The sequence below is a fragment of the Balaenoptera ricei genome, chromosome 15 (assembly GCF_028023285.1).
Source record: "Balaenoptera ricei isolate mBalRic1 chromosome 15, mBalRic1.hap2, whole genome shotgun sequence".
Lineage (NCBI taxonomy): Eukaryota > Metazoa > Chordata > Mammalia > Artiodactyla > Balaenopteridae > Balaenoptera > Balaenoptera ricei.
The window spans coordinates 82130094-82191041 of NC_082653.1; the positions used below are offsets into that span (position 1 = coordinate 82130094).

At 54.0% G+C, this 60948-nt stretch overlaps 2 protein-coding genes and 1 pseudogene across 2 annotated transcripts in view; all 3 read right to left on the reverse strand.

Moving 5' to 3' along the window:
- MUC12 (mucin 12, cell surface associated) overlaps positions 1 to 3232 on the reverse strand; it is a 9299-nt gene extending 6067 nt beyond the window's left edge. The window contains exons 1-4 of the mRNA XM_059895865.1: positions 2759 to 3232; positions 2248 to 2349; positions 1662 to 1789; positions 1298 to 1362 (exon numbers count right to left, since the gene is read on the reverse strand). Coding sequence (XP_059751848.1) covers positions 1298 to 1362; positions 1662 to 1789; positions 2248 to 2349; positions 2759 to 3095 — 632 coding nt within the window. The 5' untranslated portion in view covers positions 3096 to 3232. The remainder of the gene's footprint in view (positions 1 to 1297; positions 1363 to 1661; positions 1790 to 2247; positions 2350 to 2758) is intronic.
- Positions 3233 to 16047: 12815 nt separating this feature from the next.
- MUC3A (mucin 3A, cell surface associated) lies at positions 16048 to 31555 on the reverse strand (the record flags this gene model as incomplete). The annotated part of the gene is made up of 13 exons (XM_059898721.1): positions 16048 to 17244; positions 17414 to 17465; positions 17750 to 17839; positions 17929 to 18105; positions 18275 to 18437; positions 18787 to 18852; positions 19254 to 19402; positions 20006 to 20064; positions 20178 to 20293; positions 21252 to 21353; positions 21457 to 21978; positions 28379 to 28566; positions 31500 to 31555. Coding segments are annotated over 13 exons (1782 nt in total), but the record flags the coding sequence as incomplete, so codon positions are not given.
- A 19678-nt stretch (positions 31556 to 51233) lies between these two features.
- Positions 51234 to 53630, reverse strand: LOC132349908 (mucin-3A-like; annotated as a pseudogene).
- Positions 53631 to 60948: the final 7318 nt, after the last annotated feature.

The following is a 60948-nucleotide window of genomic DNA, read 5'->3' on the forward strand; positions in this document are numbered from 1 at the left end:
GGCTCTGAAGCTGGGTGGGGGTGGAGGACACTAGGCTATGGAACCCAAAGGGCCCTTGACATGTTGGGACCTGACACCCCCAGGCTCCCTTCCCACCCCTCTGTCTGCTTCTTTGCACTCTCCTCTCAGAGTTCTGCTTCTCCTGCCTATCCTTTAAATGTTGGGGCTTCCCATGCTCCTTCCCTGGTACATCTTCACTTCCGTGCTGTGACGACGGCCCCGGCCATCTGGTCTACTCCCAGAGCTTCCAGAGATGTCTATCTAGGGATTCCAACACCAGTGCCTCCACTGTAGACCCTTCCTATCACATGTTTGACCATCAGCTGCTCCATCACTCAGCCACTCCACGTGGCTGGGCCCCCATGCCAAACTCATCACCTTCGTCTCCCATTCTGCTCCTCCTTACGTTCCTCAATTCAGCAAAGGGCACCCCGCACTCCCAGAAGCCCAGAAATCTGGTGTCATTCCTCCTTTTCTCCAAACACCCATCAAACTCCCATGATCTGCTGGTCCTGCCCCCTAAAGACCTTTCACACTGGATACTTTTCTTCTTCATTATCACCTCTCAGGTCCAGGCTACTATCACCTCCCTCCTCTGTCCACCCATTCTCAGCCCTGCAGCCAAATTGAGTTGTCTGCAGTGCAAATCGGATACTATCCCAATGGGCTACAATTGCTGATGCTTCACATCTAAATAGCTTGGCACAGTTTACCTTTCTAACCTCCTCTCCCACCATGACCCCTTTGTCCTCAAGCGGCCAAGTGTGCTTTATGTTCCTGAAATCTACCCTCCTTTCTCTCACCTCCAGGTTCATCGTCATTGATTTCCTCTTGTAACACTCTCCTCCTCCCTTCCTTCTACTTGGCTCATTTCTCCTCATCCTTCAAGCCTCAGCTTAGCTGTCACTTCCTCCAGGAAGATTTCCCTCCATCTCACTGAGCTTGCATTCAGGACCTCTCCCACTGCACCTTGTGTGTTCCTTACCATAACTCTAGACAGACTGCACAGCCACTCTGCTACCTGTGTTCTGCCACTCTAAGCTCCATGAAGACCAGAACCACTGTGCTCCCAGCACCTAGCACAGGGTAGGCTTTCAATACTTGTTTGTTACATGGATGAGCGCTGAATGAATGAACACATGGTCTCAGAGCCCTCAGGTGTTGCCTTTGAGCTGGGGGCCTTTTTGACCCAGCCAGGTACTGATATTCTAATCATTCATGATCGGAGGAGACAGGAGAGCAGGCAAGAGAGAAGGAGCTTCCCACAGTCTATAAATCTCTCCACCTCCATACTCACAGTAGTTTCCTAATGATCACGCCTCTGTATTGTGGAAAGTCTTTGCTCCTGTAAGATTTATCCATCTGAAAGAAACAAGACAGCTGAGCTCATAGAAGCCTGGAGTGTGCAGCAGCCCCTGTTCTCTTTCCCCAAGGAGCCCCTGTATTAGCCCATAGGAAAGAAGGAAGGGAAGGCAGAGGAACGTTCCCTCTTCCAGGATGTGTTGGAGGGGTATGGCTCAAGGAAGGAGGCTCTCAGAGGACCCCCGCCCCCAGGACTTAGGCTGAAGGGACCCAAGAGCTGAGAAGCCCTGAACAGTAAGTCAAGATGAGCCCCGGCATCCCCTCTCACACTGGTGAATCTAGGCTTCCTCTGCTCTTACCTGACTCTTGAATAGTTGAACAAAATTCTGGTATGTATGGGAGGATATGTTATTTAAGTCTTCTGTGAAATTTCTGTTAGTTACTTTCACTCTCAGTTCTACAGTGGCATTGATTTTTTTCGGGGTTTCTGTGGGAAGAGGACAGATTATGCATGAGACATCAACCTCCCAGTAATGCCTTCCAGGATTAGTTAATTCTTCATCTGTTGGCTTTGTGGAAGTAGAGGAAGTGTGTAGGAGGGAGGATGGAAACTCAAAAGGCAGGTAGGAGTAGCTGAAACTTCTGCCCCTTGCCTCTGAATACCAGGAGGAGCTAGTGGCCAGGATCACAACCCAGTGAGACTTAAGTGGAGGCCTCCAGATGATCATCCTGATGAGAGAGGCAGGTTAGCTAGTGAAAAGGGCCCAGAAGGGGGAGACAGAAGGTCCATGTTCTACCTGCATTTTGGCCTGGGTGAAAGTCACATTTTCTCCTCTACCTGCACAATTAAGCAGTGGTAGCAAATGACCCTTCCAGTGCTGCCCTCCTATTTTAAGTGGTTAAGGGATGTGGGGATGATCTACAAGTCTCAAAAAAGGTCTTTACCTATGAAGAAGTAGTCCAAGAGGGATTGACACTGGTAACCAAAGTAGCCTTGGGTACAGGCACATTTTTCTCCGTTCCAAGTGGCCCCATTGTAGCACTGCCCTGCGAAGGGGTAGAACATTCACAGAGGTTACCATGGAAGCCCAAAACACAAAAACATTGACTCCTGTTCCAAGTCCCATCATTCAGACACTGCATTGAAAGATGGGGATGGGACCAGATGATCATGCAGCAACCGAGATCCATTTGTCACCACCTCAGCCCCCAGGAGAGAGTGGGGAAATGAGGAGGGACAACAGAGAGGAAGGAAGCAAGAGATAAAAGAGGACACACAAAGAAAACAAGGGCCCTACAAATCAAAAGGGAGCAACATCATCTGCATGGGTGACGTACATTGGTAACAAAAAGGCACTGGAAGTGTGGAACAAGACCACAAGGAGTACAAAACTGATGAGCTGATAAGGGAAGATGAGCAGGAGGAACCCAGAGAGTGACAAACAAGGAGACTTACTTGGTGTCAGAGCTGGAGAGGGGGTTGTCATCACAGCTGTGTGTGTACCAGTGAGTGGGGGACGCAGAGTTGAAGTGGTACTGAAACCAGGGACTGGAGCACCAGTGGAGCCAGGTGAAGTGGAGGACAGAGGAGGAGAAAAGCCAGAAGTTGACTCCTCTTTGGCAGTCATGGTGATATGTTCTGAGACCACAATGTGGGTGGAGGTCTCACTGGGGCTTGATGGGGAAGGACTTGCATTGTATGTACTATGCAAAGAAGGGGTAGAGAATGATGGTGTAGACGCCTCTGTGGAGGTTGTGTAGAAAGTGGATCCTGGAGGAGAAGATGTGGTCATGTGTCCGTCACCACCAGAAGTGATTAAGGATTCTCTAGGCCTTGATGTGGAAGCAGAAATTTCATTCCCTTCAGTAACAGTGCTGTTCAAGGTACCTGTAGGTTTTGATGAATCAGGAGTAGAGGTAGAAAATGTGGTTTCCTCCGTGAGGCCTGTGGTTGTCTGTGCAGAGACAGAGGGGGTGGTAAACAGCTGGCTGGAGCTTGAAGAGGAAGCAACGCTGCCATAATTCCCAGGATAGGAAGTTCCAGACGAAATAGTTGATTTAGATGATTCAGAAATGGTTGTGAGGACCGAGGCCATTTCAGTAATTGCTGTTGTGCTGTGTCCAGTGCTGGAGGTGGTGGTAGAAAGTTGCTCAGAACTTAAAGGTATAGAAGAAGATGAAGAGTAACAAGGGAGTGTGTGTGTTGATGGCGCTGAGAGATTCGTGGACACAGTGGCTTCCACAATATAAAATGTCGTTGTTTGTTCATCACCACTGGATGTGGTAATGGATTCAACTGGACGTGAGGTGGACCCAAGACTTCCATCTCCTTTAGAAACTGTTGTTGTACGTGAGTCCATGAGCTGAGGAGAATCAGATATGGTGTTGTGATCTGTGGTTTTCTGAGTGACAACAGTGGCAGTCTGTCTTGATCCAGCTGGGCCAGTAAATGTCTCTCCATTGCTTGATGGGGCTGTAGAAATCTCAGCAACTGCGGTGTGGAAACCCTCAGAAGAGACTGTGGATTCAGACCATTTAGAAGTGGTGGTGGAACTCCCAGTGACTGTGGTGTGGGAACCCTCAGAAGACACTGAGAATGCAGTCCCATCAAAAGTGGTGGTGGAACTCCCAGGGCCTGTGGTGTGGGAACCCTCAGAAGAGACTGTGGATACAGACCAACCAGAAGTGGTGGCGGAACTCTGAAGGCCTGTGGTTGGGGAAGTCTCAGAAGAGACAGTGGATTCAGACCAACCAGAAGTGGCGGTGGAACTACGAGGGCCTGTGGTGTGGGAACCCTCAGAAGACACTGTGGATTCAGGCCAACCAAAATTTGTGGGGGAACTCCCAGAGGCTGTGGTGAGGAAACCCTCAGAAGAGACTGTGGATTCAGACCAACCAGAAGTAGTGGTGGAACTCCAAGGGCCTGTGGTGGGGGAATCCTCAGAAGAGACTTTGGATTCAGACCCACCAAAAGTGGTAGTGGACTTCCCAGGCCCTGTGGTTGGGGAACCCTCATAAGAGAGTGTGGATTCAGACCAACCAGACGTGGTGGTGGAACTCCCAGAGCCTGTGGTGAGGGAACCCTCAGAGGAGACTGTGGATTCAGACCAACTGGAAGTGGTGGTTAAATTTGCAGCGCCTGTGGTGTGGGAACCCTCAGAAGAGACTGTGGATTCAGACCATTTAGAAGTGGTGGTGGAACTCCCAGTGGCTGTGGTGTGGGAACCCTCAGAAGACACTGAGAATTCAGTCCCATCGAAAGTGGTGGTGGAATTCCCAGGGCCTGTGGTGTGGGAACCCTCAGAAGAGACAGTGGATTCAGACCAACCAGAAGTGGCGGTGGAACTCTGAGGGCGTGTGGTGTGGGAACCCTCAGCAGACACTGTGGATTCAGACCAACCAAAATTTGTGGGGGAACTCCCAGAGGCTGTGGTGAGGAAACCCTCAGAAGAGACTGTGGATTCAGGCCAACCAGGAGTGGTGGTGGAATTCCCATCACCTGTGGTGGGGAAACCCTCAGAAGAGACTGTGGATTCAGACCAACTAGAAGTGGTGGCAGAACTCTGAAGGCCTGTGGTTGGGGAAGTCTCAGAAGAGACAGTGGATTCAGACCAACCAGAAGTGGCGGTGGAACTACGAGGGCCTGTGGTGTGGGAACCCTCAGAAGACACTGTGGATTCAGGCCAACCAAAATTTGTGGGGGAACTCCCAGAGGCTGTGGTGAGGAAACCCTCAGAAGAGACTGTGGATTCAGACCAACCAGAAGTAGTGGTGGAACTCCAAGGGCCTGTGGTGGGGGAATCCTCAGAAGAGACTTTGGATTCAGACCCACCAGAAGTGGTAGTGGAATTCCCAGGTCCTGTGGTTGGGGAACCCTCATAAGAGAGTGTGGATTCAGACCAACCAGACGTGGTGGTGGAACTCCCAGAGCCTGTGGTGAGGGAACCCTCAGAGGAGACTGTGGATTCAGACCAACTGGAAGTGGTGGTTAAACTTGCAGCGCCTGTGGTGTGGGAACCCTCAGAAGAGACTGTGGATTCAGACCATTTAGAAGTGGTGGTGGAACTCCCAGTGGCTGTGGTGTGGGAACCCTCAGAAGACACTGAGAATTCAGTCCCATCGAAAGTGGTGGTGGAATTCCCAGGGCCTGTGGTGTGGGAACCCTCAGAAGAGACAGTGGATTCAGACCAACCAGAAGTGGCGGTGGAACTCTGAGGGCGTGTGGTGTGGGAACCCTCAGAAGACATTGTGGATTCAGACCAACCAAAATTTGTGGGGGAACTCCCAGAGGCTGTGGTGAGGAAACCCTCAGAAGAGACTGTGGATTCAGACCAACTAGAAGTGGTGGCAGAACTCTGAAGGCCTGTGGTTGGGGAAGTCTCAGAAGAGACAGTGGATTCAGACCAACCAGAAGTGGCGGTGGAACTACGAGGGCCTGTGGTGTGGGAACCCTCAGAAGACACTGTGGATTCAGACCAACCAGAAGTGATGGTGGTATTCCCATCACCTGTGGTGAGGGAACCCTCAGAAGACACTGTGGATTCAGACCAACCTGAAGTGGTAGCAGAACTCCAAGGGCCAGTGGTGGGGGACTCCTCAGAAGAGACTTGGGATTCAGACCCACCAGAAGTGCTTGTGGAACTCTGAAAACCTGTGGTGTGGGAACCCTCAGAAGAGACTGTGGATACAGACCAACCAGAAGTGGTGGCAGAACTCTGAAGGCCTGTAGTTGGGGAAGTCTCAGAAGAGACAGTGGATTCAGACCAACCAGAAGTGGGGGAGGAACTCCAAGGGCCTGTGGTGGGGGAATCCTCAGAAGAGACTTTGGATTCAGACCCACCAGAAGTGGTAGTGGAATTCCCAGGGCCTGTGGTTGGGGAACCCTCATAAGAGAGTGTGGATTCAGACCAACCAGACGTGGTGGTGGAACTCCCAGAGCCTCTGGTGTGGGAACCCTCAGAAGAGATGGCAGATTCAGACCAACCAGAAGTAGTGGTGGAGCTCCCAGAGCCTGTGGTGAGGGAACCCTCAGAGGAGACTGTGGATTCCGACCAACCGGAAGTGGTGGTTAAACTTGCAGCGCCTGTGGTGTGGGAACCCTCAGAAAAGACTGTGGATTCAGACCATTTAGAAGTGGTGGTGGAACTCCCAGTGGCTGTGGTGTGGGAACCCTCAGAAGAGACGGTGGATTCTGACCAAGTGGAAGTCGTGGTGGAACTCACAGTGCTTTCGCTGGAAGCAGAACTTGGATTGCAAGTTGTGGTTGTATCTCCTGGAATAAAATATGTGGTAGACAGTTGATGAGGACTTGAAGGGGACGCAGTTCTTCCATCATCTGTGGTATAGGTGGTCAGAGGACTGTTGTTAACAAATCTGAAACATGTCTAGAGAATTGTTTCTTTAGTGAATGTCATGGCTGTTTGTCCAAAGACTTGAGTGGTGGTTGACTCACCAGAACCAGAAGGTGATGAAGCTCTTATATTATCAGTAGTATGGAAGGTGGCAGATGGAGTTGATAATTCTTCGAGTATTGTAGGAAAAGTGGATTGCCCGGTAGTAATTATGGCTGATGGTCCATCACCACTAGAAGTGTATTGGAGTCACCGGGACTTGTTTTGTGGGCATTCTTGGTTAAGGTGTTTGCAGATGACACAGTGTGTTGGGAAAACTCAGAGATGATACTTTGGTCTGTGATTTTGTTACTGAGTTTAGTGGCAGTCTGTCCCAGGCTGCCTGGGACATAGCTAGTCAGCCTATGACACTGAAGCATGGCTTTCCTTTTCAGGGGTATAGGAAGTGTCAGGGGCATCTGTAGATTTGGATAATTTACCAGTGGTGATCTAGACCTTTGTCTCTTCTGTTGAGTATAGTCGTTTATTTATAGGGCAAAGTATCACTAGCTAATATTCTGGGGGTTGATGTGATTTATGACTTGAATTGTTAGTTGTATGACTGTGGATTTTGACAAATCTGTATGTTCATATATATGTATATATATACATATATATACATACACACACATATATATACATATATACATATATATACATATATATGATTTTTCTCAACCCACAGTGTCATCTTCAAACACCTTAAATAAGAATGCCTCCACATCAAATATATATGTATACTGTTGCCCAATATTGCTTGTACATTCCTCCCAGGCACCCTGAGACATGTTCATTTCCTTTGGCGCTCCTGCATAAATTCAAGCTGATATTTGTACTCACATACCCCCTGCATGTCCCCTGGCGGACAAATGAGCCCTTACCCCTCACGGGGGTTCCCGGCCCCCCAGTGCAATTCGGGGGCAGTCAAGGCCCATTTGAAGGGACAGTGGGAGTCAACAGGGTGGGAGAGGGAGGGAACCACCCCTCTGCCTTTCTCAGAAGGCTTTGAAAAGAAAGTAATATCGAAGCTGTCTTTTTCCCTTCTTCTTTAAAAAGAAGGGGTTTTGTGGACTTAGGCATGACAAATTTTACTGGACTTTTTAAGTTATAAAAGTAGACTATTTTTGTTGTGACACATCAAACAATGAGAAAGCATATAAAGGCAATTTATGATCGTGTCCCTAACTGAATCACAAAGAATGAATAGGGGTGGGGAGAGGTGACATTTATTGGCTGCCTATCAAATTCCTGTGTAGTTGTATCACAACTGTAACTCAATGACTGTGTATGTAATTCCCTTTGCCCCTCTCTGAGAACACAGAGAACATTTCTGCCCCGTTCAGCCTGAACCAGAGCGGGTGCTCCATGAGCACGTCTTGAGTAAAGGAGTGAATGAATACTGGAAAGTCTACCTGACACTTCTTCTTTATTATTTAATGTAATCCTGGGAGGTAGACATGAATATTCCTGTTTCATACCTGAATTGAGGTTCTAAGGGTTAAATATTTTCCAAGTTCACCCAGCTGGAAGGTAGAATTCAAGCACAATCTGAGGGTAGCTTTTACTTTTAGCACAAGGAAAGGGTTAAATACTTTCCAAGTTCATCCAGCTGGTAAGGTAGAATTCAAACACAATCTGAAGGTAGGTTTTACTTTTAGCACAAGAAAAGGGTTTCTCGAGTGGCGAAGAGCAAGGAAAACGTTTCAAATGGGGGGAACAGCATGTGTGGAGGCTCAGAGTACATGTTTGGGGTGGAGCTAAATACTGAGAGACCAGAGGGGGCAGAAGGAAGGCTGGCAAGGTGGGTGTGAAGCCAGCTCTGGACTTGATTCAGCAACAGTGGAGAACATCCAGCAAAAGGCCATGGTCACAACTGTGCCTTAGGAGCAGAGCCCTGGAGTGAAGGGCAGTGAGGGCAGAGGCATGGAGATTGATTGATTAGCCCACGGCAGTTACATGGTGGGACGCCAGGGGCCCCAGTGAAGGCCAGGACACTCGTTGGCATGGCCTCTGGACAGGCTCTCTTTGGTCTTTATTCCTGAATTCACACCATTTACTCCCTTTTACTGCCACCCACGTCTTTGCTATAGTTGCCGACCAGCTTGAGTGCCCAAATCCCTGTCCTTTTCACCAGGCTGCCCTTCCTCCTGGAATTTTTCATCTCCTTCAGGTCCTAAGATACCACTGCCTCCTAATCACCCTTCTTCTCCTCCCTGGTGCTGTTCTTTCCTGCTCACTATCTAACTGAGACCCTCAAGATAAAGGCTCTGCCATATCCCCCACCTTCCTGGCAGCAACCCCCTCTGTGCCCAAGGCTTTCACTCATTTCTGGGAGGGACAAGAAGAAGGCACCCTAGACAGTGAGTGTCCTGTGAAGAGCTTCAGAACCTTCCCAGCCTGAGATTCTGGTGGTCACGTCATCCCCAAATGATGCGGCGGAGAAGTTGAGCAAACTCCTTCCCCAAAGTCAACCTCCAGGGTTAGAAGATGTTCCACCAGGAAGCTGAGCAAAGGAAAAACACAGACATTCTCCACAGAAACAATTTACATGGCCAATAAGCCTATGAGAAGAAAATGGTCAACTTCACTGGTAAGCTTATCACATTGCACCCCCCTCTGTGATGTTAAGTAACGTAGCTGGTATTGGCTGGGGAATAAGATGCTGATGGACGTTAGCTTAGTATCATATTTCTAAAGGATAATTTGAAAATGTGCATCAGGGATCGTGGCAGAGTCATACCATTTTAATGATTCCACTTCTAGTTACTGACCCTAAAGTAATCTGATGCAAATTTTTTAAAAAAATTTTTTACGAGAAGGTTTATTGCATCATTATCTATGAAAAATTGGGGAAAACCTGTCCAAGAATAAAAGAATAGGAGACCGGTTAGATGACTAGGGTATTCCATAAAATAGAATATTAATCAGCCATTGAAACAGAAACTGCCCATAGAATAAATCTAAATACCTATTCAGAAAAAGCCCAAAATGTTAGCCATGTTTATCTGAGTGGTAAGATTAAGAGAGATTTTCCTCCTTTTGTTTGTCTATATTTTCTAAATGTTCTACCATAAATAGGCATTCATGATATAATGTCTAGACATAATAAATGCATATGCTGTAAAAATTAAAACTTAGGTGTGCCCAGTACCTTGGAGAACCCATGCAAAATCACTAATAATTCCCAAGCTGGGATTCCCCACACCTTTGTGATCAAAATGCTTTAACAAAAATGATCTAATGTCTGTGTTGCACTAGCCATCCAAGACACCAGCTCTCCTACCAAAGAAGTAAAATTTTACTTTCTTGTCCTGTGTACAGTTCTTATTGCTTCTTTCTTTAAAAGATAATCATTTGAGTTAGGCAGCTGGTTTGCCAGGCAAGTTTTTCACTTGGTGGCATTCTTGGGAAAAAGCCCTTGAAAACACCTTGGGACAAGTCTGAAGATCACCACCTCGATATAAGACGGTCCCCTCCTACCACCTCCAAAACACATTTCTGCTTGTGGTGATTCAGCGGGGTCCATGGGAGCAGCCCTGAAGGGTGGGGTGTGGAGCAGGGGGCACACCTGTGAGGGCAGGTGCTACCCAGCTACGGCATCTTGTGCAGTTAACCTCTCTGAACTTCCATTTCCCCTGGAAAATGGGGATGAATGATGCCTGCCTTCACCACCCTTCTCATTCTAGAAGAGGGGTGTCCCCAACCCCCAGGCCGTGGACTGCTACCAGTCCGCAGCCTGTTAGGAATTGGGCCACACAGCAGAAGGTGAGCCGCGGGCAGGCGAGCGAAGCTTCATCTGCCACTGCCCATCGCTTCCCATTGCTCGCATTACCGCCTGAACCATCCCCCTGCTCCCCACCCCCTGTCCATGGAAAAACTGTCTTCCACAAAACCGGTCCCTGGCGCCAGAAAGGATGGGGACCACTGTTCTAGAATATCCTACAAGAGAAGCCATGTGGGGGCCACTAGGCTGTGTCACTCCATCCTGGGTGTACTTTCAGCCCTGCCACACACGACCTCAGTGACTTGGGCCTGTCTCCTTTTCTGTAAGGTCATTCCCACCTGGCAGAGTCGCCTTAGGGGTGAGACAAGGCCGGGGCCACCTCGCCTCCGCCCCCCACCCCCTGCCCGTGCACACACCTGTGGTGAATGAATGAGCTTCCTGGCTTTCTAGCACCAGCAGCCAGTGCCACCTGCCCCTGCCCCTGCCCCTGCCCACTGCCTCCCTGAAGGGCTGTTGCTCTGATTGCTGTAGAAGCATGGTAGAGTGGGTTGAATTATGTCCCCCCAAAAGATATGTCCAAGTCCTAACCCCCATACCCTTGAGTGTGACCTTATTTGGAAATAAGGTCTTTGCAGATGTAATTAAGGTAAGGATCTCACGATCAGATCAGCCTGGATTCAGGGCGGGCCCTAAATCCAATGACTGGTGTCCTTATAAGAGAAAGGCGAGGGGGATTTGACACAAACGGGGAAGCAGGCCATGAGAAGACAGAGGCGGAGGTTGGAGTGATGCCACACAGCCAAGGAACGCCAAGAACCACCAGAAGCTGGAAGGGGCAGGGAGAGCCTTTGGAGGGACCAGGCCCTGATGATACCTTATTTCGGATTTCTGGCTTCCATAGCTATGAGAGAATAAATTTCTGTTGTTTGAAGCACCAAGTTTATGATAATTTGTTGTAGCAGCCTCAGGAAACTAACACACATGGACACCCCCAGTTAGAGCGAGTGGTAAGGAATGTGGGCTCTGGAGCCTGCCAGCGTGGGTTCCCATCCTGGCTCCTCCACCTGATAGGTGGGAAGCCTTGAAATAGTTAGTTAGCATCTCCATGCCTCAGTTTCCCCATGTATAAAACAGAAATCAGTAACAGTACTTCTTCCCAGGATTGCTGGGAAATTTAACTGAGATATCATTTAGAACACTGTCTGGCATATAGTAGGCCCTCAATGAACACGAGCAGTTTTGATCATTAGTGTCATACCCAGACAACGGGAGGCATGGTTTCCTGATGTGTTGTACCCAGGGAATCTGTTTGTCACTATTCCAGTTCTGTCCATAGCTACGTATGGCTTTGTCAGTTCTGAAATTGTCTAAAGCCTTTGAGCATCTATTACTACTTCCTCCCTGTACTCCCCGTCAGCCAGCAAACTCCAGTGTCACCTCTCCCTACAGGCTCCCGGATCAGCCCAGGCGGACAGCCTCTGAGTGGCACCCCCTTCACCTTCCTCCACTGGGGCCCCTCTCGGAGCCTCAGCACCAGCCCTGGGTTGTGGTTCTTTCTGCCCCGTTCCCATGTTTCCGTCTAATAAACAAGACTATAAACTGGCTTATTCATCCTGCCTGGTTCAGAGTACCTACCTGGGCAGAGCCAGGTCTCCTGTGTTTGCTGAATGAGTAAGTTTATTACTCTGTGTAAAACACTGCTTCCTTTTAATTGCTCTAAATTTACATCACCTACGTTTCAAAGGTTGCCCCTTTGTCTACTGTGAACAAATCTGTTGTGGCCTTCACCACACTTTTATACATTGAACATTTCCACTTCCACTTTCACCTTTCTGGACTCCAGAACTCTGACCCCTTGGGGCCCTTGCACTTGGACCCTGTTCCCTGCTGCCATCCTGAGCAGCTCCACTCCCCCACCCTTCCTAGGAACACTTTGGAACTTCATGTACACAAAACAGGACACAGACTCCAACCCTCATGTTGATCCCCGGTGTTGTGTGGTCTTTGCGGCCCTTGCAGCACATGGAGAATGGAGAATTCTAGACCATGTCCCTATCTTTGTCCTCCTTCCTGAGTCCCAGGCCTCTAGGAAAGCTCCATCCAGAAATTCCATGCTCACTCCAAGCTCAACAGGCCTGCCTGGAGCCCTTTGCCAACCACCAAAAAGAATCTCCTGCTCCCCAGTCACGCAGGTTCTAGAACCATCTACCTTGGTGCCCATCATCAAGAGGAACCTTCCTCTCCATTTCCAAGGAAGTTGGGTTCCCAGCTGGACCCCCATGGCCTCATGCCAAGATGGCTCCCAACGTCCCTCTTTGCATCTGTCCTGGCAGGGGTGACCCACCCCTGCTCTGTCCTTGGAGGTCCTCTGGTGTCTAAAAGCCTCCACCTGGTTTTGATGCTCCTGTTACCCAAAGGTACTCCCTCACCAACCTGCTTTCCCCACCGGGCACATGGCCCTCACCTTTGGGACATTCCTACACCTCGACTCCCCTGCACAGCCCTGCAGTGTTTTTCTACTTTCTCAGGCTGCCATTCCTTCTCCCCACTGTTCACTTGTCCAAGACTTCATCAGTCCTCTTGGTGAACTGGGGTACCAAGAGGAGGCAGCAGATGAGAAACAAAGAAAACCACATATGCCACCAGCGGTCCCTGATCTGACTTCTGAGCCCCTCCCCGAGGACCCAGAATGCACGCAGTGGGGTGGAGGTATTGCAGAGGGCTGAGGGCCTCCAGTGCGGGGTCAGGGCAGCACAAATCTAGTATCATATGGGTGAGGTCACGCTAATTATCATATAATCATGCGTCATGCTGGTCCCAGGTAAGTCACTCACCCTCTCTGAGTCTCTCTTTCCTGTCTGCCTTCCTTTCCTTTCATAATTTTCCTGATGAGAGTCATACGGGCTACATGCTCTGAAATGGCTTTGTAAATAGCAGAGCCTTCTGCGAGTGGGGGGCTGGGGGCCTTGGGGTATCATCAGACCTGGAGTCCCCCGGAATGGCCCTACTTGCCTGACCTCCCCACTCCTGATGGCTTTTGACTCCTTGGCGTGCTAATGGATTCAGCACGATCTTTTCCATGCAATTATGAGCACCTTGCCAACAGGGGTCTTTGCTTGTGTGGGTGGCTCTCTCTAAGGCATGGCGGGAGAAGCAGAGGCAACGCCCTTGCTGATGTCTGGGTCCTTCATCACCATCCCCACCATCCCTCTCCTCAGCATCTGCCTGGGGAGCAGGGGTGGGCAGACCCCTCCTAAGGTTGACCCCTTTCCATAGCTTCCTTTTCTCTGTGTATTAGCTTAAGGCTAAAATGTCTGTAATTAACATATTTTCATAACGTCCCTAAAGCCACGAAGTTCACACCCCCAGTCCTGGTTCCTCTCCCCTTGGCTTCTCCCAGCCAGCGCCGCTGCCCCCAACATGTCTTGGTAGGGGAGGAAGAAGTACATGAAGGCATGGCCGGCTGAGGTGGCCTCTAAGGGCCTAAGTTCCTGCGTGGCTTCTCTCACAGCCGCCCTGAAGACCTCCAAGACCCCTGGCCGCGGCTCCCACCCTCCCACCCACCCACACACTCACCACCGCCCATCACACACCCTGCAGGTCCTTCAACACAAGAGATGCCTCTTTCACCTGGCACCTTGGGCTCACTCCCCCAATGCCCCTCACCCCAGCATCTGCCCTGCCCACCCCTTCCCAGGGGCACTTCCCTGTCTCCGGGGAATCAGGAAGTCTGTTCCGCATGAGGGAACCCATGGGAATCAGCTTGTAACCAGTCTCTTCCCAGACAAATGGTCGTGAAAATGTTTAACACGGACCGCAGAGTCTGTCTCCCCCTCAGCCCTTCAGCCATTTCTAACTAGAGGGGCTGTCCCTGGCACCCCTGAGGCTCTCCCCAGGCAAGGAGGGAAGCTGCTGGACACCCCGTGGACTCCTGCCCTCCCTGGCCAGGGTTGGCAGCCTGTGCAGTGTCTCTGTGAGGTTTGCAAAGAGCCGACCCTTGGGCTGGTGCAGACCCCAGGATGAGGGCAGGCAGAGCCCCCTGTTTTCCCAGGGGGAAGCCTGGAGAACAGAAGGGGTGGGTTCCAGCTCCCACTCAGCCCCGGCGTGGGGCTTGGTGCAAACTCTCAACAGCACCGCACAGTCCGGGCCCCTTCCTCCTCACCCGCGGGTCTCCAGGGTGACTGACCCCTTTAGCTCCCAAAGGCAGGATGAGGTCATGGCCTGGGTGTCCAGCCCTTGGGCAGCCCCCTCCCCTGAAAAGCGAGGGAGGGAAGGAAGAAGGGAGGGTTAAGCCACCTGCAGCCCTGCCTGAGGCCGGCACACACCGGGACCACCGGGGAGCTTGGCCTGTATCTCACTCACCTGATGTCATGGATGTGGCAGTGTTGGGCACCCAGAGCCACAGAGCCATTGGCAGGATCCAGGTCACCAGCATCTCCCTGAGAGTGAGGCCCTGGGTGCAGGAGCTTCCCACGTCAGGAGAAACTAAGAAACGAGTGCCTCCCAGGGAGGGATCAGCTATATAAAGGACCCCGGAGACCTTTGCCTCGGGAAGGACACTGCCTGGCCCTGGGTGGAGGTGAGACGATGGGGTTGGTGGGTGACACGGGGAGTTGGCCAAAGGGCAGCCGGTCAACCCTCCTCCTCTCTAAGAGACCTGAACCTCCCTCAGCGGGGTCTCTATAGTGCGGAAGCCAGAGTCATGGGAGGGGCAGGGCAGGAGGAAGGGACAGGCAAACAGAGGTGTGACAGCGTGTGATGGTTGCCAAGATGCGAGGGCCAAGAAACCGCAGGGAGACGGTGACTATGGAGGGAGGGTCGACGGAACCCTAGAAGGAGCTGCCGGACAGACCAGGCCAAGTGAAGGACCCTCCGCCCTTACTCCCAAGAGGCCCCCCTTCGGGCCTTCCTTCCTCACCACCCACTTGGAGCTGGCCCCTTCCGAAGAAGGGCAGCGCCTTCCCCCGGGCCACCTCTGACCACCAGTGCTTCTCCTGGGTGGGACTCCCACTCACACCTGAGGCTTTATGGTCCTGGTCTCTACCCGCACACTAGCCACTGCCAGCCTCTCTCCTGTCCTGGACAAAGGTCCCGGGGGCCGTTCCGACACCCCCACCCAAAGAACCTCGTTCTGCCAGCCCTGACCACCCTCAGCTCAGTCCGACAGCCTGCTGCTGCCCACAAAAGTGGGAACAAGAGGGCCCCAGCCCCAGGCATGGCAGGCCCTGGCGTGAGTGTGTCCGTCACCCAGGTTTGTAGTCTCAAGGTCTTTCGGGATGCCCGGCTTACGCATCAGCGCCAATGACAGCTGACTCAGCTGGAGTCACCCACCTCCCTGACTCAGCCAGAAGCTCTTAACGTCAAGGGGCACAGATGACAAACCCAACAGGCTCCCACCACCTGCTCCCACCCACCCCCTGAGAAAATGGGTCCTCCAATCTCAACGTTCCCTTTGAGGACGGTCATGGTCCCTGAGAGCTGCCCACGGAACCCTTCATTCCTCGCTGGGAGAAACCTGCGCTCCCAGGCCCTCCTACATCTCCTGACATCCTTGTTCCTCAACTGAGTGGAAGCACCAGAGCATGAGAAAGAGAAAGACACAGAGCAGTTTCTTTTACAATAAATGCTATATTATGTTCAGCTGGGAGAACTGGAGACTTGCAGACTTCCTGTCCCCAGGTGAGTGAGGTCTTCCTGCAAAGGAGGCTGGGGGCTTCTGTCTTCAGAGGTTATTGTGGGGATGGGGGTGAGACCAGGGAGAGGAAGGGAGGAAGGGGCGGGGAAGGGGGTAGGAACGGGGGGGAAGCACTGAGGGAGGGGAGGGAGAGTCAGGGGAATGAGGAGGAGGCGCTGGAGGAGCTTTCCCGCCTCAGGACCCCACTTCCTCTCATCCTCAGGGACCTGGGGAAACCTACCTCCCACTCCCACCCACCGGGATCCAGGGCCTTGGGGGGTGACAGGAATAATGGAGCCTCAGAATGGGGGACCTGGCCGAGGGAGCACGACCTGGGGGTCCTAAGATGCAGAGGGCATCTGTACCTAGCTAGGGATGGGGGATGAGTAGGAGGGAGGATTTAGGACTGGGGCATTGAGATGCGGGGGGCAGGGGGGTATTTAGGGCTGAGGGTACAAGGATGGGGAAGGGGAAAGCACGGAAACTGGGGGAGATGCAGGGCTGGGCGCTGGGGTGTGGGGGAGGAGTGACTTAAGAAGTGGGTTCAGAGGGGAGAAAGTTTAAGGGATGGGGGCAAGGGGTGCAGCGGGGAGTTATATAAGGAGAAGGTAGGAGGATGGGGCAGGCTGCAGGCTGGTTACGTGCACACGGTGAGGACCCGGCAGTAGGGATGAACACAGGAAAAGGAGAAATGGAGGCCTGAGCCCTGGGGAAGGATATGGGGATTGGGGATCTCAGAGAAGCCATATAAGCATGAGGGCCAACACAGGAAGGTGCATTGGGACAGAGGTCTGACCAAGCACATCTGGTTTTCACAATAATCCCACAAGGTTTCAGGACGAGTGGGCCACACTCATTTTACAGGTGACAAAACCGAGGTTCAGAGAAGTGACTGACTTGCCCAAGGTCCCACAGTGGAAGAGCCTGGATTTGAACTGGGTCTCCAGGTGGGTTTCACACAAGTCGGGAGAAGGATAGGGGTCAGGGTGAAGTCTGATGCTGCCCAAGGAAACCAGGAGACTGAGCCTCAGGAGTCCACGGCCATCTCTTCAAAGGCAGTGCAGATGGTTCCCTCCACTGTCCGGGGCAGCGTGGAGAAGGCAGTGTGGGGCTCACAGTGAGGTCAAGGTCACCTCAGGTTTGTGGAAGTGCAACTGCCACAGAATTTGTGAGACAGGCAATGAGAAGAGGAAGCCACCCCGCAGGGGCCGGCGAAGAGGTCACCGCCTCCTTGTCCCTGCCCGGCCCCTGGTCTGAGAAGGGGGGCATCGGGAGCTGGACCTGGGAGCGCTGCTTACCATCACCCCCCCCTTGCCCCCTCACCATCATATTAGTGTCCACGTTCTCCAAGGCCACAGAGAAGTTTTCATCTTTAAATAGAGAGAGAGAAAAGAGAACAGGGGGAGGGAGAGGGAAGAGGTGGGGAGGGAAGGAAACGTCAGGAAGGCAGGGCCAAGGGGGCTCCTGTGCCCCTGCGCCTGCCCTGCGGGGACGGCCTGTGCACGACCTGGGCCTTAGAGGGGGGCGCGGAAGCCACGAGGCAAACTCTGGGGCAAGAGGTATATGCCTGTCTTGGGCAAGAGAGGTCCTCCCGTCCTGCCCAGGCCAAAATGGTACCCAGGGAAGCCCCTGTCTCCCTTCCCCAGGAGACAGGACTCACTTGTTCTGTCATCCTCGAAGCCCGAGTAAGAAAAAGTCCCCACGGTGTTCTCATCACTGGTCTCGAACCACTTCCTGTCGTCACAGGACCTGCCGGGCGGGCGCCGCATCGTCAGGGCAGGGCCGCCCGGTCTGGGACCCCTTTGCGGCCCTCAGCCCTCCACCTCCAGCGCACTCACAGGCCTCCGCCTTGGCCGCCCCTCCTCCACGAGCGCGCGACGAAGACGCTCAGCGCCACCACCAGCAGCAGCAGCAGCAGCGCCGCGGTCCCCGCCAGGCCTCCGACAAGCGCCTTCCAGGAGATGGCCACCTCGCAGCGCGGGCCCGAGAACCAGTGCGTGTCCGTGGAGAAGCAGCTGCGGGGAGCGTGTCACAGGTCACACGCCCTCACCACCTCCCGGGCCTGGTCCGCTAGTGCCCCTGGACCACGCAGGTACTAGCAGGTGGGTGACCCGGGGGCCAGGGGGCGGGGCCGGCTGAGCGGGGTCGGGTGATTGGCTCAGCTGGCTGTGGGCGGGGCCTCACCGGCAAGTAGGACCTGTCCTCTGCAGAACGCACTGGCCCTGACGACAGTCGAGGGCGCCGTCCACGCCCGCCGCGCATTTGGTGACACAGCGGAGCTTGTTCTCCTTCACCAAGGGGAAGTAGAAATCCTCGTAGCCCACGGCAGCAGCGTTGCGACAGATGGCTGTGGGATAGGAAGGGGGTTGCAGAGGCAAAGACTTCATCCACTCTACTCTGGGGCCAGGCTATGAAATGACTCTGAAAATGGATGAGGAGGACTACATTTCCGAGGGTGGGGTGTCGAGGGGTGGACCTTGGGATTAGATGAGGGAAGGGCAGGCCCCTCACCTTCTCTGCTGGTCCTCAGGTGGAAGTTACTAACAAGGGCCAGGCAGGCAGCATTGCCAGGTTCATGTCACTTGCCTCCCCAAAAGGTCTCCCCGTCCTCCCTAGGGAATTTCAGTGGACAGATGTCCCTTGTGGGAGGGGTTATGGCCTCCTGGAGCCACTTAGCCCTTTGCCCTACCTCTCACCTTCCGGGGACAGCTCCGTCCTGGTTTTGTTGTTCACCTTGATGGAATCAGGCTTAAAACACAAGACTGGGGGCGGGGGGAGGGGACACACAGGCACAGGTGGAATTGGGGGGAGGCACAGGGAGGGGCAGAGAGAGCTCTGTCAGTATGGAGGAGGTGTGAATGGGCAACAAGGGAAGACCCCTTTGGACTCCCTCATGTCCCCCGAATAGTCAGGGGTCCTCAGCCACCCTGGAAACCTTGAGCAGAACTGTCTCTTCCACAGCACCCAGGTTCTGGTGAGCCCCTCCTTAGCCCCATCCTTGACCCAGTTGGCTGGGGACCTGTGTCTCTTCTCCCAACCTGCCAGAGGTACCACAGGGCTGGCACCTGACCCCAGAAGGACCCTGTCTGAGCTGGAGCAGGCTGGGATGGTGGCTGTGACCCTGACCCCTCCCTCCAGCCCAAGGCCCCCAGCTTCTGTTCACCCTGGTCCTTCTGGCAGCCGGTCTCATTCTGGCTGACATTCTGGAGCTCCTCCTTCAGGGCCACTTTCACCTTCTCATACTCGCTCTCCAGCTGGGGGCTGAAGGGTAACTCCAGCTGGACCACATAGTCCACAACAATGCTGCCATTCCTGAGGGGGGCAAGGGGGCAGGGAGCCTTAAAAGGTGCCCAGGCCCAGGCCATCATAAGTCTGTAGAAGGGCACTTCCAGACTAACCACAACTATACGGGTGTTGGCAGGAAGTGGGCATTGAGCTGGGATTCCAGACACATTATGTCCAGCATCTCTGCCTTTGTCAGCCTGAGTAGGCGGGACAAGGAATGATTGACATTCTCTTGGCATTGCCTCAAGCCATAATCAAACCAGGCCCTCCTGGGCTCTCTGCCTCCCTCTTGCTGACCCATCCAGCAGACCAGGTGCCAACTAGAGAGAGACCAGCTATAGACCAGATACCAGGCACCATCCCTCATGCACCACCTCCCTGTTTGTCCCACTGAATCATTCACCTTCCAACATGCTTTGAGAGTAGGGGTGACATCCCTCCTACAGAGAAATGACTCCAGAAAATGATTGCAAAATATCCTCTACAGAGTGCTTCGTTTGCATCCTCACTCCATCCCTCTCTTTATGACATCTGATGATTCCAAAAGCAAGGGATGTCTTCTCCAGCACTTCTTAGTTCATCCCCCCCACCACTTGACACTGTCTCCACAGTGCCAGAAAGGTCTCCTACCTCAGAGAAAGGATCACCACCTCCTTGAACCCCTGCACATTTTGGTAAATCTTCTTCATCTGAAATGCCAAGGATCCTGGGCTCACATCTGAACATCCATACCAGAGGGTACCCAGGGCCCCAAGCTCAACTCCAGGGGCAGACCTTTGAGTTCCCTCCCCTTCCCCCTCACCTGATCCCGGAAGGTGTCCGTGAAATCCCTGTAGGCCTTAGAAGAGTTGTCATTGAGGTCCGGGGAGAACTCCTGGTTGACAGAAACCTCCATGCCCACTTCAGTGTCCACTTTGTCTGCACACAACATTCCCTGCTCTGGTCACTTCACCATCCACTCCTGTCTGAGGTCATCACCACCACCCTGACCCAGAGGCTGCTCCCGTGGCCCCTCTCCATGTTCCCTGAGAACTGACTGAACAGCAGGAGGGAGAGAGGTAGGAATTCTGGAATGAGTTGTCCTGAGATGTGATAAACACTGGAAATCAGAATGTCCAGCAGTCAGGCCTGTAGTCTCTCCCACGTCTGCCCCAGTGGGAAGCAGAATAACGGCCCCCAAAGATGCCTATGTCTAATCCCCAGAACCTGGGAATATCTTATGCTACATGGCATGGAGGAATCAAAGTGGTAGATGGATTTAAGGGTACTAACCAGCTGACTTTATTATGGGAAAATTAATGTGGACTATCTGGGTGGTCCGAGTATTATCACAAGGGTCCTTAGCAGTGGAAGAGGGAGGCAGAAGTCAGAATCAGTCAGAGGAAGATGTGAGTATGGAAAAAAGGCACAGAGATGCAAAGTTGCTGTCATTGAAGATGGAGCAAGGGGGCCTTGAGACAAGGAATGTGGGCCACTCGCGAACCTGGAAAGGGCAAAGAGATGGATTCTCTCCTAGGGCCTCCAGAAAGAACCCAGCCCTGCCAACACCTTGATTTTAGCCCTGCGAGACTCATGTCAGACTTCTAATGTACAGAATTGTACAATAATAAATTTGAAAAGTTCATCTGCTAAGTTTGTGGTAATTTGTTACAGCAGAAATTAGAACCTAATACAACTCGAAGCAGCCCAGACTGGGAGGAGGTCCCAGGAAAGAAAGTGGCCCCAGCGACCTCCTGGAGGTGAGGGTGGAGATTAGGCATGGTATGGGGTAGGGAAGAGCATGAGGCAGAAAGCAAGGATGAAGGGATTCAGCAAAATGACTGGGCCCATTAGAGTCAGTGGCACCTCCCAAGAGAAAGTGCAGAGAGCAACTCACCCATATCTATGTATTCCACAGCAAACTCACAGCGGGAGCCAGAGAAAGTGCTGGGGCAGGAGCAGTGGCTCTGCATCCAGGTGCCACCATTGTCACAAGTGCCTGGGTAGCACAGGAAAACAGGAAGTTCAGGACAGGATTGACCTTGGTCATGGAAATATAGCAAGAGAGGGAGGAGAGGCCACAAGGAGACAGGAGATCCAACCTGGGGTGGTGGTCAACCTAGACTGTGTGGTCAGCTGAGTCGTGGTCGAAGTTGTCCTGGGTGACGTAAGTGTGGAGAGAGTCTTGGTGGTAGCCGCTGGTATCCCTGGAGTGCTGGTGATGGGTGGGATGGGGTGTGTCAGCTTGCTTGAAGTCATCATGGCAGTTGAAAAGCTGCTACTTGGTTTCATGGTCACTGGGAGGCTACTGGAGCCGGGCACACGTGGGGTAGTTACAAAGTTGCTGCTGATCCAGGTGCCACTGGTGGATCTTTGTGTGCTCGTGAAATCCGTGTTAATGGGGATGGTTCCACTGCTGATAGAACTAGGTGCATCAGTCATGTTGGTGGGGTCAGTTTTGAAAACGGAAGTAGAAGTGTCCGTTTTTCCAGGGAACACAGTTGTCATGGTGGTGGAACTGGGAGAGGTGGCCTTCTCAGTAGTAGAGGTAAAAAGTGATAATGGGATGGTGGGCGTAGAAGTAACTTCAGGAACTGTATTCACTTCTATACGTGGTGTAGTGGCTGAAATGGGCAAAGTGGCTGTGATCGAGGTGGCAGGAGCTTCAGTGTGCGTGGGAGTGGTGATTTCTGTTGTGGACGTGGTGGGAGGGCTAGTGGGAGTTGAAGGGCCGGAAGTTGGGTGTGTAGCGGGGATGACGGTAATCAGGGTGGACACAGGGCTAGTGTTTGCGGTCGAACTGGAGACTGGCTCTGTGGTTGGGGCAGGTGAAGGGGAAGATGGCATGATATTTGTGGGGGTGGGTGAGGTTCTGGAAAGAGCGAGTGTGGAGCTGAGGTCGGTGGTGAGGGTCAATGGACCAGTGGTACTCGAGGATGTGGACTCGGTGGTGGCTGCAGTCTCAGTAGAGGCTGGAGTACTTACAGAGGACGGAGGTATAGTTGTGGCCGTCTGCACCATAGCAGAGGTAGGGAGGGATGACGGGAATGCAGATGTGATTCTGCTCCCTGTGGTGGAGGTGGTTGAAGAGCTGACGACTGGAGCGCTTTGGGGTGTTGTTGGCATGGGCGTGGTTACCAGGTGTGTGGTAGCTCCCTGGGTGGTTTCTGTGGCTGGAGTGGACAAAGTGGCTGTGATCGAGGTGGCAGGAGCTTCAGTGTGCGTGGGAGTGGTGATTTCTGTTGTGGACGTGGTGGGAGGACTAGTGGGAGTTGAAGGGCCGGAAGTTGGGTGTGTAGCGGGGATGACGGTAATCAGGGTGGACACAGGGCTAGTGTTTGCGGTCGAAGTGGAGACCGGCTCTGTGGTTGGGGCAGGTGAAGGGGAAGATGGGATGATATTTGTGGGGGTGGGTGAGGTGCTGGAAAGAGCGAGTGTGGAGCTGAGGTCGGTGGTGAGGGTCAATGGACCAGTGGTACTCGAGGATGTGGACTCGGTGGTGGCTGGAGTCTCAGTAGAGGCTGGAGTACTTACAGAGGATGCAGGTATAGTTGTGGCCGTCTGCACCATAGCAGAGGTAGGGAGGGATGACGGGAATGCAGATGTGATTCTGCTCCCTGTCGTGGAGGTGGTTGAAGAGCTGACAACTGGAGCGCTTTGGGGTGTTGTTGGCATGGGTGTGGTTACCAGGTGTGTGGTATCACCCTGGGTGGTTTCTGTGGCTGGAATGGACAAAGTGGCTGTGATCGAGGTGGCAGGAGCTTCAGTGTGCGTGGGAGTGGTGATTTCTGTTGTGGACGTGGTGGGAGGACTAGTGGGAGTTGAAGGGCCGGAAGTTGGGTGTGTAGCGGGGATGGCGGTAATCAGGGTGGACAGAGGGCTAGTGTTTGCGGTCGAAGTGGAGACTGGCTCTGTGGTTGGGGCAGGTGAAGGGGAAGATGGCATGATATTTGTGGGGGTGGGTGAGGTGCTGGAAAGAGCGAGTGTGGAGCTGAGGTCGGTGGTGAGGGTCAATGGACCAGTGGTACTCGAGGATGTGGACTCGGTGGTGGCTGCAGTCTCAGTAGAGGCTGAAGTACTTACAGAGGACGGAGGTATAGTTGTGGCCGTCTGCACCATAGCAGAGGTAGGGAGGGATGACGGGAATGCAGATGTGATTCTGCTCCCTGTCGTGGAGGTGGTTGAAGAGCTGACGACTGGAGCGCTTTGGGGTGTTGTTGGCATGGGTGTGGTTACCAGGTGTGTGGTATCACCCTGGGTGGTTTCTGTGGCTGGAATGGACAAAGTGGCTGTGATCGAGGTGGCAGGAGCTTCAGTGTGCGTGGGAGTGGTGATTTCTGTTGTGGACGTGGTGGGAGGACTAGTGGGAGTTGAAGGGCCGGAAGTTGGGTGTGTAGTGGGGATGGCGGTAGTCAGGGTGGACACAGGGCTAGTGTTTGCGGTCGAAGTGGAGACTGGCTCTGTGGTTGGGGCAGGTGAAGGGGAAGATGGCATGATATTTGTGGGGGTGGGTGAGGTGCTGGAAAGAGCGAGTGTGGAGCTGAGGTCGGTGGTGAGGGTCAATGGACCAGTGGTAGTCGAGGATGTGGACTCGGTGGTGGCTGCAGTCTCAGTAGAGGCTGGAGTACTTACAGAGGATGGAGGTATAGTTGTGGCCGTCTGCACCATAGCAGAGGTGGGGAGGGATGATGGGAATGCAGATGTGATTCTGCTCCCTGTCGTGGAGGTGGTTGCAGAGCTCACAACTGGAGCGCTTTGGGGAGTTGTTGGCAAGGGCGTGGTTACCAGGTGTGTGGTAGCACCCTGGGTGGTTTCTGTGGCTGGAATGGACAAAGTGGCTGTGATCGAGGTGGCAGGAGCTTCAGTGTGCGTGGGAGTGGTGATTTCTGTTCTGGACGTGGTGGGAGGACTAGTGGGAGTTGAAGGGCCGGAAGTTGGGTGTGTAGTGGGGATGGCGGTCATCAGGGTGGACAGAGGGCTAGTGTTTGCGGTCGAAGTGGAGACTGGCTCTGTGGTTGGGGCAGGTGAAGGGGAAGATTGGATGATATTTGTGGGGGTGGGTGAGGTGCTGGAAAGAGCGAGTGTGGAGCTGAGGTCGGTGGTGAGGGTCAATGGACCAGTGGTAGTCGAGGATGTGGACTCGGTGGTGGCTGGAGTCTCAGTAGAGGCTGGAGTATTTACAGAGGATGAAGGTATAGTTGTGGCCGTCTGCACCATAGCAGAGGTAGGGAGGGATGACGGGAATGCAGATGTGATTCTGCTCCCTGTGGTGGAGGTGGTTGAAGAGCTGACGACTGGAGCGCTTTGGGGTGTTGTAGGCATGGGTGTGGTTACCAGGTGTGTGGTAGAACCCTTGGTGGTTTCTGTGGCTGGAATGGACAAAGTGGCTGTGATCGAGGTGGCAGGAGCTTCAGTGTGCGTGGGAGTGGTGATTTCTGTTGTGGACGTGGTGGGAGGACTAGTGGGAGTTGAAGGGCCGGAAGTTGGGTGTGTAGCGGGGATGGCGGTCATCAGGGTGGACACAGGGCTAGTGTTTGCGGTCGAAGTGGAGACTGGCTCTGTGGTTGGGGCAGGTGAAGGGGAAGATGGCATGATATTTGTGGGGGTGGGTGAGGTGCTGGAAAGAGCGAGTGTGGAGCTGAGGTCGGTGGTGAGGGTCAATGGACCAGTGGTACTCGAGGATGTGGACTCGGTGGTGGCTGCAGTCTCAGTAGAGGCTGGAGTACTTACAGAGGACGGAGGTATAGTTGTGGCCGTCTGCACCATAGCAGAGGTAGGGAGGGATGACGGGAATGCAGATGTGATTCTGCTCCCTGTGGTGGAGGTGGTTGAAGAGCTGACGACTGGAGCGCTTTGGGGTGTTGTTGGCATGGGTGTGGTTACCAGGTGTGTGGTATCACCCTGGGTGGTTTCTGTGGCTGGAATGGACAAAGTGGCTGTGATCGAGGTGGCAGGAGCTTCAGTGTGCGTGGGAGTGGTGATTTCTGTTGTGGACGTGGTGGGAGGATTAGTGGGAGTTGAAGGGCCGGAAGTTGGGTGTGTAGCGGGGATGACGGTAATCAGGGTGGACACAGGGCTAGTGTTTGCGGTCGAAGTGGAGACCGGCTCTGTGGTTGGGGCAGGTGAAGGGGAAGATGGGATGATATTTGTGGGGGTGGGTGAGGTGCTGGAAAGAGCGAGTGTGGAGCTGAGGTCGGTGGTGAGGGTCAATGGACCAGTGGTACTCGAGGATGTGGACTCGGTGGTGGCTGGAGTCTCAGTAGAGGCTGGAGTACTTACAGAGGATGGAGGTATAGTTGTGGCCGTCTGCACCATAGCAGAGGTAGGGAGGGATGACGGGAATGCAGATGTGATTCTGCTCCCTGTCGTGGAGGTGGTTGAAGAGCTGACAACTGGAGCGCTTTGGGGTGTTGTTGGCATGGGTGTGGTTACCAGGTGTGTGGTATCACCCTGGGTGGTTTCTGTGGCTGGAATGGACAAAGTGGCTGTGATCGAGGTGGCAGGAGCTTCAGTGTGCGTGGGAGTGGTGATTTCTGTTGTGGACGTGGTGGGAGGACTAGTGGGAGTTGAAGGGCCGGAAGTTGGGTGTGTAGCGGGGATGGCGGTAATCAGGGTGGACAGAGGGCTAGTGTTTGCGGTCGAAGTGGAGACTGGCTCTGTGGTTGGGGCAGGTGAAGGGGAAGATGCGATGATATTTGTGGGGGTGGGTGAGGTGCTGGAAAGAGCGAGTGTGGAGCTGAGGTCGGTGGTGAGGGTCAATGGACCAGTGGTACTCGAGGATGTGGACTCGGTGGTGGCTGGAGTCTCAGTAGAGGCTGGAGTACTTACAGAGGATGGAGGTATAGTTGTGGCCGTCTGCACCATAGCAGAGGTAGGGAGGGATGACGGGAATGCAGATGTGATTCTGCTCCCTGTGGTGGAGGTGGTTGAAGAGCTGACGACTGGAGCGCTTTGGGGTGTTGTTGGCATGGGCGTGGTTACCAGGTGTGTGGTAGCTCCCTGGGTGGTTTCTGTGGCTAGAGTGGACAAAGTGGCTGTGATCGAGGTGGCAGGAGCTTCAGTGTGCGTGGGAGTGGTGATTTCTGTTGTGGACGTGGTGGGAGGACTAGTGGGAGTTGAAGGGCCGGAAGTTGGGTGTGTAGCGGGGATGACGGTAATCAGGGTGGACACAGGGCTAGTGTTTGCGGTCGAAGTGGAGACCGGCTCTGTGGTTGGGGCAGGTGAAGGGGAAGATGGGATGATATTTGTGGGGGTGGGTGAGGTGCTGGAAACAGCGAGTGTGGAGCTGAGGTCGGTGGTGAGGGTCAATGGACCAGTGGTACTCGAGGATGTGGACTCGGTGGTGGCTGCAGTCTCAGTAGAGGCTGGAGTACTTACAGAGGATGGAGGTATAGTTGTGGCCGTCTGCACCATAGCAGAGGTAGGGAGGGATGACGGGAATGCAGATGTGATTCTGCTCCCTGTCGTGGAGATGGTTGAAGAGCTGACGACTGGAGCGCTTTGGGGTGTTGTTGGCATGGGTGTGGTTACCAGGTGTGTGGTATCACCCTGGGTGGTTTCTGTGGCTGGAATGGACAAAGTGGCTGTGATCGAGGTGGCAGGAGCTTCAGTGTGCGTGGGAGTGGTGATTTCTGTTGTGGACGTGGTGGGAGGACTAGTGGGAGGTGAAGAGCCAGAAGTTGGGTGTGTAGCGGGGATGGCGGTAATCAGGGTGGACAGAGGGCTAGTGTTTGCGGTCGAAGTGGAGACTGGCTCTGTGGTTGGGGCAGGTGAAGGGGAAGATGGCATGATATTTGTGGGGGTGGGTGAGGTGCTGGAAAGAGCGAGTGTGGAGCTGAGGTCGGTGGTGAGGGTCAATGGACCAGTGGTACTCGAGGATGTGGACTCGGTGGTGGCTGCAGTCTCAGTAGAGGCTGAAGTACTTACAGAGGACGGAGGTATAGTTGTGGCCGTCTGCACCATAGCAGAGGTAGGGAGGGATGACGGGAATGCAGATGTGATTCTGCTCCCTGTCGTGGAGGTGGTTGAAGAGCTGACGACTGGAGCGCTTTGGGGTGTTGTTGGCATGGGTGTGGTTACCAGGTGTGTGGTATCACCCTGGGTGGTTTCTGTGGCTGGAATGGACAAAGTGGCTGTGATCGAGGTGGCAGGAGCTTCAGTGTGCGTGGGAGTGGTGATTTCTGTTGTGGACGTGGTGGGAGGACTAGTGGGAGTTGAAGGGCCGGAAGTTGGGTGTGTAGTGGGGATGGCGGTAGTCAGGGTGGACACAGGGCTAGTGTTTGCGGTCGAAGTGGAGACTGGCTCTGTGGTTGGGGCAGGTGAAGGGGAAGATGGCATGATATTTGTGGGGGTGGGTGAGGTGCTGGAAAGAGCGAGTGTGGAGCTGAGGTCGGTGGTGAGGGTCAATGGACCAGTGGTAGTCGAGGATGTGGACTCGGTGGTGGCTGCAGTCTCAGTAGAGGCTGGAGTACTTACAGAGGATGGAGGTATAGTTGTGGCCGTCTGCACCATAGCAGAGGTGGGGAGGGATGATGGGAATGCAGATGTGATTCTGCTCCCTGTCGTGGAGGTGGTTGCAGAGCTCACAACTGGAGCGCTTTGGGGAGTTGTTGGCAAGGGCGTGGTTACCAGGTGTGTGGTAGCACCCTGGGTGGTTTCTGTGGCTGGAATGGACAAAGTGGCTGTGATCGAGGTGGCAGGAGCTTCAGTGTGCGTGGGAGTGGTGATTTCTGTTGTGGACGTGGTGGGAGGACTAGTGGGAGTTGAAGGGCCGGAAGTTGGGTGTGTAGTGGGGATGGCGGTCATCAGGGTGGACACAGGGCTAGTGTTTGCGGTCGAAGTGGAGACTGGCTCTGTGGTTGGGGCAGGTGAAGGGGAAGATGGCATGATATTTGTGGGGGTGGGTGAGGTGCTGGAAAGAGCGAGTGTGGAGCTGAGGTCGGTGGTGAGGGTCAATGGACCAGTGGTACTCGAGGATGTGGACTCGGTGGTGGCTGCAGTCTCAGTAGAGGCTGGAGTACTTACAGAGGATGGAGGTATAGTTGTAGCCGTCTGCACCATAGCAGAGGTAGGGAGGGATGACGGGAATGCAGATGTGATTCTGCTCCCTGTCGTGGAGGTGGTTGAAGAGCTGACGACTGGAGCGCTTTGGGGTGTTGTTGGCATGGGCGTGGTTACCACGTGTGTGGTAGCTCCCTGGGTGGTTTCTGTGGCTGGAGTGGACAAAGTGGCTGTGATCGAGGTGGCAGGAGCTTCAGTGTGCGTGGGAGTGGTGATTTTTGTTGTGGACGTGGTGGGAGGACTAGTGGGAGTTGAAGGGCCGGAAGTTGGGTGTGTAGCGGGGATGACGGTAATCAGGGTGGACACAGGGCTAGTGTTTGCGGTCGAAGTGGAGACTGGCTCTGTGGTTGGGGCAGGTGAAGGGGAAGATGGCATGATATTTGTGGGGGTGGGTGAGGTGCTGGAAAGAGCGAGTGTGGAGCTGAGGTCGGTGGTGAGGGTCAATGGACCAGTGGTACTCGAGGATGTGGACTCGGTGGTGGCTGCAGTCTCAGTAGAGGCTGGAGTACTTACAGAGGATGGAGGTATAGTTGTGGCCGTCTGCACCATAGCAGAGGTAGGGAGGGATGACGGGAATGCAGATGTGATTCTGCTCCCTGTCGTGGAGATGGTTGAAGAGCTGACGACTGGAGCGCTTTGGGGTGTTGTTGGCATGGGTGTGGTTACCAGGTGTGTGGTATCACCCTGGGTGGTTTCTGTGGCTGGAATGGACAAAGTGGCTGTGATCGAGGTGGCAGGAGCTTCAGTGTGCGTGGGAGTGGTGATTTCTGTTGTGGACGTGGTGGGAGGACTAGTGGGAGGTGAAGAGCCAGAAGTTGGGTGTGTAGCGGGGATGGCGGTAATCAGGGTGGACACAGGGCTAGTGTTTGCGGTCGAAGTGGAGACTGGCTCTGTGGTTGGGGCAGGTGAAGGGGAAGATGGCATGATATTTGTGGGGGTGGGTGAGGTGCTGGAAAGAGCGAGTGTGGAGCTGAGGTCGGTGGTGAGGGTCAATGGACCAGTGGTACTCGAGGATGTGGACTCGGTGGTGGCTGCAGTCTCAGTAGAGGCTGAAGTACTTACAGAGGACGGAGGTATAGTTGTGGCCGTCTGCACCATAGCAGAGGTAGGGAGGGATGACGGGAATGCAGATGTGATTGTGCTCCCTGTCGTGGAGGTGGTTGAAGAGCTGACGACTGGAGCGCTTTGGGGTGTTGTTGGCATGGGTGTGGTTACCAGGTGTGTGGTATCACCCTGGGTGGTTTCTGTGGCTGGAATGGACATAGTGGCTGTGATCGAGGTGGCAGGAGCTTCAGTGTGCGTGGGAGTGGTGATTTCTGTTGTGGACGTGGTGGGAGGACTAGTGGGAGTTGAAGGGCCGGAAGTTGGGTGTGTAGTGGGGATGGCGGTAGTCAGGGTGGACACAGGGCTAGTGTTTGCGGTCGAAGTGGAGACTGGCTCTGTGGTTGGGGCAGGTGAAGGGGAAGATGGCATGATATTTGTGGGGGTGGGTGAGGTGCTGGAAAGAGCGAGTGTGGAGCTGAGGTCGGTGGTGACGGTCAATGGACCAGTGGTAGTCGAGGATGTGGACTCGGTGGTGGCTGGAGTCTCAGTAGAGGCTGGAGTACTTACAGAGGATGGAGGTATAGTTGTGGCCGTCTGCACCATAGCAGAGGTGGGGAGGGATGATGGGAATGCAGATGTGATTCTGCTCCCTGTCGTGGAGGTGGTTGCAGAGCTCACAACTGGAGCGCTTTGGGGAGTTGTTGGCAAGGGCGTGGTTACCAGGTGTGTGGTAGCACCCTGGGTGGTTTCTGTGGCTGGAGTGGACAAAGTGGCTGTGATCGAGGTGGCAGGAGCTTCAGTGTGCGTGGGAGTGGTGATTTCTGTTGTGGACGTGGTGGGAGGACTAGTGGGAGTTGAAGGGCCGGAAGTTGGGTGTGTAGTGGGGATGACGGTAATCAGGGTGGACACAGGGCTAGTGTTTGCGGTCGAAGTGGAGACTGGCTCTGTGGTTGGGGCAGGTGAAGGGGAAGATGGCATGATATTTGTGGGGGTGGGTGAGGTGCTGGAAAGAGCGAGTGTGGAGCTGAGGTCGGTGGTGAGGGTCAATGGACCAGTGGTACTCGAGGATGTGGACTCGGTGGTGGCTGCAGTCTCAGTAGAGGCTGGAGTACTTACAGAGGATGGAGGTATAGTTGTGGCCGTCTGCACCATAGCAGAGGTAGGGAGGGATGACGGGAATGCAGATGTGATTCTGCTCCCTGTCGTGGAGATGGTTGAAGAGCTGACGACTGGAGCGCTTTGGGGTGTTGTTGGCATGGGTGTGGTTACCAGGTGTGTGGTATCACCCTGGGTGGTTTCTGTGGCTGGAATGGACAAAGTGGCTGTGATCGAGGTGGCAGGAGCTTCAGTGTGCGTGGGAGTGGTGATTTCTGTTGTGGACGTGGTGGGAGGACTAGTGGGAGTTGAAGAGCCAGAAGTTGGGTGTGTAGCGGGGATGGCGGTAATCAGGGTGGACAGAGGGCTAGTGTTTGCGATCGAAGTGGAGACTGGCTCTGTGGTTGGGGCAGGTGAAGGGGAAGATGGCATGACATTTGTGGGGGTGGGTGAGGTGCTGGAAAGAGCGAGTGTGGAGCTGAGGTCGGTGGTGAGGGTCAATGGACCAGTGGTAGTCGAGGATGTGGAGTCGGTGGTGGCTGCAGTCTCAGTAGAGGCTGGAGTACTTACAGAGGATGGAGGTATAGTTGTGGCCGTCTGCACCATAGCAGAGGTAGGGAGGGATGACGGGAATGCAGATGTGATTCTGCTCCCGGTCGTGGAGGTGGTTGAAGAGCTGACGACTGGAGCGCTTTGGGGTGTTGTTGGCATGGGTGTGGTAACCACGTGTGTGGTATCACCCTGGGTGGTTTCTGTGGCTGGAATGGACAAAGTGGCTGTGATCGAGGTGGCAGGAGCTTCAGTGTGCGTGGGAGTGGTGATTTCTGTTGTGGACGTGGTGGGAGGACTAGTGGGAGTTGAAGGGCCGGAAGTTGGGTGTGTAGCGGGGATGACGGTAATCAGGGTGGACACAGGGCTAGTGTTTGCGGTCGAAGTGGAGACTGGCTCTGTGGTTTGGGCAGGTGAAGGGGAAGATGGGATGATATTTGTGGGGGTGGGTGAGGTGCTGGAAAGAGCGAGTGTGGAGCTGAGGTCGGTGGTGAGGGTCAATGGACCAGTGGTACTCGAGGATGTGGACTCGGTGGTGGCTGCAGTCTCAGTAGAGGCTGGAGTACTTACAGAGGATGGAGGTATAGTTGTGGCCGTCTGCACCATAGCAGAGGTAGGGAGGGATGACGGGAATGCAGATGTGATTCTGCTCCCTGTGGTGGAGGTGGTTGAAGAGCTGACGACTGGAGCGCTGTGGGGTGTTGTTGTCATGTGTGTGGTTACCAGGTGTGTGGTATCACCCTGGGTGGTTTCTGTGGCTGGAATGGACAAAGTGGCTGTGATCGAGGTGGCAGGAGCTTCAGTGTGCGTGGGAGTGGTGATTTCTGTTGTGGACGTGGTGGAAGGACTAGTGAGAGTTGAAGGGCCGGAAGTTGGGTGTGTAGTGGGGATGGCGGTCATCAGGGTGGACACAGGGCTAGTGTTTGCGGTCGAAGTGGAGACTGGCTCTGTGGTTGGGGCAGGTGAAGGGGAAGATGGCATGATATTTGTGCGGGTGGGTGAGGTGCTGGAAAGAGCGAGTGTGGAGCTGAGGTCGGTGGTGAGGGTCAATGGACCAGTGGTACTCGAGGATGTGGACTCGGTGGTGGCTGGAGTCTCAGTAGAGGCTGGAGTACTTACAGAGGACGGAGGTATAGTTGTGGCCGTCTGCACCATAGCAGAGGTAGGGAGGGATGACGGGAATGCAGATGTGATTCTGCTCCCTATCGTGGAGGTGGTTGAAGAGCTGACAACTGGAGCGCTTTGGAGTGTTGTTGGCATGGGTGTGGTTACCAGGTGTGTGGTATCACCCTGGGTGGTTTCTGTGGCTGGAATGGACAAAGTGGCTGTGATCGAGGTGGCAGGAGCTTCAGTGTGCGTGGGAGTGGTGATTTCTGTTGTGGACGTGGTGGGAGGACTAGTGGGAGTTGAAGGGCCGGAAGTTGGGTGTGTAGTGGGGATGGCGGTAGTCAGGGTGGACACAGGGCTAGTGTTTGCGGTCAAAGTGGAGACTGGCTCTGTGGTTGGGGCAGGTGAAGCGGAAGATGGCATGATATTTGTGGGGGTGGGTGAGGTGCTGGAAAGAGTGAGTGTGGAGCTGAGGTCGGTGGTGAGGTTCAATGCACCAGTGGTACTCGAGGATGTGGACTCGGTGGTGGCTGGAGTCTCAGTAGAGGCTGGAGTACTTACAGAGGACGGAGGTATAGTTGTGGCCGTCTGCACCATAGCAGAGGTAGGGAGGGATGACGGGAATGCAGATGTGATTCTGCTCCCTGTCGTGGAGGTGGTTGAAGAGCTGACAACTGGAGCGCTTTGGGGTGTTGTTGGCATGGGTGTGGTTACCAGGTGTGTGGTATCACCCTGGGTGGTTTCTGTGGCTGGAATGGACAAAGTGGCTGTGATCGAGGTGGCAGGAGCTTCAGTGTGCGTGGGAGTGGTGATTTCTGTTGTGGACGTGGTGGGAGGACTAGTGGGAGTTGAAGGGCCGGAAGTTGGGTGTGTAGTGGGGATGGCGGTAATCAGGGTGGACATAGGGCTAGTGTTTGCGGTCGAAGTGGAGACTGGCTCTGTGGTTGGGGCAGGTGAAGGGGAAGATGGCATGATATTTGTGGGGGTGGGTGAGGTGCTGGAAAGAGCGAGTGTGGAGCTGAGGTCGGTGGTGAGGGTCAATGGACCAGTGGTACTCGAGGATGTGGACTCGGTGGTGGCTGCAGTCTCAGTAGAGGCTGGAGTACTTACAGAGGATGGAGGTATATTTGTGGCCGTCTGCACCATAGCAGAGGTAGGGAGGGATGATGGGAATGCAGATGTGATTCTGCTCCCTGTCGTGGAGGTGGTTGAAGAGCTGACAACTGGAGCGCTTTGTGGAGTTGTTGGCAAGGGCGTGGTTACCAGGTGTGTGGTAGCACCCTGGGTGGTTTCTGTGGCTGGAATGGACAAAGTGGCTGTGATCGAGGTGGCAGGAGCTTCAGTGTGCGTGGGAGTGGTGATTTCTGTTGTGGACGTGGTGGGAGGACTAGTGGGAGTTGAAGGGCCGGAAGTTGGGTGTGTAGTGGGGATGGCGGTCATCAGGGTGGACACAGGGCTAGTGTTTGCGGTCGAAGTGGAGACTGGCTCTGTGGTTGGGGCAGGTGAAGGGGAAGATGGGATGATATTTGTGGGGGTGGGTGAGGTGCTGGAAAGAGCGAGTGTGGAGCTGAGGTCGGTGGTGAGGGTCAATGGTCCAGTGGTACTCGAGGATGTGGACTCGGTGGTGGCTGGAGTCTCAGTAGAGGCTGGAGTACTTACAGAGGATGGAGGTATAGTTGTGGCCGTCTGCACCATAGCAGAGGTAGGGAGGGATGACGGGAATGCAGATGTGATTCTGCTCCCTGTCGTGGAGGTGGTTGAAGGGCTGACGACTGGAGCGCTTTGGGGTGTTGTTGGCATGGGCGTGGTTACCAGGTGTGTGGTAGCTCCCTGGGTGGTTTCTGTGGCTGGAATGGACAAAGTGGCTGTGATCGAGGTGGCAGGAGCTTCAGTGTGCGTGGGAGTGGTGATTTCTGTTGTGGACGTGGTGGGAGGACTAGTGGGAGTTGAAGGGCCGGAAGTTGGGTGTGTAGCGGAGATGGCGGTAATCAGGGTGGACATAGGGCTAGTGTTTGCGGTCGAAGTGGAGACTGGCTCTGTGGTTGGGGCAGGTGAAGGGGAAGATGGCATGATATTTGTGGGGGTGGGTGAGGTGCTGGAAAGAGCGAGTGTGGAGCTGAGGTCGGTGGTGAGGGTCAATGGACCAGTGGTACTCGAGGATGTGGACTCGGTGGTGGCTGGAGTCTCAGTAGAGGCTGGAGTACTTACAGAGGACGGAGGTATAGTTGTGGCCGTCTGCACCACAGCAGAGGTAGGGAGGGATGACGGGAAGGCAGATGTGATTCTGCTCCCTGTCGTGGAGGTGGTTGAAGAGCTGACGACTGGAGCGCTTTGGGGTGTTGTTGGCATGGGTGTGGTTACCAGGTGTGTGGTATCACCCTGGGTGGTTTCTGTGGCTGGAATGGACAAAGTGGCTGTGATCGAGGTGGCAGGAGCTTCAGTGTGCGTGGGAGTGGTGATTTCTGTTGTGGACGTGGTGGGAGGACTAGTGGGAGTTGAAGGGCCGGAAGTTGGGTGTGTAGCGGAAATGGCGGTAATCAGGGTGGACATAGGGCTAGTGTTTGCGGTCGAAGTGGAGACTGGCTCTGTGGTTGGGGCAGGTGAAGGGGAAGATGGCATGATATTTGTGGGGGTGGGTGAGGTGCTGGAAAGAGCGAGTGTGGAGCTGAGGTCGGTGGTGAGGGTCAATGGACCAGTGGTACTCGAGGATGTGGACTCGGTGGTGGCTGGAGTCTCAGTAGAGGCTGGAGTACTTACAGAGGATGGAGGTATAGTTGTGGCCGTCTGCACCACAGCAGAGGTAGGGAGGGATGACGGGAATGCAGATGTGATTCTGCTCCCTGTCGTGGAGGTGGTTGAAGAGCTGACGACTGGAGCGCTTTGGGGTGTTGTTGGCATGGGTGTGGTTACCAGGTGTGTGGTATCACCCTGGGTGGTTTCTGTGGCTGGAATGGACAAAGTGGCTGTGATCGAGGTGGCAGGAGCTTCAGTGTGCGTGGGAGTGGTGATTTCTGTTGTGGACGTGGTGGGAGGACTAGTGGGAGTTGAAGGGCCGGAAGTTGGGTGTGTAGTGGGGATGGCGGTAGTCAGGGTGGACACAGGGCTAGTGTTTGCGGTCGAAGTGGAGACTGGCTCTGTGGTTGGGGCAGGTGAAGGGGAAGATGGCATGATATTTGTGGGGGTGGGTGAGGTGCTGGAAAGAGCGAGTGTGGAGCTGAGGTCGGTGGTGAGGGTCAATGGACCAGTGGTAGTCGAGGATGTGGACTCGGTGGTGGCTGGAGTCTCAGTAGAGGCTGGAGTACTTACAGAGGATGGAGGTATAGTTGTGGCCGTCTGCACCATAGCAGAGGTAGGGAGGGATGATGGGAATGCAGATGTGATTCTGCTCCCTGTCGTGGAGGTGGTTGCAGAGCTCACAACTGGAGCGCTTTGGGGAGTTGTTGGCAAGGGCGTGGTTACCAGGTGTGTGGTAGCACCCTGGGTGGTTTCTGTGGCTGGAATGGACAAAGTGGCTGTGATCGAGGTGGCAGGAGCTTCAGTGTGCGTGGGAGTGGTGATTTCTGTTGTGGACGTGGTGGGAGGACTAGTGGGAGTTGAAGGGCCGGAAGTTGGGTGTGTAGTGGGGATGGCGGTCATCAGGGTGGACACAGGGCTAGTGTTTGCGGTCGAAGTGGAGACTGGCTCTGTGGTTGGGGCAGGTGAAGGGGAAGATGGCATGATATTTGTGGGGGTGGGTGAGGTGCTGGAAAGAGCGAGTGTGGAGCTGAGGTCGGTGGTGAGGGTCAATGGACCAGTGGTACTCGAGGATGTGGACTCGGTGGTGGCTGCAGTCTCAGTAGAGGCTGGAGTACTTACAGAGGATGGAGGTATAGTTGTAGCCGTCTGCACCATAGCAGAGGTAGGGAGGGATGACGGGAATGCAGATGTGATTCTGCTCCCTGTCGTGGAGGTGGTTGAAGAGCTGACGACTGGAGCGCTTTGGGGTGTTGTTGGCATGGGCGTGGTTACCACGTGTGTGGTAGCTCCCTGGGTGGTTTCTGTGGCTGGAGTGGACAAAGTGGCTGTGATCGAGGTGGCAGGAGCTTCAGTGTGCGTGGGAGTGGTGATTTTTGTTGTGGACGTGGTGGGAGGACTAGTGGGAGTTGAAGGGCCGGAAGTTGGGTGTGTAGCGGGGATGACGGTAATCAGGGTGGACACAGGGCTAGTGTTTGCGGTCGAAGTGGAGACTGGCTCTGTGGTTGGGGCAGGTGAAGGGGAAGATGGCATGATATTTGTGGGGGTGGGTGAGGTGCTGGAAAGAGCGAGTGTGGAGCTGAGCTCGGTGGTGAGGGTCAATGGACCAGTGGTACTCGAGGATGTGGACTCGGTGGTGGCTGCAGTCTCAGTAGAGGCTGGAGTACTTACAGAGGATGGAGGTATAGTTGTGGCCGTCTGCACCATAGCAGAGGTAGGGAGGGATGACGGGAATGCAGATGTGATTCTGCTCCCTGTCGTGGAGATGGTTGAAGAGCTGACGACTGGAGCGCTTTGGGGTGTTGTTGGCATGGGTGTGGTTACCAGGTGTGTGGTATCACCCTGGGTGGTTTCTGTGGCTGGAATGGACAAAGTGGCTGTGATCGAGGTGGCAGGAGCTTCAGTGTGCGTGGGAGTGGTGATTTCTGTTGTGGACGTGGTGGGAGGACTAGTGGGAGGTGAAGAGCCAGAAGTTGGGTGTGTAGCGGGGATGGCGGTAATCAGGGTGGACACAGGGCTAGTGTTTGCGGTCGAAGTGGAGACTGGCTCTGTGGTTGGGGCAGGTGAAGGGGAAGATGGCATGATATTTGTGGGGGTGGGTGAGGTGCTGGAAAGAGCGAGTGTGGAGCTGAGGTCGGTGGTGAGGGTCAATGGACCAGTGGTACTCGAGGATGTGGACTCGGTGGTGGCTGCAGTCTCAGTAGAGGCTGAAGTACTTACAGAGGACGGAGGTATAGTTGTGGCCGTCTGCACCATAGCAGAGGTAGGGAGGGATGACGGGAATGCAGATGTGATTGTGCTCCCTGTCGTGGAGGTGGTTGAAGAGCTGACGACTGGAGCGCTTTGGGGTGTTGTTGGCATGGGTGTGGTTACCAGGTGTGTGATATCACCCTGGGTGGTTTCTGTGGCTGGAATGGACATAGTGGCTGTGATCGAGGTGGCAGGAGCTTCAGTGTGCGTGGGAGTGGTGATTTCTGTTGTGGACGTGGTGGGAGGACTAGTGGGAGTTGAAGGGCCGGAAGTTGGGTGTGTAGTGGGGATGGCGGTAGTCAGGGTGGACACAGGGCTAGTGTTTGCGGTCGAAGTGGAGACTGGCTCTGTGGTTGGGGCAGGTGAAGGGGAAGATGGCATGATATTTGTGGGGGTGGGTGAGGTGCTGGAAAGAGCGAGTGTGGAGCTGAGGTCGGTGGTGACGGTCAATGGACCAGTGGTAGTCGAGGATGTGGACTCGGTGGTGGCTGGAGTCTCAGTAGAGGCTGGAGTACTTACAGAGGATGGAGGTATAGTTGTGGCCGTCTGCACCATAGCAGAGGTGGGGAGGGATGATGGGAATGCAGATGTGATTCTGCTCCCTGTCGTGGAGGTGGTTGCAGAGCTCACAACTGGAGCGCTTTGGGGAGTTGTTGGCAAGGGCGTGGTTACCAGGTGTGTGGTAGCACCCTGGGTGGTTTCTGTGGCTGGAGTGGACAAAGTGGCTGTGATCGAGGTGGCAGGAGCTTCAGTGTGCGTGGGAGTGGTGATTTCTGTTGTGGACGTGGTGGGAGGACTAGTGGGAGTTGAAGGGCCGGAAGTTGGGTGTGTAGTGGGGATGACGGTAATCAGGGTGGACACAGGGCTAGTGTTTGCGGTCGAAGTGGAGACTGGCTCTGTGGTTGGGGCAGGTGAAGGGGAAGATGGCATGATATTTGTGGGGGTGGGTGAGGTGCTGGAAAGAGCGAGTGTGGAGCTGAGGTCGGTGGTGAGGGTCAATGGACCAGTGGTACTCGAGGATGTGGACTCGGTGGTGGCTGCAGTCTCAGTAGAGGCTGGAGTACTTACAGAGGATGGAGGTATAGTTGTGGCCGTCTGCACCATAGCAGAGGTAGGGAGGGATGACGGGAATGCAGATGTGATTCTGCTCCCTGTCGTGGAGATGGTTGAAGAGCTGACGACTGGAGCGCTTTGGGGTGTTGTTGGCATGGGTGTGGTTACCAGGTGTGTGGTATCACCCTGGGTGGTTTCTGTGGCTGGAATGGACAAAGTGGCTGTGATCGAGGTGGCAGGAGCTTCAGTGTGCGTGGGAGTGGTGATTTCTGTTGTGGACGTGGTGGGAGGACTAGTGGGAGTTGAAGAGCCAGAAGTTGGGTGTGTAGCGGGGATGGCGGTAATCAGGGTGGACAGAGGGCTAGTGTTTGCGGTCGAAGTGGAGACTGGCTCTGTGGTTGGGGCAGGTGAAGGGGAAGATGGCATGACATTTGTGGGGGTGGGTGAGGTGCTGGAAAGAGCGAGTGTGGAGCTGAGGTCGGTGGTGAGGGTCAATGGACCAGTGGTAGTCGAGGATGTGGAGTCGGTGGTGGCTGCAGTCTCAGTAGAGGCTGGAGTACTTACAGAGGATGGAGGTATAGTTGTGGCCGTCTGCACCATAGCAGAGGTAGGGAGGGATGACGGGAATGCAGATGTGATTCTGCTCCCGGTCGTGGAGGTGGTTGAAGAGCTGACGACTGGAGCGCTTTGGGGTGTTGTTGGCATGGGTGTGGTAACCACGTGTGTGGTATCACCCTGGGTGGTTTCTGTGGCTGGAATGGACAAAGTGGCTGTGATCGAGGTGGCAGGAGCTTCAGTGTGCGTGGGAGTGGTGATTTCTGTTGTGGACGTGGTGGGAGGACTAGTGGGAGTTGAAGGGCCGGAAGTTGGGTGTGTAGCGGGGATGACGGTAATCAGGGTGGACACAGGGCTAGTGTTTGCGGTCGAAGTGGAGACTGGCTCTGTGGTTGGGGCAGGTGAAGGGGAAGATGGGATGATATTTGTGGGGGTGGGTGAGGTGCTGGAAAGAGCGAGTGTGGAGCTGAGGTCGGTGGTGAGGGTCAATGGACCAGTGGTACTCGAGGATGTGGACTCGCTGGTGGCTGCAGTCTCAGTAGAGGCTGGAGTACTTACAGAGGATGGAGGTATAGTTGTGGCCGTCTGCACCATAGCAGAGGTAGGGAGGGATGACGGGAATGCAGATGTGATTCTGCTCCCTGTGGTGGAGGTGGTTGAAGAGCTGACGACTGGAGCGCTGTGGGGTGTTGTTGTCATGTGTGTGGTTACCAGGTGTGTGGTATCACCCTGGGTGGTTTCTGTGGCTGGAATGGACAAAGTGGCTGTGATCGAGGTGGCAGGAGCTTCAGTGTGCGTGGGAGTGGTGATTTCTGTTGTGGACGTGGTGGAAGGACTAGTGAGAGTTGAAGGGCCGGAAGTTGGGTGTGTAGTGGGGATGGCGGTCATCAGGGTGGACACAGGGCTAGTGTTTGCGGTCGAAGTGGAGACTGGCTCTGTGGTTGGGGCAGGTGAAGGGGAAGATGGCATGATATTTGTGGGGGTGGGTGAGGTGCTGGAAAGAGCGAGTGTGGAGCTGAGGTCGGTGGTGAGGGTCAATGGACCAGTGGTACTCGAAGATGTGGACTCGGTGGTGGCTGGAGTCTCAGTAGAGGCTGGAGTACTTACAGAGGACGGAGGTATAGTTGTGGCCGTCTGCACCATAGCAGAGGTAGGGAGGGATGACGGGAATGCAGATGTGATTCTGCTCCCTATCGTGGAGGTGGTTGAAGAGCTGACAACTGGAGCGCTTTGGAGTGTTGTTGGCATGGGTGTGGTTACCAGGTGTGTGGTATCACCCTGGGTGGTTTCTGTGGCTGGAATGGACAAAGTGGCTGTGATCGAGGTGGCAGGAGCTTCAGTGTGCGTGGGAGTGGTGATTTCTGTTGTGGACGTGGTGGGAGGACTAGTGGGAGTTGAAGGGCCGGAAGTTGGGTGTGTAGTGGGGATGGCGGTAGTCAGGGTGGACACAGGGCTAGTGTTTGCGGTCAAAGTGGAGACTGGCTCTGTGGTTGGGGCAGGTGAAGCGGAAGATGGCATGATATTTGTGGGGGTGGGTGAGGTGCTGGAAAGAGTGAGTGTGGAGCTGAGGTCGGTGGTGAGGTTCAATGCACCAGTGGTACTCGAGGATGTGGACTCGGTGGTGGCTGGAGTCTCAGTAGAGGCTGGAGTACTTACAGAGGACGGAGGTATAGTTGTGGCCGTCTGCACCATAGCAGAGGTAGGGAGGGATGACGGGAATGCAGATGTGATTCTGCTCCCTGTCGTGGAGGTGGTTGAAGAGCTGACAACTGGAGCGCTTTGGGGTGTTGTTGGCATGGGTGTGGTTACCAGGTGTGTGGTATCACCCTGGGTGGTTTCTGTGGCTGGAATGGACAAAGTGGCTGTGATCGAGGTGGCAGGAGCTTCAGTGTGCGTGGGAGTGGTGATTTCTGTTGTGGACGTGGTGGGAGGACTAGTGGGAGTTGAAGGGCCGGAAGTTGGGTGTGTAGTGGGGATGGCGGTAATCAGGGTGGACATAGGGCTAGTGTTTGCGGTCGAAGTGGAGACTGGATCTGTGGTTGGGGCAGGTGAAGGGGAAGATGGCATGATATTTGTGGGGGTGGGTGAGGTGCTGGAAAGAGCGAGTGTGGAGCTGAGGTCGGTGGTGAGGGTCAATGGACCAGTGGTACTCGAGGATGTGGACTCGGTGGTGGCTGCAGTCTCAGTAGAGGCTGGAGTACTTACAGAGGATGGAGGTATATTTGTGGCCGTCTGCACCATAGCAGAGGTAGGGAGGGATGATGGGAATGCAGATGTGATTCTGCTCCCTGTCGTGGAGGTGGTTGAAGAGCTGACAACTGGAGCGCTTTGTGGAGTTGTTGGCAAGGGCGTGGTTACCAGGTGTGTGGTAGCACCCTGGGTGGTTTCTGTGGCTGGAATGGACAAAGTGGCTGTGATCGAGGTGGCAGGAGCTTCAGTGTGCGTGGGAGTGGTGATTTCTGTTGTGGACGTGGTGGGAGGACTAGTGGGAGTTGAAGGGCCGGAAGTTGGGTGTGTAGTGGGGATGGCGGTCATCAGGGTGGACACAGGGCTAGTGTTTGCGGTCGAAGTGGAGACTGGCTCTGTGGTTGGGGCAGGTGAAGGGGAAGATGGGATGATATTTGTGGGGGTGGGTGAGGTGCTGGAAAGAGCGTGTGTGGAGCTGAGGTCGGTGGTGAGGGTCAATGGTCCAGTGGTACTCGAGGATGTGGACTCGGTGGTGGCTGGAGTCTCAGTAGAGGCTGGAGTACTTACAGAGGATGGAGGTATAGTTGTGGCCGTCTGCACCATAGCAGAGGTAGGGCGGGATGACGGGAATGCAGATGTGATTCTGCTCCCTGTCGTGGAGGTGGTTGAAGGGCTGACGACTGGAGCGCTTTGGGGTGTTGTTGGCATGGGCGTGGTTACCAGGTGTGTGGTAGCTCCCTGGGTGGTTTCTGTGGCTGGAATGGACAAAGTGGCTGTGATCGAGGTGGCAGGAGCTTCAGTGTGCGTGGGAGTGGTGATTTCTGTTGTGGACGTGGTGGGAGGACTAGTGGGAGTTGAAGGGCCGGAAGTTGGGTGTGTAGTGGGGATGGCGGTAGTCAGGGTGGACACAGGGCTAGTGTTTGCGGTCGAAGTGGAGACTGGCTCTGTGGTTGGGGCAGGTGAAGGGGAAGATGGCATGATATTTGTGGGGGTGGGTGAGGTGCTGGAAAGAGCGAGTGTGGAGCTGAGGTCGGTGGTGAGGGTCAATGGACCAGTGGTAGTCGAGGATGTGGACTCGGTGGTGGCTGGAGTCTCAGTAGAGGCTGGAGTACTTACAGAGGATGGAGGTATAGTTGTGGCCGTCTGCACCATAGCAGAGGTAGGGAGGGATGATGGGAATGCAGATGTGATTCTGCTCCCTGTCGTGGAGGTGGTTGAAGAGCTGACAACTGGAGCGCTTTGGGGAGTTGTTGGCAAGGGCGTGGTTACCAGGTGTGTGGTAGCACCCTGGGTGGTTTCTGTGGCTGGAATGGACAAAGTGGCTGTGATCGAGGTGGCAGGAGCTTTAGTGTGCGTGGGAGTGGTGATTTCTGTTGTGGACGTGGTGGGAGGACTAGTGGGAGTTGAAGGGCCGGAAGTTGGGTGTTTAGTGGGGATGGCGGTCATCAGGGTGGACACAGGGCTAGTGTTTGCGGTCGAAGTGGAGACTGGCTCTGTGGTTGGGGCAGGTGAAGGGGAAGATGGGATGATATTTGTGGGGGTGGGTGAGGTGCTGGAAAGAGCGAGTGTGGAGCTGAGGTCGGTGGTGAGGGTCAATGGACCAGTGGTACTCGAGGATGTGGACTCGGTGGTGGCTGCAGTCTCAGTAGAGGCTGGAGTACTTACAGAGGATGGAGGTATAGTTGTGGCCGTCTGCACCATAGCAGAGGTAGGGAGGGATGACGGGAATGCAGATGTGATTCTGCTCCCTGTCGTGGAGGTGGTTGAAGGGCTGACTACTGGAGCGCTTTGGGGTGTTGTTGGCATGGGTGTGGTTACCAGGTGTGTGGTATCACCCTGGGTGGTTTCTGTGGCTGGAATGGACAAAGTGGCTGTGATCGAGGTGGCAGGAGCTTCAGTGTGCGTGGGAGTGGTGATTTCTGTTGTGGACGTGGTGGGAGGACTAGTGGGAGCTGAAGGGCCGGAAGTTGGGTGTGTAGTGGGGATGGCGGTAGTCAGGGTGGACACAGGACTAGTGTTTGCGGTCGAAGTGGAGACTGGCTCTGTGGTTGGGGCAGGTGAAGGGGAAGATGGCATGATATTTGTGGGGGTGGGTGAGGTGCTGGAAAGAGCGAGTGTGGAGCTGAGGTCGGTGGTGAGGGTCAATGGACCAGTGGTAGTCGAGGATGTGGACTCGGTGGTGGCTGCAGTCTCAGTAGAGGCTGGAGTACTTACAGAGGATGGAGGTATAGTTGTGGCCGTCTGCACCATAGCAGAGGTAGGGAGGGATGATGGGAATGCAGATGTGATTCTGCTCCCTGTCGTGGAGGTGGTTGAAGAGCTGACAACTGGAGCGCTTTGGGGAGTTGTTGGCAAGGGCGTGGTTACCAGGTGTGTGGTAGCACCCTGGGTGGTTTCTGTGGCTGGAATGGACAAAGTGGCTGTGATCGAGGTGGCAGGAGCTTCAGTGTGCGTGGGAGTGGTGATTTCTGTTGTGGACGTGGTGGGAGGACTAGTGGGAGTTGAAGGGCCGGAAGTTGGGTGTGTAGTGGGGATGGCGGTCCTCAGGGTGGACACAGGGCTAGTGTTTGCGGTCGAAGTGGAGACTGGCTCTGTGGTTGGGGCAGGTGAAGGGGAAGATGGGATGATATTTGTGGGGGTGGGTGAGGTGCTGGAAAGAGCGAGTGTGGAGCTGAGGTCGGTGGTGAGGGTCAATGGACCAGTGGTACTCGAGGATGTGGACTCGGTGGTGGCTGCAGTCTCAGTAGAGGCTGAAGTACTTACAGAGGACGGAGGTATAGTTGTGGCCGTCTGCACCATAGCAGAGGTAGGGAGGGATGACGGGAATGCAGATGTGATTCTGCTCCCTGTCGTGGAGGTGGTTGAAGGGCTGACGACTGGAGCGCTTTGGGGTGTTGTTGGCATGGGCGTGGTTACCAGGTGTGTGGTAGCTCCCTGGGTGGTTTCTGTGGCTGGAATGGACAAAGTGGCTGTGATCGAGGTGGCAGGAGCTTCAGTGTGCGTGGGAGTGGTGATTTCTGTTGTGGACGTGGTGGGAGGACTAGTGGGAGCTGAAGGGCCGGAAGTTGCGTGTGTAGTGGGGATGGCGGTAGTCAGGGTGGACACAGGACTAGTGTTTGCGGTCGAAGTGGAGACTGGCTCTGTGGTTGGGGCAGGTGAAGGGGAAGATGGCATGATATTTGTGGGGGTGGGTGAGGTGCTGGAAAGAGCGAGTGTGGAGCTGAGGTCGGTGGTGAGGGTCAATGGACCAGTGGTAGTCGAGGATGTGGACTCGGTGGTGGCTGGAGTCTCAGTAGAGGCTGGAGTACTTACAGAGGATGGAGGTATAGTTGTGGCCGTCTGCACCATAGCAGAGGTAGGGAGGGATGATGGGAATGCAGATGTGATTCTGCTCCCTGTCGTGGAGGTGGTTGAAGAGCTGACAACTGGAGCGCTTTGGGGAGTTGTTGCAAAGGGCGTGGTTACCAGGTGTGTGGTAGCACCCTGGGTGGTTTCTGTGGCTGGAATGGACAAAGTGGCTGTGATCGAGGTGGCAGGAGCTTCAGTGTGCGTGGGAGTGGTGATTTCTGTTGTGGACGTGGTGGGAGGACTAGTGGGAGTTGAAGGGCCGGAAGTTGGGTGTGTAGTGGGGATGGCGGTCATCAGGGTGGACACAGGGCTAGTGTTTGCGGTCGAAGTGGAGACTGGCTCTGTGGTTGGGGCAGGTGAAGGGGAAGATGGGATGATATTTGTGGGGGTGGGTGAGGTGCTGGAAAGAGCGAGTGTGGAGCTGAGGTCGGTGGTGAGGGTCAATGGACCAGTGGTACTCGAGGATGTGGACTCGGTGGTGGCTGCAGTCTCAGTAGAGGCTGGAGTACTTACAGAGGATGGAGGTATAGTTGTGGCCGTCTGCACCATAGCAGAGGTAGGGAGGGATGACGGGAATGCAGATGTGATTCTGCTCCCTGTCGTGGAGGTGGTTGAAGGGCTGACGACTGGAGCGCTTTGGGGTGTTGTTGGCATGGGCGTGGTTACCAGGTGTGTGGTAGCTCCCTGGGTGGTTTCTGTGGCTGGAATGGACAAAGTGGCTGTGATCGAGGTGGCAGGAGCTTCAGTGTGCGTGGGAGTGGTGATTTCTGTTGTGGACGTGGTGGGAGGACTAGTGGGAGTTGAAGGGCCGGAAGTTGGGTGTGTAGTGGGGATGGCGGTAGTCAGGGTGGACACAGGACTAGTGTTTGCGGTCGAAGTGGAGACTGGCTCTGTGGTTGGGGCAGGTGAAGGGGAAGATGGCATGATATTTGTGGGGGTGGGTGAGGTGCTGGAAAGAGCGAGTGTGGAGCTGAGGTCGGTGGTGAGGGTCAATGGACCAGTGGTAGTCGAGGATGTGGACTCGGTGGTGGCTGGAGTCTCAGTAGAGGCTGGAGTACTTACAGAGGATGGAGGTATAGTTGTGGCCGTCTGCACCATAGCAGAGGTAGGGAGGGATGATGGGAATGCAGATGTGATTCTGCTCCCTGTCGTGGAGGTGGTTGAAGAGCTGACAACTGGAGCGCTTTGGGGAGTTGTTGGCAAGGGCGTGGTTACCAGGTGTGTGGTAGCACCCTGGGTGGTTTCTGTGGCTGGAATGGACAAAGTGGCTGTGATCGAGGTGGCAGGAGCTTCAGTGTGCGTGGGAGTGGTGATTTCTGTTGTGGACGTGGTGGGAGGACTAGTGGGAGTTGAAGGGCCGGAAGTTGGGTGTGTAGTGGGGATGGCGGTCATCAGGGTGGACACAGGGCTAGTGTTTGCGGTCGAAGTGGAGACTGGCTCTGTGGTTGGGGCAGGTGAAGGGGAAGATGGGATGATATTTGTGGGGGTGGGTGAGGTGCTGGAAAGAGCGAGTGTGGAGCTGAGGTCGGTGGTGAGGGTCAATGGACCAGTGGTACTCGAGGATGTGGACTCGGTGGTGGCTGCAGTCTCAGTAGAGGCTGGCGTACTTACAGAGGATGGAGGTATAGTTGTGGCCGTCTGCACCATAGCAGAGGTAGGGAGGGATGACGGGAATGCAGATGTGATTCTGCTCCCTGTCGTGGAGGTGGTTGAAGGGCTGACGACTGGAGCGCTTTGGGGTGTTGTTGGCATGGGCGTGGTTACCAGGTGTGTGGTAGCTCCCTGGGTGGTTTCTGTGGCTGGAATGGACAAAGTGGCTGTGATCGAGGTGGCAGGAGCTTCAGTGTGCGTGGGAGTGGTGATTTCTGTTGTGGACGTGGTGGGAGGACTAGTGGGAGTTGAAGGGCCGGAAGTTGGGTGTGTAGCGGAGATGGCGGTAATCAGGGTAGACATAGGGCTAGTGTTTGCGGTCGAAGTGGAGACTGGCTCTGTGGTTGGGGCAGGTGAAGGGGAAGATGGCATGATATTTGTGGGGGTGGGTGAGGTGCTGGAAAGAGCGAGTGTGGAGCTGAGGTCGGTGGTGAGGGTCAATGGACCAGTGGTACTCGAGGATGTGGACTCGGTGGTGGCTGGAGTCTCAGTAGAGGCTGGAGTACTTACAGAGGATGGAGGTATAGTTGTGGCCGTCTGCACCATAGCAGAGGTAGGGAGGGATGATGGGAATGCAGATGTGATTTTGCTCCCTGTCGTGGAGGTGGTTGAAGAGCTGACAACTGGAGCGCTTTGGGGAGTTGTTGGCATGGGTGTGATTACCAGGTGTGTGGTATCACCCTGGGTGGTTTCTGTGGCTGGAATGGACAAAGTGGCTGTGATCGAGGTGGCAGGAGCTTCAGTGTGCGTGGGAGTGGTGATTTCTGTTGTGGACGTGGTGGGAGGACTAGTGGGAGTTGAAGGGCCGGAAGTTGGGTGTGTAGTGGGGATGGCGGTAGTCAGGGTGGACACAGGGCTAGTGTTTGCGGTCGAAGTGGAGACTGGCTCTGTGGTTGGGGCAGGTGAAGGGGAAGATGGCATGATATTTGTGGGGGTGGGTGAGGTGCTGGAAAGAGCGAGTGTGGAGCTGAGGTCGGTGGTGAGGGTCAATGGACCAGTGGTACTCGAGGATGTGGACTCGGTGGTGGCTGCAGTCTCAGTAGAGGCTGGAGTACTTACAGAGGATGGAGGTATAGTTGTGGCCGTCTGCACCATAGCAGAGGTAGGGAGGGATGATGGGAATGCAGATGTGATTCTGCTCCCTGTCGTGGAGGTGGTTGAAGAGCTGACAACTGGAGCGCTTTGGGGAGTTGTTGGCAAGGGCGTGGTTACCAGGTGTGTGGTAGCACCCTGGGTGGTTTCTGTGGCTGGAATGGACAAAGTGGCTGTGATCGAGGTGGCAGGAGCTTCAGTGTGCGTGGGAGTGGTGATTTCTGTTGTGGACGTGGTGGGAGGACTAGTGGGAGTTGAAGGGCCGGAAGTTGGGTGTGTAGTGGGGATGGCGGTAGTCAGGGTGGACACAGGACTAGTGTTTGCGGTCGAAGTGGAGACTGGCTCTGTGGTTGGGGCAGGTGAAGGGGAAGATGGCATGATATTTGTGGGGGTGGGTGAGGTGCTGGAAAGAGCGAGTGTGGAGCTGAGGTCGGTGGTGAGGGTCAATGGACCAGTGGTAGTCGAGGATGTGGACTCGGTGGTGGCTGCAGTCTCAGTAGAGGCTGGAGTACTTACAGAGGATGGAGGTATAGTTGTGGCCGTCTGCACCATAGCAGAGGTAGGGAGGGATGATGGGAATGCAGATGTGATTCTGCTCCCTGTCGTGGAGGTGGTTGAAGAGCTGACAACTGGAGCGCTTTGGGGAGTTGTTGGCAAGGGCGTGGTTACCAGGTGTGTGGTAGCACCCTGGGTGGTTTCTGTGGCTGGAATGGACAAAGTGGCTGTGATCGAGGTGGCAGGAGCTTCAGTGTGCGTGGGAGTGGTGATTTCTGTTGTGGACGTGGTGGGAGGACTAGTGGGAGTTGAAGGGCCGGAAGTTGGGTGTGTAGTGGGGATGGCGGTCATCAGGGTGGACACAGGGCTAGTGTTTGCGGTCGAAGTGGAGACTGGCTCTGTGGTTGGGGCAGGTGAAGGGGAAGATGGGATGATATTTGTGGGGGTGGGTGAGGTGCTGGAAAGAGCGAGTGTGGAGCTGAGGTCGGTGGTGAGGGTCAATGGACCAGTGGTACTCGAGGATGTGGACTCGGTGGTGGCTGCAGTCTCAGTAGAGGCTGGAGTACTTACAGAGGATGGAGGTATAGTTGTGGCCGTCTGCACCATAGCAGAGGTAGGGAGGGATGACGGGAATGCAGATGTGATTCTGCTCCCTGTCGTGGAGGTGGTTGAAGGGCTGACGACTGGAGCGCTTTGGGGTGTTGTTGGCATGGGCGTGGTTACCAGGTGTGTGGTAGCTCCCTGGGTGGTTTCTGTGGCTGGAATGGACAAAGTGGCTGTGATCGAGGTGGCAGGAGCTTCAGTGTGCGTGGGAGTGGTGATTTCTGTTGTGGACGTGGTGGGAGGACTAGTGGGAGTTGAAGGGCCGGAAGTTGGGTGTGTAGCGGAGATGGCGGTAATCAGGGTAGACATAGGGCTAGTGTTTGCAGTCGAAGTGGAGACTGGCTCTGTGGTTGGGGCAGGTGAAGGGGAAGATGGCATGATATTTGTGGGGGTGGGTGAGGTGCTGGAAAGAGCGAGTGTGGAGCTGAGGTCGGTGGTGAGGGTCAATGGACCAGTGGTACTCGAGGATGTGGACTCGGTGGTGGCTGCAGTCTCAGTAGAGGCTGGAGTACTTACAGAGGATGGAGGTATAGTTGTGGCCGTCTGCACCATAGCAGAGGTAGGGAGGGATGATGGGAATGCAGATGTGATTCTGCTCCCTGTCGTGGAGGTGGTTGAAGAGCTGACAACTGGAGCGCTTTGGGGAGTTGTTGGCAAGGGCGTGGTTACCAGGTGTGTGGTAGCACCCTGGGTGGTTTCTGTGGCTGGAATGGACAAAGTGGCTGTGATCGAGGTGGCAGGAGCTTCAGTGTGCGTGGGAGTGGTGATTTCTGTTGTGGACGTGGTGGGAGGACTAGTGGGAGTTGAAGGGCCGGAAGTTGGGTGTGTAGTGGGGATGGCGGTAGTCAGGGTGGACACAGGACTAGTGTTTGCGGTCGAAGTGGAGACTGGCTCTGTGGTTGGGGCAGGTGAAGGGGAAGATGGCATGATATTTGTGGGGGTGGGTGAGGTGCTGGAAAGAGCGAGTGTGGAGCTGAGGTCGGTGGTGAGGGTCAATGGACCAGTGGTAGTCGAGGATGTGGACTCGGTGGTGGCTGCAGTCTCAGTAGAGGCTGGAGTACTTACAGAGGATGGAGGTATAGTTGTGGCCGTCTGCACCATAGCAGAGGTAGGGAGGGATGATGGGAATGCAGATGTGATTCTGCTCCCTGTCGTGGAGGTGGTTGAAGAGCTGACAACTGGAGCGCTTTGGGGAGTTGTTGGCAAGGGCGTGGTTACCAGGTGTGTGGTAGCACCCTGGGTGGTTTCTGTGGCTGGAATGGACAAAGTGGCTGTGATCGAGGTGGCAGGAGCTTCAGTGTGCGTGGGAGTGGTGATTTCTGTTGTGGACGTGGTGGGAGGACTAGTGGGAGTTGAAGGGCCGGAAGTTGGGTGTGTAGTGGGGATGGCGGTCATCAGGGTGGACACAGGGCTAGTGTTTGCGGTCGAAGTGGAGACTGGCTCTGTGGTTGGGGCAGGTGAAGGGGAAGATGGGATGATATTTGTGGGGGTGGGTGAGGTGCTGGAAAGAGCGAGTGTGGAGCTGAGGTCGGTGGTGAGGGTCAATGGACCAGTGGTACTCGAGGATGGGGACTCGGTGGTGGCTGCAGTCTCAGTAGAGGCTGGAGTACTTACAGAGGATGGAGGTATAGTTGTGGCCGTCTGCACCATAGCAGAGGTAGGGAGGGATGACGGGAATGCAGATGTGATTCTGCTCCCTGTCGTGGAGGTGGTTGAAGAGCTGACGACTGGAGCGCTTTGGGGTGTTGTTGGCATGGGCGTGGTTACCAGGTGTGTGGTAGCTCCCTGGGTGGTTTCTGTGGCTGGAATGGACAAAGTGGCTGTGATCGAGGTGGCAGGAGCTTCAGTGTGCGTGGGAGTGGTGATTTCTGTTGTGGACGTGGTGGGAGGACTAGTGGGAGTTGAAGGGCCGGAAGTTGGGTGTGTAGTGGGGATGGCGGTAGTCAGGGTGGACACAGGGCTAGTGTTTGCGGTCGAAGTGGAGACTGGCTCTGTGGTTGGGGCAGGTGAAGGGGAAGATGGCATGATATTTGTGGGGGTGGGTGAGGTGCTGGAAAGAGCGAGTGTGGAGCTGAGGTCGGTGGTGAGGGTCAGTGGACCAGTGGTAGTCGAGGATGTGGACTCGGTGGTGGCTGGAGTCTCAGTAGAGGCTGGAGTACTTACAGAGGATGGAGGTATAGTTGTGGCCGTCTGCACCATAGCAGAGGTAGGGAGGGATGACGGGAATGCAGATGTGATTCTGCTCCCTGTCGTGGAGGTGGTTGAAGAGCTGACGACTGGAGCGCTTTGGGGAGTTGTTGGCAAGGGCGTGGTTACCAGGTGTGTGGTAGCACCCTGGGTGGTTTCTGTGACTGGAATGGACAAAGTGGCTGTGATCGAGGTGGCAGGAGCTTCAGTGTGCGTGGGAGTGGTGATTTCTGTTGTGGACGTGGTGGGAGGTCTAGTGGGAATTGAAGGGCCAGAAATTGGGTGTGTAGCGGAGATGGCGGTAATCAGGGTGGACATAGGGCTAGTGTTTGCGGTCGAAGTGGAGACTGGCTCTGTGGTTGGGGCAGGTGAAGGGGAAGATGGCATGATATTTGTGGGGGTGGGTGAGGTGCTGGAAAGAGCGAGTGTGGAGCTGAGGTCAGTGGTGAGGGTCAATGGACCAGTGGTACTCGAGGATGTGGACTCGGTGGTGGCTGGAGTCTCAGTAGAGGCTGGAGTACTTACAGAGGATGGAGGTATAGTTGTGGCCGTCTGCACCATAGCAGAGGTAGGGAGGGATGATGGGAATGCAGATGTGATTCTGCTCCCTGTCTTGGAGGTGGTTGAAGAGCTGACAACTGGAGCGCTTTGGGGTGTTGTTGGCATGGGTGTGGTTACCAGGTGTGTGGTATCACCCTGGGTGGTTTCTGTGGCTGGAATGGACAAAGTGGCTGTGATCGAGGTGGCAGGAGCTTCAGTGTGCGTGGGAGTGGTGATTTCTGTTGTGGACGTGGTGGGAGGACTAGTGGGAGTTGAAGGGCCGGAAGTTGGGTGTGTAGTGGGGATGGCGGTAGTCAGGGTGGACACAGGGCTAGTGTTTGCGGTCGAAGTGGAGACTGGCTCTGTGGTTGGGGCAGGTGAAGGGGACGATGGCATGATATTTGTGGGGGTGGGTGAGGTGCTGGAAAGAGCGAGTGTGGAGCTGAGGTCGGTGGTGAGGGTCAATGGACCAGTGGTACTCGAGGATGTGGACTCGGTGGTGGCTGGAGTCTCAGTAGAGGCTGGAGTACTTACAGAGGACGGAGGTATAGTTGTGGCCGTCTGCACCATAGCAGAGGTAGGGAGGGATGACGCGAATGCAGATGTGATTCTCCTCCCTGTCGTGGAGGTGGTTGAAGAGCTGACGACTGGAGCGCTTTGGGGTGTTGTTCGCATGGGCGTGGTTACCAGGTGTGTGGTAGCACCCTGGGTGGTTTCTGTGGCTGGAATGGAGAAAGTGGCTGTGATCGAGGTGGCAGGAGCTTCAGTGTGCGTGGGAGTGGTGATTTCTGTTGTGGACGTGGTGGGAGGACTAGTGGGAGTTGAAGGGCCAGAAGTTGGGTGTGTAGCGGAGATGGCGGTAATCAGGGTGGACATAGGGCTAGTGTTTGCGGTCGAAGTGGAGACTGGCTCTGTGGTTGGGGCAGGTGAGTTCGCGTTGACTCCTGTCATTTTTCTTCCTGTAGAGAAATTGGTTGAAGACGTTATGTCTGGTGTTCTTTGTGGTGTTATTGTTGTGGGTGTTGTTACTATATTTGTGGTACCAGTCTTGGTTATTTTTGTTGTTGAGATGATGGGCAATACTGTTGTTTTCGAGGTGGCAGGTGTTGAAGTGTCGGTTAGAGTTGTTATTTCTGTTTTGGTCGTAGTCACAGTACTAGTTGGAAATGGAGGGGTGGATGTAGCCTTGGTAGTAGGGATTGTGGTAATCAAAGGTGATAGTGAGGTAGTGTTTGTGGTTGTATTCAGGACTGCTTCTGTGCTCTGGGCAGGTGGAGAAGACTGAGACTTACTGGTGGGTGATGTCAAGGTATTGGTGGTCACTGAAGTAGAAGTAGTGGATGTCGAATAATTGAGTGTATTTGTGGGAGTGTCTGATTTTGTGATTGGGGGAGCAGAAGTAATCTCTGATGTTAGAGACTCTGTACCAACATCACTGGTTGTAATAAATGTGGTTTTCCTGGTTGATGAAGCATGAGGGGTTGTGTTGCTCATCTTTCCTATTTCTGTAGTGGCTACAGTGGTGGACAGTGGTCCCTTGGTAGTGGATATCGTGTATGTATCAGTGCTGGTGGGCACAGGGCTGGATTTAGATGTGGTAAGTGTGGCAGGAGTGATTGCGTTTGTAGGAGTGATTGAAGACATGGTTGGAGAAATTGAAGTAATTGAGGTGGTGAGAGTTTCTTTGGGAATGTCAGTCACTGGAATAAGTGTCGCATTCGTGGAGCTCATGGTGTTCAGAGGAGTTGTTTTCCGTGTACCTAGTTCAGTGGATGCTTCTGTAGCAACAGATACAACTTGTGTTGTAGGTGTTGTTAATATATCATTTGAAGTAGGTGCTTGAGTGACAGCTGTGGATGTCTGAAAGGTATTGACCATGTCTAGAAATGAAGCGATGTTTGTAATCAAGGTGCTATGGGTGGTGGGTGAGGTGGTGCTGAGTGTTGTTAACAAGGTGTTCCTAGTAGTTAGAGAAGGGGTAGTAGCAGAGGTAGACACGATTGTTGGGGTCGGAGACTGGGTTGCGTGGGTACTTGCAGCGGTTGGGATAGCCCTTTGTGTGGTACCGGTCACAGAGGAGATCGGAGTGTCTAGGGTTGTGTGGGTTGTTGGGACAAAGGAAGAGGGTGGGGTCGTGATTGTGGGAGATTTCCCCAGAGTGGTGGTGCTGGGAGAATTGGTCACGGCTGAGGTGACTCTCTTGGTAGTTGTCACGGGATAAGTACTGGTAATGGTTGTCCGTGGCTTCTCTGTCACAGGCGTGGTGGTGTAAGAGCTGGTGAGGGACACTTGGGTCTGTGTCATGCAGGTGGTGGTGGGGTAAGTGGTGGTGGTTACCAAGTTCGTTGGATTGATGCACTCTGTCGTGCCCATATAGACAATCTTGGTAGATGGATGGTCTCAACCTTGGAGACAAACTTGGACATGGGGATTGTTGAGTGTTGGAATTGATTGGCGATTTGAGCAATGTTTCAGAAATGGATTTCAAGTGGGGGGAGGTGGTGATAGTCATAGGTATGTGTTCCCTACTATCAGGAGTGGGAGAAGTTTTGGAGGTACTCAGTGGCCGCCTTGCTGTGCCTTGAGAGTGTGGGGAGTTGCTGAGAGCAGCGTGCAAAAGCGCATTAGAGGTGGATGTGGCCCTGGCCAAAGCTCCTGTATTGGCGGTAGAACAGAGGAATTCATTGGTAGGTCGTTTTGTCGCCAAAACACCACATAGGTTACTCATTACCCCATTTTCCAGATACATGTCACAGAGGTAGGAAGTGCCACCAGTTCCTCCCGAATCAGAGGCAGTTTGGGGCTGGGGCCTTTCAAGGTTCTAAAGGCCAACATCTGTCTGCCCCCCTGGGCAGCCTCCCCAAGGGACGTTGGGTTGGGGGCACGCTTAATCCCTTGCCCACCTGTCTGAGTACTGACCTTGCAGCCCTGGGACAGCCGAGCTAAGCACGCAGGTTCAGCAGAAGGTCTTGCCTCCTCCCATCGGTACTCCCATCCCTTCTTCCTCACACACCCCGAAGTCCTTGTCCCTTCCGGTTCTCTGCGCCCCCCCCACCCCCTTTGGCCCACCTCTTCCCGTCTCCCTGTGACCCACTGCTGTCTGGGCTGACTCTCCTCTTTGGAGAGAGAGAGAGAACGCAGCCAATCCTGGGCTGAGGGTGGGGACACATCATGGACTTTGGGAGACGAGGGGTCAGAGAGCAGAAAGTTGCAAAGAGAATAACAAAGGCAAAAGCAGAGATTGAAGCTGAGACTTCACTGAGTTTGAGGACAAGGAGAGAGGACCACACACAGGCTGAGGAACAGGACAGAAAAGGAAACTTCCAGAAAGAGATACCTCGGCAGGCAGGCATGAGTCCTGAAGACCTTAAGGTGTAGCAGTGAGTGTTAATAATAAAAATAGCTATATTTTCCATCACCTATTCTATTTCGGCCAAGGAGTTAATTAGTTTACATATATGAGCCCCTCCCTCTACAGATGTCATCATCCCCATCTCACAGGTGATAAAAGTGAGGGTCAAAGATCTCATAACACTGAGGGTGACCGGCAGCCACAGCAGGTGCTAGCAGGAAACACCCAGACCTCCTGTCCGCTCGGGGGTAGCTTTCCAACTCAGACTCAGCACGTCTTTGCTCTGAGAGCTGGGGTTTCACTACTCAGCTTAGCTGGGGTGTCAGGGAGATAGGGGAGGGGATTATGAAGGTTCCTGGCCCAGAGCCCTTATAGCCAGGAGGTAGCCCTGGAGGTAAGTGAGAGGGTGGACCAGAGGACCTCTATGTTGGGAAGGTCTAAGATCAGGAGGTCAGGGGTCTAAGGTCAGGGGGTCAGGAGCACACACTGGGGGGCAGAGGGAAGGGAAGTGCAGAGTAATCCCGAGGTTCCAAAGGGGTGGAAGAGAGAGAGAGCAGGACCCCACACCAGGTGGTCTCAGAACCACCCTTTGGGAGCCATCAGGCTCTCCCCCCACAGCCCTGCCAATGACAGCTGTGCCCAGAAACATAGGCTAGGTCGGGGTGGGAGAGTTAGGGGCAGAGCTGGAGGAGGGGGCACCGGGACCAAAGGTGTAGACTCCCCAGAGAGAGGAGGGGTCCCCAGGGGCAGAGCCAGGGACCCTCAGGAGGGCTGAGCCGATGGAAGTAAAGGGAGGGATAGAATCCAGGGTGGAGAAAGCATCAGTGCTGGGGAGCGGAGCAACAAGAGGAAGGGGGCTCAGAAAACTGAATCAAAGTGGGAAGAGCGCTCTTTCAGAAACAGGTTATCCCACCCTTCCGATGCACGCGTGTCTCCTACAAACCTGCTCGATCCCAGGTGGAGAGCAGCCCCGCTGGACCCAGCTTCCCTCTCCTCCCACTGCCTGCAGTTCTCCCTGCACCAAGAGCCCTGAGGGGCCCCTCCTCAGCCTCCCCTTAGATCTCAGAGCCACCGCCCCACACACACACCCCTGTCCTGGAACATCAGGAGGGCCTCCCCAGCCCTCCCCCACCTCGCTCCCTCACCTGTGGCCTCCAGGGAGACCCAGAGCACCCAGAGGAGGCAGCGGACCCTGAGCAGCTGCATGAGTCTGGTGCAGAGGAGGCTGGAAGCAGGACTGGAGCCAGCACGATGCGCACAGCAGCACCCAGCTGGAAGTTATCTGCCCTGCTGGGCGTGGGGGCTGAGCATAGATAGGTTCACCTTTGCACTTCCCTTTGCCCCGCTCTTCCGCCCCCCCCCCCCCCCCCCCCCGTATCTGGCACTGCTGCAGGAAGAAAGGACTTTCTAGAAGATAAGTCAAGCCCAGGAAGTGTCAGCCGGGAAGACCTCTAACCCCAGCCTGCCTGGCCCACTCACAGCAGTTCCTAGGACATTGCCCTGCCCTTCCCTTCCCTTACCCCCAGCCAAGAACTAGAAAAACTGGACAGAGAATACACTTGGCCAAGACCTTGGACGCTGGAGTCTGGGGCCTCTCCTTAGTTTCATTCCCAGCTGCAGGGGGCGGGGAGAGATGAAAACTTGCTCTTCTTCACTCCCTCTGCCACTCACTCTTCCCCCTCTCCATCCTGCCCTTAGCATGACTCTGGGGCTATGACCCCACCACCAGTACCAGGGAACAATGCAGAATTCCATCAGAAGTCATTTTAATATCTGAGGACTTGGGCCAGGTCCCCGAAAAGGAAACACAGATGGCTAGTGGAAAGAAACAAAATGACTAGTTTGGACCCAGCAGATTACCAAGTATTAGGAACTTTGATTCTATCCAGCGTTGGGAAAAGTGGGAAAATAAACACTCTTACCCAGCTGGTGGGAGTGTAAGGGGGTTGTGCTGGTTTAAAAAGGCAATTTGAGGATTTACCTCGTGGTCCAGTGGTTAAGACTCTGCGCTCCCAATGCAGGGGGCCCAGGTTCAAACCCTGGTCAGGGAACTAGATCTGGCATGGCACAACTAAGAGCCTGCATGCAGTAAACTAAATGGTCTACATCCCACAACTAAAGATCCCACACGCCACAACGAAGATCCCGTGTGCCACAACTAAGACCTGGCACAGCCAAATAAATAAATTTTTTTTTAAAGAAAGGCAATTTGGTGGCATCTATGAAAATTTTAAATGCATGCTCAAGGACCCAGTAATTCCACCTTTCCATCTCTGTGTTCAAGAAGCACTTCAAAGAGGCATTCATGAGAGTGTTTTTTGTTTGTTTGTTTTGTTCTTGTTTTTTTTGTTTTTTTTTTTAATGGGAGTAGGGGCACAACATTAACAACTTCATCAGTGACACATTTTTTTTTTATAGATTTATTGATTGATTGATTGATTTTTGGGTGTGTTGGGTCTTCGTTTCTGTGCGAGGGCATTCTCTAGTTGCGGCAAGCGGGGGCCACTCTTCATCGCGGTGCGCAGGCCTCTCACTGTCGTGGCCTCTCCTGTTGCGGAGCACAGGCTCCAGACGCGCAGGCTCAGTAGTTGTGGCTCACGGGCCCAGCCGCTCCGCGGCATGTGGGATCTTCCCAGACCAGGGCTCAAACCCGTGTCTCCTGCATTGGCAGGCAGATTCTCAACCACTGCGCCACCAGGGAAGCCCCCATGAGAGTGTTTATTGCCATCCAGTTTGTTGCACTTGCAATAGAAATTGGAAACAACCCAAATTGCCCTCCATAGGAAACTAGAATGACTATGGACGTCACACTATAGGCTACCATGTTCAAATAAAACATAATGGTACCATCATGGCAAGACTCTTGGAATGTCTTGTTCAGTGAAACCAGTAGAAACAGCTTTCTTAAAACGCACACATATATTTCCCCTATGAATACACAAACACGCATACACATACACATACATACATACAAAAGTGCATTCAAACTTTGGAAGGAGGCTCACCTACTCCAATAACAGGGGTAAGTTTAGCTCAGAGAAGCATGAATGAACTAAGGTTGGAAATGATTGTCAGGCAACTTTGGCTGTATCTGTAGTTTTTACTTTTTTACTTTGACAAACATTATCTCCTTGACCAAACTCTAGGCTGGCTCCTCTGAGTCCACCTCCTCACTAAGCCTCAACCCTGAACTATAAAGACTTGAACAGATATTACCATAGTTTCTAACCTCTCAAGGCCCCATCCCTATGATGACCCCAGCCCTCCTTAAAGTGCTTGCCTAAGAAAACTCAAGGCTGTCAAAAGACCTTACTGTTTGTTCCAGCCAACACCTGAAGACAGGGCTCCTGTCTCCTAGCCTTTATGGAGGGGTAGGAGCCTAAATTTACAAGTGCCAGGTAGCAAATCGAGATGGGTTTCACGTGGACCACTCACCTCTTTTTGTAATTTTTCACTTTCCCAACATTGCTGAGCCCTTTCTTGACCTCTTGCCTACACCCTTACTCTCCCTTTAAAATGTCACTTCTGTGCAACTCAAAGTAGAATTCACTTTATGCTAGACTCTTTTTCCTATTGCAATAGTATATTATGGATTAAAATCTGTCCTTACCACTTTAATGTCTGGCTTTGTTTACCTTTGACAACTTGGAGACTATATGAAGGTAATTTAAAATAATTTAATTATTGAAAGTAATTAAAAGGTAATTTAAAAATAATTTAGTTTTGGGCTTCCCTGGTGGCGCAGTGGTTGAGAATCTGCCTGCCAATGCAGGGGACACGGGTTCGAGCCCTGGTCTGGGAAGATCCCACATGCCGCGGAGCGACTAAGCCCGTGAGCCACAATTGCTGAGCCTGCGCGTCTGGAGCCTGTGCTCCGCAACGGGAGAGGCCACGATATTGAGAGGCCCGCGCACCGCGATGAAGAGTGGCCCCCGCTTGCCGCAACTAGAGAAAGCCCTCGCACAGAAACGAAGACCCAACACAGCCATAAATAAATAAAAATAAATAAAATGTCCTTTCTTTAAAAAAAAAAATAATAATAATAATTTAGTTTTTGAAAGTAATTAAAAAATAATTTAGAGGAGGATTCTGGGGAGGTTGTGGGCTAGGACACACCAGGAATCCATCTCCCCACCGAGACAACAATTGCCTTAGCAGAATCTGTCTGATGTAACTATTTCAGAATTCTAGAGTCTGTTGAAGACTTGAAACTTCCAGGGGAAGGCCTGGATGGTAAATTGCAAATTTCAGTTAATTTTGGTCAATTTTAGCTCCTTAGTACAGTAGCAGCTACCCATTCAACACCTCCAGCCACATAGCAGGTAGCTATGCATGTGTTCCAGGAGTTGCTTGCACATAGCTTGTGGTAGGCAAAAAGGACTATGTACTCCAAATATCAGGGATCTATGCTCTAATTCACTGATTGCTGCTTCTGATCACATAAGTGAAGGAAAACAGGTAGATAGCCACTGTTGTTGTACCTCCCCCCCATTCTTGCAAGAACTTCCCCCTCCATCTCAAATGACTTCTGGGTGATTTAAAGGGCCAACACCCCTCCCCCCCTTCATTTTTTGCCTTCTCCCCTTTTGGGATTCAGACATTAAAGACTAGGACATTCAAAAACTACTGCATATACGGGGAAAATTAGAAAGTGGCCATGCATGCCCAGGGGAAGGATTAGAAAAGACCTGAGAAGACCTTAATTTGCACATTATTCTGATCCTTGGCACAGACACAGACCACAATGATCAAAAAATAAACAAAAACAAAACAAAACAAAACAAAATCCCAGCAAACTCTAGGGAAGGAGGAGAATCTGATTTCCAGAGTTGCCACACTATTAGATTCAAATATTTATTGTTCAACGAACAAGAAACAAAATGTTAGCAAACCAAATTCAACATTACTTTAGTAATCTTTTTTTTTTTAATTTTATTTATTTATTTATTTATTTATTTATTTTTGGCTGTGTTGGGTCTTCGTTTCTGTGCGAGGGCTTTCTCTAGTTGTGGCAAGCGGGGGCCATTCTTCATCGCGGTGCGCGGGCCTCTCACTCTCGCGGCCTCTCTTGTTGCGGAGCACAGGCTCCAGACGCGCAGGCTCAGTAATTGTGGCTCACGGGCCTAGTTGCTCCGCGGCATGTGGGATCTTCCCAGACCAGGGCTTGAACCCGTGTCCCCTGCATTCGCAGGCAGATTCTCAACCACTGCGCCACCGGGGAAGCCCCAACATTACTTTAAAAGGATCACACACCATGATCAAGTGGGATTTATTCCAGGGATGCAAGAATGGTTCAATATCTGCAAATCAATCAACATGATACACCACATTAACAAAATGAAAGAGAAAAAACATATGATCATCTCATTAGACGCAGGAAAAGCACTTGACAAAACTCAACAACTTAACAGTTTTTAAAAACCTCTCAATGGGGCTTCCCTGGTGGCGCAGTTGTTAAGAATCTACCTGCCAATGTAGGGGACATGGATTCGAGCCCTGGTCCAGGAAGATCCCACATGCCACAGAGCAACTAAGCGCGTGCACGACAACTACAGAGCCTGCGCTCTAGAGCCCATGAGCCACAACTACTGAGCCCACGTGCCACAACTACTGAAGCCCGCGTGCCTAGAGTCCGTGCTCCACAACAAGAGAAGCCACCGCCATGAGAAGCCCGTGCACCGCAACGAAGAATAGCCCCCGCTCGACACAACTAAACAAAGCCCGCGTGCAGCAACAAAAACCCAATGCAGCCAAAAAATAAATAAATCAATAAATTTATTAAAAAACCTCTCAATAAAATGGGTATGAAAGGAACATACCTCAACATAATAAAGGCCTTATATTACAAGCCAAAAGCTAACATCATACTCAATGGTGAAAAACTAAAACCTACCCCTCTAAAATCAGGAACAAGACAAGGATGCCCACTCTTGCCCCTCTTATTCAACATAGTATTGGAAGGCCTAGGCAAAGCAATTAGGCAAGAAAAAGAAATAAAAGGCATCCAAATTGCAAAGGAAGAAGTAAAACTGTCACTAGTTACAAATGACATGATTTTCTGTATAGAAAACCCTAAAGACTCCACCAAAAAACTACTAGAAAAAAGTAAATGAATACAGTAAAGTGCAAGGAATGAAGTCAATATCCAAAAATCTGTTGCATTTCTATATCCTAACAACAAACTAACAGAAAGAGAAATTAAGGAAACAATCCCATTTATAGTGATAAAAGAAAGCCTAGGAATAGATTTAACCAAGGAAGTGGAAGACCTGCACAATGAAAACTGTAAGACATTGTTGAAAGAAATTGAAGAAGACACAAAGAAATAGAAATAGAAAGACATGTCTTCGTGCCCCGTATAGGTGTCCCCAAGTTCCCTTCAGTTTACCCCAGTGTGCCATACACATATTCTCATTTAAAAAAAAAAAAAGTGGGGCTTCCCTGGTGGCGCAGTGGTTGAGAATCTGCCTGCCAATGCAGGGGACACGGGTTCGAGCCCTGGTCTGGGAAGATCCCACATGCCACGGAGCAACTAGGCCCGTGAGCCACAATGACTGAGCCTGCGCGTTTGGAGCCTGTGCTCCGCAACAAGAGAGGCCGTGACAGTGAGAGGCCCGTGCACTGCAATGAAGAGTGGCCCCTGCTCGCCACCAACTAGAGAAAGCTCTCGCACAGAAACGAAAACCCAACACAG